Source organism: Crinia signifera, chromosome 11, assembly GCF_055691185.1.
Source record: "Crinia signifera chromosome 11, ASM5569118v1, whole genome shotgun sequence".
Lineage (NCBI taxonomy): Eukaryota > Metazoa > Chordata > Amphibia > Anura > Myobatrachidae > Crinia > Crinia signifera.
Window position 1 is genome coordinate 63,508,918 of NC_139227.1, and position 72,089 is coordinate 63,581,006.

The 72,089-nt window shown below is 44.8% G+C and overlaps 2 protein-coding genes across 3 annotated transcripts; one reads left to right on the forward strand and one right to left on the reverse strand.

Moving 5' to 3' along the window:
- Positions 1-10,791: 10,791 nt before the first annotated feature.
- Positions 10,792-48,743, reverse strand: DRAP1 (DR1 associated protein 1). Its single transcript, XM_083165320.1, has 7 exons — positions 48,585-48,743; positions 40,262-40,334; positions 37,246-37,339; positions 35,271-35,390; positions 35,044-35,134; positions 34,865-34,953; positions 10,792-11,086 (listed from the first exon to the last, which is right to left on the reverse strand). The coding sequence occupies exons 1-7, from the start codon at positions 48,624-48,626 to the stop codon at positions 10,951-10,953; spliced, it is 645 nt and encodes a 214-aa protein (XP_083021446.1). The 5' UTR covers positions 48,627-48,743; the 3' UTR covers positions 10,792-10,950.
- A 95-nt stretch (positions 48,744-48,838) lies between these two features.
- Positions 48,839-57,760, forward strand: C11H11orf68 (chromosome 11 C11orf68 homolog). Of its 2 annotated transcripts, none has more exons than XM_083165318.1 (2): positions 48,839-49,085; positions 52,599-57,760. In XM_083165318.1, the coding sequence occupies exons 1-2, from the start codon at positions 49,063-49,065 to the stop codon at positions 53,332-53,334; spliced, it is 759 nt and encodes a 252-aa protein (XP_083021444.1). In that variant the 5' UTR covers positions 48,839-49,062; the 3' UTR covers positions 53,335-57,760. The 2 variants fall into 2 exon arrangements, with proteins under 2 accessions (XP_083021444.1, XP_083021445.1); XM_083165319.1 differs by having other exon boundaries at positions 49,064-49,188.
- Positions 57,761-72,089: the final 14,329 nt, after the last annotated feature.

The following is a 72,089-nucleotide window of genomic DNA, read 5'->3' on the forward strand; positions in this document are numbered from 1 at the left end:
ACAACAGGTTTTGCTAAATACTAAAGGACTGGGGGAGTCTCTACTTCTTTCTTCATCCAAATATTACAAATCGATGGATGCACTAAAGGGCACAAACTGCGCACAACTATACTAAGACTTCCTGGGTCAGTCAATAATTAAAGGGTATATTCTTCACACTGGTTGTATTGTATGTGTTTCTATTTGTAATATTCTGCATCTTAATGGTACATTGGTATTGCTTAAAGTAAACGGGTGCCGGACGGGATCCCGACAGTCATTAACCCGACGTCGGGATCCCGACTGTTAAAACACCGACGGCCGGGTTCCCGACGGCCGTCGGCTATTTTCCCTCGTGGGGGTCCACGACCCCCATAGAGGGAGAATACCGTGCCCGCAGGGTGGCGAGCGCAGCGAGCCCGCAAGGGGCTTTGTTTCCATCTTTAAGCTCCCCTTATGAACACCTAAAACTCACCAAATATTTGTCTATTTATGTTTACTTTGGGTGTGGTATGACTCACCGACAGTTTGTTGCGCTGGCCACGCTGTCTGAGGCCAGGCAGTCGGGATCCCGATGCCGGGATAATGACTGTCGGGATCCCGACTGTCGGTGAGTCATACCACACCCAAAGTAAACATAAATAGACAAATATTTGGTGAGTTTTAGGTGTTCATAAGGGGAGCTTAAAGATGGAAACAGAATTTACCCTTTGGACCAAGGTTTAAATGGTAATTTAATATATGTGCAAAATATAGTTAGAAGTATTTATCCTATTCTAACAGCATTAAATGTATATATATATATATATATATATATATATATATATAAATATATATATATATATATAAATATATCAGACAAGCAGATCGGAGGAGCGCTAGTCCTTTGCTTCACAGGATAAAATCTGATGTTACTCTCTAGATTTTTGCCCTTACAATCCACTGGGTTATGCACTAGACCTCGGTTCTTCCCAGGCCGCTGCTTCTCAGTCGAAGAGAATCCCGGGGACCCACGGGATTAAAATTGATCTGGATAGAAAGATGAAGAGAAGCGCTTCATAGTGCAAATATTGCTTTTATTTTCAAAAGACATTCGGTCATTTTAAAACTCAGTAAAAAACAATACACTGCGTACCCTGCTTTTCAGCAGCGTGGGCTAGAATACCACGTGATTTTAAATGTATCAGTGTTACCGCGTCCACAGTCAGTATCTCATCGGAGCGATTACGGGAAAGGCTGCCGCGTCTGGCATCTGGCTGATAGCCAAGGCTTGCTGGCGCACTTTCTCCTCACCGCTCTCCTGACCTGTGCCGGGTACAATAGTTTGCGTCTGGTAGGACACTGACGAAGTCATCGATGAAACGTGTCTGGGCGTGTCCTATATATATATATATATATATAGATAGATAGATAGATAGATAGATAGATAGATAGATAGATAGATAGATAGATAGATAGATAGATAGATAGATAGAGAGAGAGAGAGAGAGAGAGAGAGAGAGAGAGAGAGAGATAGGCTTTCCCAAGCTAGCCGATTCTAAAGCTCTAACTATTGTAAATAGCTCGGGTGGAGGCAGTCAGACATTAGAGTAATCTACATTCCTATAAAGGAGGGTTACAAACATCTTCCTTGTCCTGGAAAAGGGTGCAACTGCGTATAGTATACATTGGTGATTATTTGTTTTACAACATTATAAAAGCAGTTAAAATAGACTTATGGATGTGGATGCCATTACTAAGGGCCTAATTCAGAGATGGACCCTAATGGCAATGTACATGTGATAAGGTACACATATTTGTATTGCTTTTTTTATTATTTCCTTGCAGAATTGTTCCGCCATTTTTTGGCTACTATCTGGTTTTCAGCAACTTGGGGAATATTTAAAGAGAACCATTAATGAGCCAAAACTGTAATTATTAAAATAAGCACATTGTTATTATCAAGCTGCTGCAACTAGTAACATTGTCTATGGAAGTATAAAAACTAAGGGCTATGTCGTACCTCTGTAATGTCCTTTCCCCCTCCGTGATGGCCAAATGTACTAAGCTTAAATAGTGCTAAAATGGAGAGTGATAAACCAATAGCCAAACATCTCCTAACTGTCATGTCACAGGCTGTTTGAAAAATGACAGGAAGGAGCTGATTGATTGGTGGTTTATTACTTTCCATTTTATCACTTTCTAAGCTAAGTACATCGGGCCCTCAGTGTCTTCATTCTCCCCCTGCATATCTGGGATGTGGCAATAAGATCCTTATAAAAGTCAAACTGACGTCAAAGCTCTATACACTGCTTCCTGTGATGAGGCATTGTAGAAACAAGATGCTAATATAATTCAGCAGGGTGTCCTATTGCATATTATATGATCTCATATAGTTGGGCTGTTAACAGTTTTCCACACTCAGAGAAGCCAGTATGCTATATACTGTATAAAGACCAATATATCAGCCACAGATTCCAGGCACATTTATGAAAGACATTTATTTGTATACATTCATATTTCTAAGAAATTTGCATTTTCAAATGATATTCAACACTGTATTTGTTTTATCCCTATTATTTTCACGGTCAGTCACTCACACAGTTATAACATGCTCATAGTAACCATAATCTAAGGAGGTTATTGACTTAAGATGCCAACTGACCCAACCAGTGATTGGTCTCCAACTAAGGGGATGCAGCTGGGATCCCGACAGACAGAAGCCCGAAGGGTACTGGGGTTATAATCCAACATTTTACAGAATATCATAGAAATCTAAAATTTATTTGGTTGCTATTGACAACGGGGGGGGGGGGGGGGGGGTAATTCGGACCTGATCACATGACCACAAACTCATAAAGCGGCCGAGTAAACATTTTTGGAATATAACAGGTACAATTCAGATCTGAAACATTGACAAATGTTTTCTGTCATAATTAAGTATTTTAAAAGAGTTTTCATGGCTGAGGAAGTAAATAAAATTCATGGCTATTATCCAACATTATGCTGTTACATAGCCCTGAATGGCGCCAGTGGTTCTCAAACTCGGTCCTCAGGACGCCAAACAGTCCAAATTTTCCAAGTCACCCAGCAAATGCATAATGTCTACTCATTACTTACTGGCACATTTTAAAAGATCCCCAAGTGGAGCAAATTATTTTACTTGCGATTATCTTAGGAGACCTGCAAAACATGAACTGTTTGGTATTCTAAGGACCCGTTTGAGAACCTATGCTGTAAGGCAGCTTCTGGAGAGCATCAACCTGAAATGACAACGACCCAGTCACATCTCCTCTTGTAAAGGGTATAACTAAGAATTGGCAAGTAGGCGAAATGTACAAAGGGTGTGATGTGGGTGTGTAGGCAGAATTGCAAATGCAGAGATCCCTCTGATTTCAGACAGATCTCTTCCATCTGGTACAGGGCTGGGCCATTAGTGGGTAGATAGTGACGACAGTTCTCTGACAAAGCGATGACCTGTGGAGGGGGCTGTGCAGAGATTTACATTTTAGACTGTGATACACGGATGGCGCTGATCTGCATGTGCAACTCTGAATCAGGCCCCTAACAAGAAGAAATAAAATAACATTTTCATACAGTCAGTAAAGATGATCCCATCACTGAGTTTGTGGAATAAAATTTCTGGGTACTTATGTAGTATCTGGACGCCCGATTATCGCATCGCATCCGACCAAATCGCATGCGATGCAATGGACCCGATTTTCCATAGGATTCTATGGGAAAAGGGTCCTGTTCATTTCCCCACTATCCAACTACGCATGGAGTTGGATATAAACCTGTGGCGAGCGTAGCGAGCCCGAACCGTGGCGAGCGTAGCGAGCCCCGCGAGGGGACGCAGATTCGTTAAAAAGTATTCCGCATCCCCTCGCCACGCTTCGGGCTCGGTGGCTCGCCACAGGTTTATATCCAACTCCATGCGTAGTTGGATAGTGGGGAAATGAAAAGGACCCTTTTTCCCATAGAATCCTATGTTAAAATGGACTCAGTCCATTTTAACATTGAATCCTATGGAAAAATCGGGTCCATCGCATCGCATGCGATTTGGTCGCATGCGATGTGATGCGATGGACCCGATTTTTTAATCGGGCGTCCAGATACTACATATGTACCGATTTCTGTAATACCGTACAACATTTGCAATTCTAATCTAATACAAGCAGATGTATTGTGTCAGAATTGTAGCTAGTGAACATGGAGGGACCACATAAATGTCCTGGCCTGTAGCAGACCAATACTGTTACATAAGTCTCAGGAGGACTGGATAAGATAAATTGGCCATGGTCTCTAGCCCAAATGATGGATAGCATTAACCTGAAATAACAACGACAAAGTTCTATTTGAAGACAAAGCTGTAACTTGGCAGGCTGTTTTAATGTTTTGCCAAGGCAGCATATGATTACTGTACATTTTATATTTTAGGAGAAACAAATTAAAATAGGAGAGAACATTTCTGTCTTATTTTTAATTCAATGCTGACTTGTAATAACGGCACTGAAACACGGATGCTGTCATGAGAGACGCTATTGCATTTGTCTTTTGTACGGCTGACTATCTGTCATGATGCCACAAATGCAGACGTGCAGATGGTTATGTTTGTTATTCGGTGCTGGGACAATGGCAAAGTAAAAGGATGTAACAAAACTCACAAGTGTGACCAGTGTGTCATGTTTTGTCACTTCGAGATGTGGAAAAGCAGACTAATAATGTTTTGGAAGCAAATATTGATTTGACTTAAGCCCCATACCCACTAGAAGATATTGTGAAAGAATATCGCCCAGAAAGGGGCTTCTGAGCGATATCTTTCACAATATCGTCTAGTGTTTACACTCAATATCTATAATGATGCACAATCCTGTGTGTAATTAATGATGATTGATGTCTGCTGAACATGCAGGTCAATTTGGCTATATAGCAAAATGACACACATGTTCAGCAGGTCCCGACGACATCACTGAACAATATCGAATACGGATATTGGCCCTCATTCTGGATTAATCAGACAGGCCCTAATTCGGCTCCGTTCCGATGTTTGGGGCTCTGTGCATAGTATATTATGCGCATGTGCAGGTCCCCTTTGCGAACGGCTTTGGCGACTTCTGCATAGTCGCCAAGCCGTTTGTAAGGATTAGGGCGGCCCAGGGGCAGAGAGCAGCGGGGACTGGGGTCTCCCATGGGAATGCCCCCATGAAAACGGCATTAGCATGGGTACGTGGGCAGGCCGGTGCCCTGTCTTCATCCTAGCAGCTGCAAATAAAAAGTAATTTTCCACTGACTGTTATTTGTGAAGGCAGGAGAAATCGTTTGATGGTCGGAGACCATCGAATGATTTCTCCTGCTGCGGAGACATGTAAGGGGATGTGTTTTCATTACACATCTCCTCGCATTTTAAAGAGGGGAATGGGCGGTGGTGGAGGGGCGGGCGCTCGGTAAGCTGCGATCCTCACAGCCTAATGAACCAACCAGATTCACACCCATTGTTCAGTGTGTGTGTATGCCTTCAGATTTGTTTTCTGTTCATTCGTTTTTCATTTTGTTAATTGATAAAAAATAAACTAGACAGGCATATATACAGATGTGCCCTGTGTCTCAGCGAGTATTGCTAGGCACATTTAGATCTGTGTCCAGTCAGCAAGGCCAAAATATCTTCAACAGTCTTTAAAAATGTTTTAACTGTCCAGCAGACAAGTGGGCAATGTCTGCAAATGTCTTTGTAAATTATATCTGTGTTTACCTAGATTACACCTTCCCCAACCCAACTAAATTACAATATTAAACACCTGGCAATTTTTTCTGCAGACAACAATTCTATCCATGTAGTACAATGGATCAATAATATAAATTCAAGATACCATTATGTGTTGCAAAGGATTTATTGTTTGATACAGTATACATTTCCTGGAATAAACTTCAGGTAGACTGGCGCAGTATCACTCTGCAGGAGGCTTAGAGGGCATTAGGGTGTCTTTTAGGAATCCCTAGAACACAGTGGTCAGGGAACTCGGTCCTCATTACCCCACACAGTGCATGTTTTGCAGGTCTCCTCACAGAGAGGTAGATTTATTAAGCTTGGTGAAGTGATAAAGGTTTTTATCACCAGCCAATCAGCTCCTACCTGTCATTTTTCAAACCAAGCCTGTAACTACACAGGTAGGAGCTGATTGGCCGGTGATAAAAACCAGACAGTTTATCACTTCACCGAGCTTAATAAATCTGCCCCTGAATCACAAGTGAAATAATTAACTCCACCTGCGGACCTTATAATATGTGTCTTATTAGTACACCTGTGCACCTGCTGGGTTACCAGCAAAACATGAACTGTGAGGGGTAATGAGGACCGAGTTCCCTGACCACTGCTATAACACATGGTTATAGCAGTGTCCCTCACCTGGGACCTATGTTCCCAAACAGGTGACTGCAGCAATCTGCATTGGGTCAATATGGGTCAGCAACCTGGAAGTTGCAAAAAGTAATCAATGATTTTTTTTACGCTGTTTGGCCTTGCACATGTGCATACGCATGCAAAGTCATTTCATCAGGCCTGAATAACCCCCAATATTTGTCTCTTTGTGGGGGCAATTTAAGTAAGACACTGATTTTTAAGACAATCCGAAAAAAATGTTTGACGATTATTAACATTAAAAAGGATTGGTCCTATCAACACAAGCCATAATGAATAGATTATGTTCTCAAAGTTAGAATAATGATCATTTGAGGATCTTTCAAGCAGGTCAAATTCAGAGACAATGGAGACTTATAATGCAGAGAACACTCTTCCATGGAAAGAATGTTTTGCAGCCTCATACCTAATGACAAGCTCCATCTGCATTTTTAATTGTTAGTGCCATTTCTTGTGTTTAACACACATATAGAACATTAGGAAGACTAAACAGTGATTTCTAGCATACCAGTGGGTATGATGCATTTATCCTAATATGTACAAATCCTCCCACCAAAATGGAATTTTTAGGACCATGGGGAAATTTACTGAGAATACGAATATGACTCAGTTGTATTCATATTCTTAATACGAATAACTACCATCAGTTGGATTTTTCTCAAAATACGAAATCAGAAATAGGGCAGATGCCGATGGCGTAGGTGGCTGTATATATGGTCTCTAAATACAAATATGAGTCAGATCCGTGCAGGCTGCAGTGAAAAAGAAAACCGCCAAAAACTAAACGGTGTGGGTCCCCCCCACGGCCGTAACCAGCCCGAGGCTCAAAAAAGAGCCGGTCCCAACCAGCCAGCAGAGTAATGCCACAGCCAGGGGAAGACTTTCTACAACACTCCCTGGCCAAAGCATTTACCCCTGATCCATGTACTTGGCAAAACAAAAAAACACCATGTACGTGTTCCCTGCACACACTGAAGAGCAGGTTTGTTTACTTTCTGCAGCTCCTCCCCCTGAATAGCGAAATGGCCTGCCAACCGGCTCCTGATTGGCTGCTAGGAGGCCAATAGCGCTATTCAGGGGGAGGAGCCGCAGAAAGTAAACAAACCTTCTGCAGCTTCTCTTCAGTGTGTGCAGGGATCGAGTACATGGCGGTTTTCTTTTTGCCAAGTATGTGGATGCCTACATGGATTGAAGAGGACCCTTGTGAGTATAATTTCCTTCCACAGGTACCCAATTGGATCATCTTCTGGACCACCGGATGGACGGATACCTACGTGTCAAGGTAGGAGAGTATCAGTATGTATGTGATGCATGTAATAGTTATACTTCACTGGGGTGTGTGTGTTTATTTAACTATTTGTACGGTCGTGGAACTACAAGTTCCAGCAGGCCCTTTAATGCCCTGCATGCTGAGACTTATGGTTCTCCAAGTCCCTGCTTGCAATTCAGGCTTGCTGGGACTCCTAGTTTCACAATAAAAAATAGCTTTTACACCACCGTCAGCCCGGTGTCCACAGCCTGGGCAGTTAAATTCTGGAGGGGGGTTCCCACTTCTCCAGGATCCCTGCCTGGGCTGACTGGTCAGGGGGTAAATGATTTGGCCGGGGGGACTGGTTTAAAAAGTCTCCCCCCAGCTGTGGCATTACCCTGCTGGCTGGTTGGGCCTTTTGCTGGTTCTCGAACTATGGGAGACCCAGACTAGTTTTGTCCCCATATTATATTTGCCCCGTGGTTTTTTTAAACCAGGACAGGCTGTTTGAGCCTACGGCTGGTTATGGCCATGGGGGGGGGGACCCCACACCATTTTTTAAATTATTGATTTATTTTATCTATTTTTTTTACACTGACGCAGGCTAAAGCCAAATAGATCTGGAAAATTAGATGTATTTTCCAAATGTATTTTCCTGGCAATTCACGGCCTTATCCCACTAATTAGCGGCTGTATTTTACATAGTAAATAATAATCCGAATAGGCCATGAATACGAACTCCCATATTTTCGGTATTGTAAATGCCGAAAATACGTGTAGGCAGTCATATTTGCATACGACTGCCTATGAATATGCCTAAGATAGGCGTAATGCTATAGGCTAGAAGCCCCAAATGCCTTTTTCCAAAATCATATTTTTATATAACGTACTAGACCCACTAGAGCTGTATGCACGTTTGTAGCACTAAAGGTGCCCACACACTAGAAGGATTTTTTTGCCGATCAGTCGATTTTTTACCATAAAATCGGACGATCTCAATCGGTTGCGCAATCCTGCAGATCTTTTGCTAAATCTTCTGATCCTACATGCTGCATGAAAGTTCACAAGATTTAGCAAAATATCCATAGGAAGGCATCAGATCTTGAGAAGTATTTGGTGAAGATGTGCGCTTGCATGAAATCTTTTGTCCAGCACGGACAAAAGATTTCAAGGCTAATGGGCCCTATACATCAGCAATCAAAATTAATGGTTTTCCAGATCCAGTGATTTTTTGGCCAGATAAATGGTTTCTACAATCTATTTAACTAGCCCACACAAATTTATTTCAGTGATCGGGAGATTTTTCCCATCTAAAGATTGCATCTAAATATCTGGAAAGTGCCCATACATCACCTCAAAGTCTGACAAAGGATGCACTTTTGAGATATATATATATATATATATATTATATATATATATATATAATTGCTGGGCACGTTAATGCACCAGCACCTTAACGCAGATTAAATCTTTTAATGCTGGGGGGGGGGGGGGGCGCCTGGTGGCAGGGGTAGTGGCATCGCAAAGGCGCAGAGTCTCTGACAGCAATACAAAGACCCTGCGCCTCTCCAAAAATGGCTGCCGCCAGAGAGAAGACACGCTAGAAGTACTTCTGTAGTCGCCAACCCGTCGCTCGCGAGCTACCAGTAGCTCGCAGCAGCGATGCGGGTGGCTCGACCACTGCAGACCATCGCCTGCCCTCCTGCCCATTCCTCCCTCCCTCCATTGCCCGCCACTGCTGCCCGCTTAGTTCCCTTCTAAGTTATGGTGTGAGGAGAGCGCATCATGCACTTCTCCTTCCCCTCACCGTGTATCTCTGTGACTGACTGGGCCGTCAGCCAAAACGAGCTTGCGGGCCGTCAGCCAATCAGGAGCCAGCCCGCGAGCTTTGATTTGCTGACGGCCCAGTCTGTCACAGGGAAGGAAGTGAGGGGAGACGCACGCCGAGCTGTGTGTGCTCTCCTTCCCTCAGCTCAGAGCTTGAAGGGAAGCAGCTGCGATGCCGACAGAGGCGACCACTAGCCAGCCAGCAGGGGGACACTGGACTCTCTTCCCCCCTGCTGGTGCAACAAGCAAGGTTAGTTGTGCTGCTGGCACAGTGAGGGCATACCATGCGCACAGTGGGGGCATACCTTTGCGCACAGTGGGGGCATATTTGGCACAGTGGGAGCATATGTGTAGCAAGCATGGAAAGAGCATGTAATCACCCCTGGCAACGAGCATGGAACCCCTTGCAACGAACATGGAACCCCCTATGACAACAAGCATGCAATCCCCCCATGGCAACAAGTCTGTAATCACCCCTGGCAACTAGCATGGAACTCTTGGCTACGAGATTGTAGGTAAGCAGCACCTTTGTGCCTAAAAATGCGATTAATCGCAGTTAATCGCAAAAATTTCACATCTCAGTGGTCCCACGTAGAACCAGGGCTTTATAATCCAGTTTGGATATTTTATTCCATCACATAAGTGGATATATATTATACTGTATATATGTATATTTTACCTCCTTAGTCTTCACAATTACATTATATTTATGTTTCCTTAATGTTTTAGTAGATGTGCTTTCATTTCTTTTTGTCTTATTAAAATAGTTAGAACAATGGAAACAGAATGACATGATTATTCAGAGTTATGCCAACCACGCAGGTGATTCATAATGCTATTGCAATGACTTGGCATTTCTCTGCTGTTGGCTATGAACATTCCAGTGATCAAAGAGGCAGGTGCTGATTGGGCATGGCAGCCCAGTTCCAATGATTGTAGAGTATGTGTACTTACACCGTCCCCTAGCAGTCTGGTGTGTCATTAAGCTGCTCCCTGGCGGCTACAGGAGGAGGAATAGAGACAATATTCTATTATACAAATCTGTTTAAGCACAAACTAGCATCTACATATATAGTTAGATCTATTCATGGGCACAGATACTCAATGCACTACTTTACCTTCATGGTTTAGCAGCGGATAAGTTACATAATAGACACACAATAAGGATAAAGGATGGTAAAATAAGCACAACTGCCTCACCTGTTATGCTTCCATTTAAAAGGTTGCCTACTTGCATAGAGCATTAGTTCAGTGCATGACTGTATAACCATGTACAGTAAATTGCTGGCAGAACAAGGTGTTTTACTGTAGCTTTGAGAAAAAGAACACGCAATCCATATTTATTTCCTCCACCTCCTTTTTTAATAAATTTAAGAACACATTTACCCTGCCCACCCCCACCCAAGGCCTTTGGGCCCAGTTTTAAAAACCAAAATAAAAGAACAAAACCAAATAAGCAAATAAATGAAAACGGAATTTAAATTGGTCTGTCCAGAGGCTACGAGTCATAATCCTCCTCCTCCTCTTCACAACCAGTGGGCAACAATGGAACTGGCATCGTGGGTAGAGTAGAAGGTGCTGTGGGCATCACTGGTACAGAATGAAAGTGTAGGAAAGCTGGAGCTGAAGGAGGACTGGAAAAGAAAAGATATGCAATGGTGAGGATATGGGAAATAAAATTGTATTGAAAGGTTACAAAAGAAAATATCCAAAGGTAACTGAAAACAAGTCACTATCATTGTTTTATACCGTATTTAATCCAAGCAGATGTACAAGCCTATATACTATTACTAGAGATGAAAGATCCAACTAGATTAGAACAGTGGCTCTAAAACATGTCCCCAGGTACCACCAAAGGTTGTTTTCTAGATCTAGCATGATGGTATCTAATGAATGTCTTATTCCAACGGATTCAGTATTGAATCCCGGCGGTCGGGATCCCGGCGTTCAGAATCCCGACGCCGGAATCCCGACAAGGGGGGGACGTGGATCGCCCCCCCTTGCGGGCTCGCTGCGCTCGCCTCGCTGCGCTCGGCACACTAATTTATTCTCCCTCCAGGGGTGTCGTGGACACCCACAGAGGGAGAAAGTGTCTGCATTTCGGCGGTCGGGATTCCGGCGTCGGGATTCTGAACGCCGGGATCCCGACCGCCGGGATTGTAACTGCATCCCATTCCAACAGCCACAAGCAGACTGTGTTCTGCAATTTAAAGCCAATGCCTTCAGAATTTATCCTCCCACTGACTCTGTCACTTCCAGAAAACAAGGCAGAGAGGGAGGGCTCCATATGCGATTTCTTACTGAAGAGGGGATAATTAAATGAAGAAACAACCTCAATGCTTCTCTCCGTGCTGTGTGCAGGAAAGCACTGAAAATGTACTGTAATATATGTTTAATGTTCTGCCTTGGTCTTTTCTGTGGGATAACATGAGTGTTTGCATATCTGTTAGCTGAATACAATGGGCAGTATTCAATGACACAAATCGCGCTGTGCAGCGAATCCTGTTTAGGATTCGCTGCACAGTCGCCGTGTTCCGGAGGGCTGGAGTCCTCGCTGCCAGTCCTCCCTTACACACTATTCAATGAGGCAGGGGCTCGCTGCCCCTGACGGCGAATTCTAACCCCTGCGGCGAGCCTGAGGACGGCGGCAGGCAGGGAGATGGAAGTCTCCCTGCCTGCCCCAGAATGTATGTGGGGGGGATGTGGGCTCCCCGGGAGCCAGGCAGCACAAGCTGCCCCCCCCCGGGAGAGCCAGCAGGGGACCGGGTATTCACTGCACCCGACATGCATATGTAATGATCAGGAGCAGTGAATATATGAATATCTAATGAGCGGCTCTCGGCCTCCTGCTATGTGTAAAAAATATATATTTTTTTTAAAATTAAATATATATTCATGTGCTTTAAGCACATGAATAAAAATAGCATGATCCTTCTCATAATAAAATTCCTGATTTTTTTACACACCAAATAAAAACAAACAAACAACAACATTATTTTAAAAGTTCACATTCCACTTCACCATGAAAAGATCGCGATTGCTACACGGTGACACACGGCGAAAATCACTTAGAAAGCAATTCGCCATCTTCTCATTGAATACACTCATGGCGAATCACATTGAAAAAACCATTGAAAAACCACAGCGAGTTGCGGAGAGTATCAGACGGTGAATTGTCCCTCATTCACTGTTCACCGTCGGCGAAAAGTGCACATTGAAAAGGGTTATTCACTTTCTGACACAAAAAAATCACCTTCCAAAGTAAAAAAAAGCACAAATTCGCCATGGAACATGGACTCATTGAATACTGCCCAATGTATTTTTAGAAGATTGCTGCAGGTAACAGTGCTTTGCATAGGACAACCCATTCAGAGGATGAGAAACCTAAATTATGTTCTAAAGACTTTGTTGCTTATCTCAGATGACTGTTTTTACACATATTTAATTGCATCTGATGCATGAGCTCATTGAGCTGACAAATAATTATTCATAAAATACTGAAGTTAAAACTTCTTGAACTGAGCCATGGAGGCAGGATGGTTTATAACAGAGGTGCTCAATATACTGTACTGTCCTCCAGCTGCTGTGAAACTACACATCCCAATATGCCCTGCCACAATATTGCTATTACAGCACAAAAAAAATGTGGCACTTTATGCTGGGATATGTTGTCTCAAAGTGGCTGGAGGGCCGCATGTTGAACACCCCTGGATTAAAGCTCAATTTAAAAGAAGTATTAGCCTACAGTACCGCCCTGTTCCAACAGAAACAGCTGAAGCACTTAAGGCCCCCATACACTATGCGATTTTGGGCCGATTCCATGCGATTTCGGCACTTGGGCCGATAAATAGCGTGAAATCGTCCCAAAATCGCATGTGTTTGACATTTGATCCGATCCGATGCGCGGTCCCATGCGCATCGGACCGGATCAGGAGGTCGGACATTCAGCAGGTACGATCACGTCCGACCTCCTGCAGTGGGCTGGGGGGGGGGGCGAGGAGAATGAGTGCCCAGCGGGGGATGCCGGTGACAGTGGGGCGGGCGGCGGTGATAATCACCGTGCTCTCACTGTGCAGCTTGCTGGCAGCAGCGTCTCTGGGTGCAGCGGGGGATGCCGGTGACAGTGGGGCGGGCAGCGGTGATAATCCTCATGCTGTCAGTCACTCAGCGGGTGGGCAGCGGCGGCTATTACATCTTTAAAATAACATGTCAAATGACTATCCGCCTTCTTATTTGGCTGAGATAGCGCACTCTCAGCCAATCAGCGGCCGGCCAATCAGCGGCCGCTGATTGGCTGAGAGTGCGCTATCTCAGCCAAATAAGAAGGCGGATAGTCATTTGACATGTTATTTTAAAGATGTAATAGCCGCCCTGTGCATGACTTTCAATCCACTAACTAACGCTAGAAATTGGGGAATAACAATGGAGATGAAACAAACCGTCTAAAGAAAAAAATGTGTGGAAGTTGCCCCTAGAAACCAATAAGCTTTTATCATTTTATGAACTGCATTAGAGAGTATAAGCTCTCACGAGCAGGGTCCTCTCTCCTAATGTGCTTTTCTTAGATTTCTTCTTTGTCCTGTCCCCTGATGCAACGGTCTTCATCTATCATGTACATGTCCTCAATTGCCTTGAACTGTAATACATTATTTTCTTGTTTTGATTATTTATGTATTGTTAGGTGCTGGTGAACCCGTATTGTGGCGCCGTATTAACATTATTATTATTAATAATCTGCTAGAAGAGAACAGGTTGCTAAAGCATCTTCTCCACTTCTAGAAGCATTTATAGCTTTCGCACCAAGGGTATGAATTCTATTATGTGGATCTATGCTGTACATTAGTTTCCGGATGACACTCAATAGGTTGACACCAATTGTTCACCATATATAGTGAAAAAGTTAACTGGCTCTAATGATCAACATTTTTTTTTAGAATTTTCTTTGCATTTTTTTATACTTTACCATCCACGTGGAATACAATTGGCAACAGTATCCGGTGCCAAGCGCAGAGGTATTGAACAATGCCCTTGGCAAAAAGCATGGCAAGTGTAGTGGTAACATTAATTGGTGTCTTATGTTCTGAAACCTACAGACACCAAAAATACCTTGTGTTGACCAGTTCTATGTCGACCGCGTACAGGTTGACCATATGGCATCAACATAGACACAGCCAACTTGTGGCACATATGCTTGCCCTTACATTGCATACTGCAATAAGCCCCAGTCAAACTACAAACTAAACTACAGAAGGGGGAACAGGGACTCTATCATTGTTTTATGGCCCCAATATTGTTAAAAAGGGTTACTCTGCTGTTATTTGGGGGGGGGGGGGGGGAAACAGCAGTCCTAAGGGTGCACTGTCCCAGGGTGGGAATAATTTGTACCGTATAAGTCCAGGGGTGCCCGCATGTGTTCAGTATCCATGCAGGGGTGCCCGCATGTGTCCCGTATCCATGCAGGAGTGCCCGCATGTGTCCCCTATCAGTCGAGGGGTGCCCGCATGTGTCCCCTATCAGTCGAGGGGTGCCCACATGTGTCCCCTATCAGTCGAGGGGTGCCCACATTTAAATGAAATGAAGACACTACCTTAGGTAGGAACTTAGGTACTGTCCGAAGCACAGCCCTATTATCATGAAAAATCAAAAATGGTGATTTGCAGGACAAGGCACCCAACTCTGACACACGCCTAGCCGAGGCAATGGCCAACGAAAAAGTCAGTTACCAAGAAACATATTTGAGATCAGCCGATCTTAGCGGTTCAAAAGGAGTATTTTGCAATACAGACAAACCTAGAGACAAATCCCAAGGTGCTACCAAGGCTGTCTGTATGGAGGATTAAGTCTGTTATGCCCTGTAAGAAGGTCTGGACCTCGGGTAACAGAGCTACCCTTTTTTTGAAAGAAAATAATCAATGCAGATAACTGTACCTTTAAAGACTGTAGACTAAGTCCGGCAGAGAAACCATCCTGCAAGAATTCCAAAAGTCTCGAAATCTTGAACCTAGACGTGTGAACTCTCTGACGTTCGCACCACCTGATGTAGATCTTCCAGACCCGATGGTAATTGGCTGCTGACACAGGCTTACGAGCCCTGAGCATGGTCTGTATAACTGCACCCGAAAACCCCTTCTTTTTTTAAACTGAGTAAATATGTAGATCAGGTTGAAAGACCAAGGAATCATCATGGCATCCACTGCCCAAGCTGACGGGTCCCTTAACCGGGACAAAACCTCGGTACCTGACAGTTGCTCCTTGACGCCATTAGGTCTATCTCTGGTAGCCCCCAGCGGTCCACAATCTCCTGGAAAACTTCCTGATGAAGTGCCCATTCTCCCTCCAGCAGATCCGCCCTGCTGAGGAAATCCGCTTCCACATTTCAGATCCCCGGAATGAACACGGCTGACAATAGAGGAATATTGGATTTCTGCCCAGGTGAAAATCTGCAAAACTTCCTTCATTGCCATCTTGCTGCGAGTTCCACCCTGGTGATTCAGGTAAGCCACTGTTGTGGCATTGTCGGACTGTACTTGTAGCAGTGATTCTTTCATAAAATTCTTCTACTTGACACAAGGCATTCCAGACTGCCCGAAGTTCCAGAATATTGATCGGAAGCCTGGATTCTTCCCTGGACCAGAGACCCTGTAACCTTAGGTGAAGGACAACTGCCCCCCCAACCCCTGAGACTGGCATCGGTCGTATTGACCAGCCAATCCCAGGAGCAAAGGATTCTCTCGACTTCTGAGACAGAACTAACTTTTCCTGCTTCATAGTCTTTGCATTCCCCGACCAGCACGACAGGATGTTCCTCTGGAAAATCCTCTAATGGAATCTGGCAAACTGAAGTGTCTTGAATGTTGCCACCATTTTCCCAAGCAATCCTACTCCCTGCCACACTGTTGGTGCCGGAGCTTGTAAGATTGTCAGCACCATCTGACGAATCTCCACAGCCTTGGGTTGTGAAGGTGTGTGTCCAAAATCACCCAGAGAAATTGCAGACTCTGCTTGGGTGTCAAATGAGACTTGGGGAGATTTCGCACCCAGCCCTGATCTCGTAAGAATTGTGTCGTGATGTTCAGATTTTCCTGAAGCTTCTCCGCCGACTCCGCCTTGAATAAAAGGTCATCCAGATAAGGTATAATTACTATTCCTTTCAGTCTGAGGGCTGCAGCCATGACCGCCATCACTTTTGTGAATACCCTCGGAGCCGTTGCTAGACCAAACGGCAGAGCTTGAAACTGCCAATGGTTCTCTCCTATTGCAAACCGGAGTAAAGACTGATGTTCCTTGTAACTGGGTACATGGAGGTACGCATCCTGAATGTCCACAGATGCCAGAAACTCTTCCGGCTCTATGCTTAAGAGCACCGAGCGCAGGGACTCCATGCGAAAATGATTGACCCATAAATGAAGATTTAAAGACTTTAAATTTAGAATAGGTCTGAAAGACCCATCTGGTTTGGGGACTAAGAAAAGGATTGAATAAAATCCCTTCTTCCTTTCCTCCTGAGGTACCGGGTTCACTACCACTTTCTCTTTGAGTGACAAAGCTGCCCCCAGAAGGGCGGACCTCAGAGATGCGGTCCGTGGTAAAGGAGTAGGAAGAAATCTGTTTGGAGGGATGCCCGAGATTTATCCGGTAACCTTCGGAAACAATGGAATAGACCCAAGGATCCCCTGTGGAGTCTTTCCACCTGTCCCTAAACTGCAGGAGGCGACCCCCCACTCTGAACCCAGAACGGGGAGCCTCCGCCCCATCATGCAGTGGACTTATCCTTACCTTTTGCTGCATGTTTCTTTGTAAAGGCCCCAAACCGTGATTTGGGGTTCTTTCCTCTACTGGCCTGGAATCTACCACGCCCTGCCTGTCCTCTGTTAGACGCTCCACCGCGAAAGGACGAGCGAAAGGGCGGCTTAAAAACTCCAAACCTAGGTCCTGTAGATTTAGCTGCAGTTGGGAGAAATGTACTCTTTCCACCCATAGCCTGTTTTATAATGGCTTCCAGTTCTGCCCCAAATAGTAACTCGCCCTTAAACTGCAAAGTTTCACGGGACTTTTTTGATTCGCTATCTGCCTCCCATGCCTTTAGCCAAAGTGCTCTTCTAGCTGTAACTGAGGTAGCGGAGACCCTAGACGCCATCTTAGCGCCTTCCTCACCAGCCTCACAAATGTACTCTGCAGCACATCTCAACTTTTCAGTCAATGTAAAAGCTTCCGAATTATGGTGGAGCTGACTGCTCAGAGTCTCCGCCCACTTGATCATTGCTTTAGCAACCCAAGCAGAAGCAATAATAGGACGCAGCGTGAAACCCACGCCTTCGAAAATTGCCTTAAGACAACCATCCACTTTTTTATCCACTGGATCTTTAAAGGCCGCACCCCCCCTTGCACTGGTAAGGCTGTGGATTTAGATAATCTGGCCACGGATGCATCTACCAATGGAACTTTGCCCCATAACTTTACAGGTTACTCCGGCATAAGGTACATATTAGCATATTTTTTAGACATTAATAATCTCTTGTCAGGGGTTTTCTCTGCTTCAACCAGCAAGGAAAACATTCCCTTCATCAGAAGGAAAACAAACAGGGTCCCTGCGACTCTTTTTAAATACACAGTGCGCAGGGGCTTTTTCCTCCTCAGAAAGATTTAAAGCCTGCTTCACAGCCAAAATCAAATCCTCAATACCAGGAACCGAAGCTTCAGCTTCATCACTCCGGTCCCAAACCAAATCCTCCTCACATACACCATCATCAGAATCCAAATTCAATAGTGGTGGTGTAGAAAAAGGGTGTCTATGCACAATATCCTCAGAGGATTTGGTAAACTGCTCCATCAACAACGTCATTTTATGAACACCCTGAGCAGTGTCTTGCATAACTTGCACCAAAACAGGGTCCCCCTGAGCCGGTGCAAGAAGGAGACTGCCCAAAGGCGGTCAGAGGGCGCTGTTAATGGGATGTGTGTCAAGTGCAGCTGCTACTTAAAGGGACTGAGTAGGTCCCCAAAAAGTAAATAATAGGAAAAAGAGAGATAAAGTAGCGCTTGCAAATGAGGAATATCAATAAAAAATTTATTACACATATATAAAACAATATAATAACGAAATGAACAATAAAATATATATAAGTAAAAGCTCAAGGCCCTCAGTGAGTGCCACTGTATAGGAAATGTTAATAGGATCCGTCCTATTTGTGCCGTAAGGGTGAAGAAGTCCCAATTTGGACCAATAGGGTTCTTTTTGAACTGAGAAGGTATTTTAAAGATTTCCACTTGGTTCAAGTTAGCGTATTTAGAAGATGGATATATTTACCACTACTTGTCCCTTGGGAGTCTTGTGTCCATTTAGGACTGCTGAACAAGCTGTGATCTCCGTGTAGGGTAATAGGTAAAATCTTCTCCGCTTTGAAATGGCATTAGCTTGTAGAGAGCCAGGTGGAAGGTCTCGGAAGGTGATTTTCTCCAAGAAGGAAAATGATGGTAAACGGCTGGTTGGATCCAAAGATGACGCAATGTGGCAATGGCAGTGAGGAGCCTATATGAGCAAGCAGCTTCCAACGCGTTTCACTGCCTCTAGGGGCAGCTTTGTCAAGGATATGCTGCTATCAGTCCTTTAGGGGTATTTATACCTGTGTTTGATAATCAAACTTGGTGCACCTGTGTGCTAAAGAACATTTCATCAGCTTTTACATTTATAGTTTCAATTAATAAAAAGCAATAGAAGGCAACAGTAAAATAAATAACATCCTGAATATACTTTCACATTGATATAATAAAAACTCAGCTTTCAGCAAAAAATAAACATATATAGTGGGAACGCGCTATTGGACGGAGGTCAGGTGTCCAAAACATTGTTTCCTCAAACACCCAGGTTTTGTCATGGTAACCGGTCACGTGTATGTAGTTCAACCTGTGGTAGGTGTGGGGCGGGATTCATTTCAGTGAGAGAGGCTGGCACGATGTTCGCGTGCGTTCCAAGCCTCTTTCCGGAAATGTACTTCCGGTTTTTTCATACAGTCTGGTTGCTTAGCAATAAGCTTGCGTTCCAGATCTCATTTGGAAACAGATGCTCCGTGAGCAGCGGAGGGGGATTGAGCTGGAAATATAACAATTATACATTTATTACACATGATTATTATGTAGAGGAGCTTAAGCCGCATATTTGACTTTTGAGCATGGGACACGTAAAGCGCTCACTTAATAACCAATATGCGCGATCACGTGACCTAGTAGTACAATGTAGTTTAGATCTTCATCATAATCATAATCGTTTTATATACAAAATGGAGGATTTATTCAGACTTGGAGAGGGAGGATCTCATTTGGTTTGTAAGAACATATAATCAAATTATAGGTACATTTATTTATCTTATACATTGGTAAAACACGGTGATCGGAGAATAGCACCATCTTGTGGGCATTTTTGATTTATAAAATGGGTTATTTTGGGATTTTTTGACCCATCTGTTTTATCAATGGAGGAGGGGAATACAATACATAGCAAAACAGTGATACAATGTCGATTCTTCGTTGATGGAAATACAAGAATAATAAAGACTAGTGGATGGCTAAATCATTACAGAAATAATTATAAGGGGCTTGGTCATGGAGGGAAAATACGCACACATAAAGGGACAGAATTGGACCGAAGAGGCAGGGTGTACTGATGGTAGATACAAAAAGGTAAATTGGTAACAACATTTTGATCTATATCTACTTTCAAATCACACTATTAAGCTCCACAGCTTCATTTAGACCATTAGGGTGGATACAGTTCATCTGATACATCCAATAAACTTCTCTCCTGCATAGTTTTTTTAACTGGTCTCTACCTCTAATAGTCTTGGCAATATGTTCAACCCCTATCAGTTTCAGGTTTTTGGGGTTACTAGAATGTTTTTCAAAAAAGTGTTTAGATACACTGTGCATAGTGACTTTATTAGCAATATTCCTACGGTGCTCTAAAAACCGCTGTTTGAGGGGGCGGGTGGTACGCCCAACATATTTTAGGCCACAATCACATGTAAGCACGTAGATTACAAAACTCGTGTTGCAATTTATGAAACTGTCTATTTCATAAGTCGACCCGTCATCTATAGTGACTTGTGATGTCCTTCTGTCTACATGTTGACAGGTGAGACAGCGGTTGGACCCGCATTGGAAAAAGCCTTTAGGTTTAGTTGGTAACCAAGAGGTGGATTTCTCATCTGTACAGGTAACAATAGGTTTTAGGAAACTGGGAGCTAATAGGTTTTTTAGGGATTTGTTTTTTCGAAATATAAAGACAGGTTGATCTGGGATCAAATTACAGAGTACATTATCACCCTTAAGAATATTGTAATTTTTTTTAATTATATTGCGAATTTTGGGGCAGTAGTCAATGGGCGGTATTCAATGTGAATACCTGCGAGGTGCAGCGAATCCTTTTTTGGATTCGCTGCACATTCGCCACGTTCCGGAGCCGGCGGGCTCCGGTATTCAACGAGTCAGGGGCAGCGAGCCCCTGACTGGCGAATATGAGCTCCTGCGGCGATTGCCGCAGGGAGCCTCAGGACGGTGCCAGGCAGAGAGATGGTAGTCTCTCTGCCTAGCCCAGACCTTTGTGGGGGGTTAGGTGTGCTCCCCGGGTGCCAGGCAGCACAGGCTGCCCCCCTGGGGGTGCCAGCAGGCAAGCGTATATTCACTACACACGATCAAAATGATCGTGCAGTGAATATATGAATATGTAATGAGCGGCTCCGCTCTGGCGCCACCTGCTGGATGCTGTGTAAAAAAATAAATAAAAAAAAATAATATTATTTTTAAAATTAAATATATATTCATGTGCTTACAGCACATGAATAAAAATAGCATGCCCCTCCTCAGAATAAAATTCCTGATTTTTTTACACCAAATGTAAAAAACAAAACACTTTATTTTAAAAGTTCACATTCCACTTCACCATAAAAAGATAGCGATTGCTACTCGGTGAATCATAGTGAAAAAAACCTAGAAATGTATTCGCCATGTGGTCATTGAATAGGGTGATTCACCGTTTTTGACAGAAATTCGCCAAACAGCACAAATTCGCCATAAAAACCTGGCGAATCAGGCTCATTGAATACCGCCCATTGTATTTGGAGATAAAAGCTATCTCTCTCTTATTATCATAAAGTTCTTTTTTATTATTATTGTTTTTTTTTAGATATAGCTGAAATATTTGTAAAAAGATCCTTTCTTTCAATCTGGGAGACATCGGATAATGCTTTATTTATGATGTTTTCTGGATAGTTGTTCTGTTCAAAGGCTTCTACCAAAATATGAGTTTGTTTTTGGTATGTGACCTCGTCCGAGCAGTTTCTCTTTAAGCGGAGTAATTGGCCTTTAGGTATGTTCTTTTTCCATATAGGAAGATGTGAACGGTGATAATTGAGGTAGTTGTTGGTACTAACCTCCTTAAAATAAGTGCTAGTAGCAATCTTATCATCTTTGATCTCCAATGTGAGATCTAGATAATTAATTTTTTGTTTGTCCTAAGTGTAGGTAAATTTCAAATTAAATTGGTTATTATTTAGATGCTCAACGAAAGAATTTGCAGAAAGGTGATCCCCATCCCAAATAATAAAAAGATCATCAATGTAACGGCCATAGAGGACCAGGCTCGCGCCGAATGGGCCACCCCATATTAGGGTGTCTTCTGCCTCCCCCATAAAGAGGTTGGCGTAACTCGGCGCGAACCTGGTCCCCATGGCCGTCCCATTCACCTGTAAATAAAAAGTGTCCAAAAATAAAAAATAATTGTGCTGTAAAATATATAGAATGGATTGTGTCAAAAACAGTCTGTGATCCTCCCCCAGGTCTCCATCTCTTAGAAGTTTATTGTTGATTGCTTGTACTCCCAATAAATGGGGAATGTTTGTATACAAGCTTTGCACGTCTAATGTAAGGAAAGCATAAGATGTTTTCCAGACTACGGTTTGAATTAGTTGTAAAAAATGTCCAGAGTCTTTGATGTGAGACCTGAGGGAAGGGACCCGAGGCTGCAAAAAGGAATCAACATAAAAGGAAAGATTAGAAGAAAGAAAATTAATACCTGAAATAATAGGACGCCCAGGGGGTGAAGTGAGTGACTTGTGGATTTTGGGTAAATGATAATAAATTGGTGTGAGGGGGTGTTCGTTATAAAGAAAATTAAATTCTTCCTTTGAGATAATACCGTTGTTTTTAGCCTCATCCAACAAGAGAAAAAGCTCGGACTGATACAGTAATGAGGGGTCTTTTGGCAGTGTTATTTAGAAATCTGTATCATTAAGTTGTCTTTTTGCTTCTGATATATAATCAGTTTTATCTTGAATAACCAGGCCTCCCCCTTTATCTGCCTCCTTGATGATTATGGAGGAGTCCTTCATGAGGTTTTTTAAGGCTCTTTTCTCCCATTTATTTAGATTAGTGTGTTTTCTTGGGTGTTCGTTAATCTGTTTGCAAAGATCTTTAAAATCTTTTAAGGTGGTCTTATAAAAGCTTTCCACACTACTTCCTTTAGTTTTGATCGGAAAGAATTCCGATTTCATCTTAAAGTTTTTCTTTATATCGAAAAAAAATTTGGGGGGGGAAAGAGATGGACATTCATTTTCATCCAAAAGCTGTACCAAGGTAGCCAAAGCTTGTTGATCTTCTGTGTCTAGCAGAATGGGAGAGGCCTGGTCCTGTCTCTCAGTGAGGGTTTTATTGGCGAAATATTTTTTTCTGCACAAAGTCCTGATATATCTGTTTAATTCGACAAAAAGGTCGAAAATATTGGGTGTGGATGAAGGTGAAAATTTAAGACCTTTGTTTAAAAGTTTATTTTCAGTAGTGGTTAAGGTTCTTTTAGAAAGGTTAAATATTTTTTGGGAGGGTTTTGAGTTGTTAATCATCTTCTTATTCTTGAGTTGTACCTGTCTGCCTCCTCTACTTCCTCGAAACTTGAGGCTCTTCTTCTTTTTGGTGTACCTGTTACGTGATCTATTTTTTGGTGTGGGCTTGGGAGTCTCTTTTTTCTCATTTGTTGATCTAAAAAAAACACCTCAGGTTCTTGTTGGGTTTTGATTTTAAGTGGATATGACCATTCTTTAGGTCTAGCTCCTCTCTCCATTGGTTCTCTAGATCTATATTCCTTTTCTCTTTGAAAATGATTGGGGGGAGGGGGATTATAGTGGGTCCTCGGGGGAGGAGTCCTCCTCATGGGTTCCTCTCTATTGTTAGTAGTAGAAAATTTCCTTCTAGTATTAGAGTAGTTGTTACGGGAGTGATTTGGTAAAGGAGTTCTATCTGTAGTTCTTTTGTAATTATTTCTACCATTCCTGTCCATTTTTGTGTTCTTATTATTATAATCAGGGTTTTCCTTTTTTCTGTATGTTCTTACTGTACCACCCTGGTAGTCCTCCAGATCTCTTCTGTATTTTTTGCATTTTGATTCTACTAAGAGTTGTTCGAATTTATTTACTCTATCTGTGACCAATGCGTCTCTATCTTTAAATTCTTTTGTAGTATTGAGAGATGCAAGTTTATTTTTTAGGGTCTCTATCTCTGATTCTACTTTATGAGTTTTCTCTTGTCTATATTTAATCACTAATTCTATCAAATTTAGGGAGCAACTATCTAGAATGTTTTCCCATTCTTTCTGGTAATGCTCATTTTCTTGAAATATGGAGGGTTTAAAAATTCTGAGTCCTCTTGGAACCATTTTTTTCTCCAAATATTTCTGGAGATTGACACTGTCTAGCCAGTGTCTCATTTCTAATTTTAATAGATCCTCCAAAGCATAAAAATCATCTTTAAGATCGCTTTCTACATTCTTAATCTCTACTTCGGGAAGATCCCACCTAGAAAAATACTGTTGCCTTCTATTGATTCTTTCCTCATATTTGACAAAACAACCCATAACTGCTGCCCAAAAATACTCAAAAAGGGATGCAAGAAGGAGACTGCCCAAAGGCGGTCAGAGGGCGCTGTTAATGGGATGTGTGTCAAGTGCAGCTGCTACTTAAAGGGACTGAGTAGGTCCCCAAAAAGTAAATAATAGGAAAAAGAGAGATAAAGTAGCGCTTGCAAATGAGGAATATCAATATAAAAAGTTATTACACATATATAAAACAATATAATAACGAAATGAACAATAAAATATATATAAGTAAAAGCTCAACGCCCTCAGTGAGTGCCACTGTATAGGAAATGTTAATAGGATCCGTCCTATTTGTGCCGTAAGGGTGAAGAAGTCCCAATTTGGACCAATATGGTTCTTTTTGAACTGAGAGCCGGGGTAACCGAACCCACAGAAGTCTGAGAAGAAGGGATATGGCCAGGAGACCCTAACAAGGAATCCTTCTGCCTATTTAAAGCCACTGTTAAGGCATTCATGTACCTGTCTAAAGCAGCAGCCCAAGCTGGTTCAGCTACTTCTGACCTTGGGGCCTGCGACCCACTGGGAACAGAGTCACATGAAGGGCACAATTTCCCCTGGTCACATGTTAATTTAACTTCACATTTCTTGCAGTAAACAAAGATGTCCCGCACTCCCTCCTCCAATGCAGCAGAAGTGCACCCATCAGCCATGTTAACAAACACAATGCAAAATGCCAGGCAAAGCACAGAATAATGTATCAGTGTACTTATCTGTGCTGTTTCTGCTGCCAGCGATCAGCGAGGGAAGCGCTTTCCAGGAGAGGCTGTAGTCTGTGTCAGAAATCCACCCTGATCAGCTCCGCAGCATGGAGAGAAAGGGTGCCAATGTACAGTGCAGGAAGAGACCAAGTCTCTGCTTCAGCGGGGAGGGTAGCCTTTTTGGTGCGCTCTCACCCTTTAGCCGCTCCCACAAGTGCCTCCCCTTCAGAATGGGACCATTGGGGGGGGGGGGGGTCCATCCCTCAAGATCCCCTTTGGTTAGGACACCCTTGGAGCCCAGGAAAAACCTCTTTAGCTGAGAGGTTAAGAGTTAAGAGCTGTGCAGAGGGAGCAGACAGGACGCAATTCTGTCAGTCTCTGCTGAGCTCTCAGTGTGTGTGAACTTCAGTATGAAGTAACACACTGGAAAACCTGCTCTAACTAGTAAATTAATAAAAAAAACTTAAACTACTGTAGTAAAAAAAGAAAAATCCCAGAGAAAAAAAGTGCTGCTCAGCCTAGCACCCACTCCTGTGGGCACCTAAAACGAACTCAATCATTATGGGATGCAGAACTTTCGAAGATCCAATATTGTCCTGAAGACTATCGAACTACAAAGAACCGGGAATACCATCCCCTTCCCACTTGTGGCTGGGGTGTTCTTATCACCACCCTTTGTTATATCATTTCGTTCAGGCTTGAGAGTAATGCTTCTTTCTCGACCAAGTCTTTTGGTATCGGTGATTCTGTAAAGAAACTTCCTGGAATTTTTTTGAATTCTATTTTGTAGCCCGTCCTTATTATCTCGAGGACCCACTTGTCTGTCGTGGACCTCTCCCAGGTGCTTATGAATTTCAGCAAAATGGCCCCTACCGCCTGGGGTTCGGCATCATTGCGAGCTCGGTCTTGCGGCAAATCTATTTTATCTCCCCCTTTGGGAACGAAAAATTTGCCCTTGATGAACAGTTAGCTCTGCGGTAACCTCTACCTGGCCAGTAACCCCTCGCCTCTCTGTAATCTTGAGGTTGGTATTTAAACAGTCTACTTCCTGTACTTTTTTTATTTATCTTCTCTTGCGGCAACCAAATGGATTTCCCTCTGGATATTTTGGTGATAATCTGATCCAGCTGTGCCCCGAACAAGTAGTCCCCTTGAAAAGGAAGAGACATAAATTTGTTCTTTGATTGAACATCAGCTGCCCAAGGATTGAGCCAAAGGGCCCTTCTAATCACTGCTGCTGTTGCGCTAGCTCTGTACGCCAATCTTGAGTCTATCGACCCTTCGCACAGAAATTCGACCGCTAGTTGGATATTCTGTACCGTTTTGAGCAAGTCTGATCTTCTCAATCCGTTCAGCATATCCGCCTCTAATTGCTGGCACCATTCTCTTAGTACCCTTGCCGTGACTGCCATGGAAGCTGCTGGCTTCATAGCTGCGCCCATTGTAAGGTGCTGTTTCCCCCAATTCCACTCTCCGCTCCTTAGGGTATTGGAATATGTTTGCGTCCTCGAGAGGTAAGGTCGTCTTCTTTGATATCCTCGCAACTGCTGCGTCCACATTTGGTACTTCATCCCACGTGGCTATTTGGTCCTTCTGAAAAGGATACATTTTACTTATCTTTGCCGGTACTGTAATTTTTTTGTCTGGATGTCTCCCTTCATCCGATACCATATCTTTCAAACACTGTGATAGGGGAAAAGTCTTCCCCTTCTTCTTCTTATCACTAAAGAGTAGCTCCTGCAGCTTTAACTCTTCCTGTGTGTCCTCTATGTTTAGGGACGTGTATTAATGTGAGAAGATTTTCTACCATGTCTGTGTTAAAATCATTTTCTGATTTATCTACCATAGACTCATCCGCATCATCTGCGGCTGTATCGGCTTTCTCATCTCCAGACTCTGCTGAGCCTTCACTTAATCTGGAACGACTCTTTTTCCCAGCAAGTTTCACCAGGTCCTCTTTTGTGACAAAAGTGCCGGCAAGGGCCGTTTTAAGCATATCAACCAGTCCCGACATCTGGGCTAATGGTATTTGCTGTGGTGTTTTACAAGTTTCGCAAACACTTCCCACATATTTATCCGGCAGTGATTTATTACACATTAAACACTTGTTTAATTAAACACTTGTGTGTAATTTCTTGTGTCTGGCTTTCCCATCTCCTTTATCTTTGCTGTTATCAGACCTGCATAATAATGCACAAGCTTTAAACACTTTCCTGTGTTCCAGTAAATTACCAATCACTTTTCCTGTGGCTTACCCTGACTTTTGACTGATCTGCCTCTTTTATTCCTCCATAGTTTGTACAGGATGAGCTGTTATAAAAACAATACAGCCTCCTTTAGCCAGATTCGAATCTCTTCAAACATATATACAGCAGTAGCATAAGGTACCACTCACCCTTTTGCAGTACCTAGCGTTCCGTCCGAAAAACACTTCTTCTCCTCCTCAGAATCTCTCCGACACTTTGGAGAAACTGCTGCCCCTTCGTTGGTGGTACAGCATACCGCGGCGTCCCACGCCGCATCATGTAGACGCGACTGCGCGCGTTATACATGCGCCTCCAATCGGGAAGCGCCCTGTCATCAGCCGGGACCCGCCTTGTCATAAGACAGCCTCGCGCCCAAGGCCGCAACGCGGCCTAGCTCCTTAGCATCACCCACGGCCAGCCTTATATCTTCCTTCTGCCGCGGGTGACGACGTCCGCCCAGTCTCACCTGGATTCCGGGCAGATGACCTTCGTTTTGGCCACCTAGGACGCCACTGCTATTAGCCGCCCAAACCTGAGGAGGGCATGCAGCCCATAAGAGGTATTCACCAGGCGACCTGGCTACTTCATCCCCGCCTAATCCCAGGACGATGGCGGGGACCAGATCCAGACTTCACAGGGTAAGCCACCTTAGCCTACAGCTACCCCAATGGGAAAGGAAAAAAAGAAGACACAGAGAGAAGGAGGAGGAGCCTTTTATGGAGAAGGGGCATCTTTTTTTCCTTTCCAAATGCTACCCAATAGGGGAAGAACCCACAGGTGATGGCTGCCATGGGGGAGGTAGAGGAAATAAGGATTTAAGAAAATATTTGACCTGCTCTGGCGGTGCACAAAAAATTCAACAGCCTGCACCCAACTAAACACTACACCTGAAAAAATCCAGCAGGTGCTAGATTTCTTGTAAACTCACATCTACTATGTGTTTTATGTACAAAGATATCAGTTGGAGCTGAATTGAGACAGGAAATTGTATGGTGGAATGTGAAAGTTTGGATTTTTTTCATCAAAATATTTTTCTGGAAAGGATATGAGTCCTATACCTCTATTTATAGTATTAATTCTGCATTTAGTGGGATATAGTGCTCCTAATCAGTAGGTGGCTGCATAAGGGATAGTTTGTGCCTCGGGACTTGTTCTGCTAAAAAAAAAATTTAAGATAGCAAAAATGGTTCTATTTTTTCTGAGACAATGATGCATGGATTTCTTAAATCAGGGCTCATAAACAGTCTATCTAGTTTGGCAGCTACTTTTTAGGATTGTACCAACTGTATACAAAGGTATGCGTGTATTTTGTAATCCGGACAACAGGTTGACGCGCAAGACCACATCTACCTGAACACTATCCGTATAGCCACCCAAACATATTTGTTTAGAAGCTATACTGTTACCACAATAATAATACACATATTATAAATTATCATTTGGGAGTTTCATGTATACTAACTTTGGGGGAATTTAGACCTTCTACAAGTCACGTTGTGTTTGGGATTCGCTGCACAGTCACCGTGTTCCGGAGCCTCGCTGTCCCCCTGCTATACCCCTATTCAATGTCGCAGGGGCTCGCTGCCCCTAACGGCAAATCTTAACCCCTGCGGCATCCCGCAGGGAGCCGGGGGACGGCGGCAGGCAGGGAGATGGAAGTCTCCCTGCCTGCCCCAGAACATATGTGGAGGGGAGGAGGGCTCCCCGGGACCCAGGCAGCACAAGCTGCCCGCCGGGAGAGCCAGCAGGGGAACGGGTATTCGCTGCTCCTGATCGTGCATATGAAATGATCGGGAACAGTGAATATATGAATATCTAATCTTCTCTCTGCCCCCGGCCCCCTGCTGGCTGTTATGTGTAAAAAAATTATAATTTTGAAATTAAATATATATTCATGTGCTATAAGCACATGAATAAAAATAAACATGCCCATTCACAGAATAAAATTCCAGATTTTTTTACACCAAATGTAAAAAAAAAAAAAAAAAAAAATTATTTTAAAAGTTCACATTCCCCTTCATCATGAAAAGATGGCAATTTGCTACACGGCGACACACGGCGAAAATCACTTAGAAAGACTGCAAAAAGTGCACGTTGAATAGGGTGACACAAAAAAATCACCTTCCAACGCGAGAATAGCACAAATTCGCCATAAAACATGGCGAATTGGCCTCATTGAATACTGCCCTATGTATTAAGCCTTGGAGAGAGAGATAAAGTACCAGCCAATCAGCTCTTACCTGCCACATTACGAGCTTGAAAAAAACGACAGGTAGACCAGGTATACCCAACCACGGTCCTTAAGGCACACCAACAGTGCAGGTTTTAGTATTATCCAGGCTTGAGCACAGGGGACTTAATTAGTACCTGAGTGATTCTGATTAAACCATCTGTGCTGAAGCCTGGATATCACAAAAACCTGCACTGTTGGTGTGCCTTGAGGACCGTGGTTGGGAATGCCTGAGGTATACAGTTAAACTAGTGTTCACTCGAAGCTTCTTTTGCAGGGTGTTGCACCCTTCCCAATTTTAAAACCTCAAAATGCACTTTTCCCTTTTTGTGTGTGGCGTTGTGTGCCCTTCCTTACGCTGCCCCCCCACCCACCGTGCTAACATGCCCCGCAAATGGTTCTGCCAGGTGGTGCACCACTGGCGCACACAAATGAGTGGCAAGCATGGAAATTTTCTGGGCCTACTACTGAAGGGGTTAATGAAAGGAGGGAACAACTATGTTTTATTGTTCAATTAATGGTTTAATTTTTATGTATAAAGGCAATCTGTAAAGGTCTGGGGCGAAGGGAAACCACTAGGGTTACCATCACCCGTCCGGGATTACTCCAAACAATCTGTTAATTAACACTAGTAGCAGCCTATTACGGGACATTGTATAGTCCGGAGATGCCACCACTCCGGCCTCTGGTCTTCATTACCAGACTGTCCGGACAAATCCCGAACAGGTGGTAATCATAGAAACTGCAAGATGTCTCATTGTTTAACTGTGTACCTGGCCTTAGGAGCTTGGCGGTTGGTAGTTTCGGTACTCTTTACCTAGCACGGCGGCCATCGCGGGCATTGAATGCACTAAAAAAAAAAATCGGGTGCGACGCGACCGACGCGTTTTCCCATAGGGAACAATGTTAAATTTCTCAATTGACCCGATTTTACTGTTCAATGCCTCAATTGACCCGATTTTTCCATAGGAATCAATGTTAAATGGCCCACAGAGGCCAAATAGGCACCCTAAAGTGTGAAATGGCCCCCACAATTGTTAACGCCACCCCACTCCATGCCGACGTGGATAGTGGGGGTATGAAAAGGTCGTAGGACGTGGGCTCGCTGCGCTCGCTACGCTTCGGGTTCACATTGATCGTGGGGTGGCGTTAACAATTGTGGGGGCCATTTCACACTTTAGGGTGCCTATTTAGCCTCTGTGGGCCATTTAACATTGATTCCTATGGAAAAAATCGGGTCAATTGAGGCATTGAACAGTAAAATCGGGTCAATTGAGAAATTTAACATTGATCCCTATGGGAAATCGTGGGCATCGCGTCGCACCCGATTTTTAGTGCATTCAATGCCCGCGATTTTTTTAACTGCGATGCCCACTATCAAAATCGTGGGCGCCGTGCTAGGTAAGGAGTACCGTAGTTTCTCTCTCACCAAGGTTTAGTAAATAATACCCAATAATATCTCATGTTTCTCAATATTTCTGTTATTCTAAACTATTTTAACTTTCCTAGGGTATCCGGTATTTTTTGAGCCATATCAAATGTATTTTAGGTGTATGCTCCAATGCAACACCCTAGGAAGGTTAAGAAACTTGAACTAACATAGCTTCTTCAGCTGACAGAAGCTACAATTCTTATACGTATGATTTATGGCTGACCAAGTGAGCTAGCTGGAAGGCTTGTCATCATTAGGCAGTCATGATAATGAACCTATCTTTATCTGAAGATCTGGGACTCTCCTATCATACATTTTTTATAAAGATTTCCCCATATAAAGCAAAGTGTTTACTCTAAACCAAGAAATGATCACAAGAATTTGGTGACACAGTTTAATTAGCCTTAAGTTTTTACGCTAACGGCAGCACCTAAACTCGCCCCATGTGTACCTTTGTCTTTCCAGGCTTTTAGTACATAGCCATCTAGAGCTGCAAACATAAATAAGCAAGTCCTGAGGTACCATAAAACTAGTTTCATATAGTCACATTTATACGCAGCTACTTGATTTTACCCCATTCACTCTCGTTAGGGAGGTTTGTGACAAGTTATATAAACCTTGGAAGAAAATCTGCAATGGACTTGGGAAATGTATATTGCTGCAGGACAAAAACCAAAAACATACAGGAAAAGCTACAATGGAGTCAGTCTTAAAATACACTTAAACGTTGAGGCGTGGACCAGCCAAAATGGAGAATGTGGAAAAGTTGACTACACCAATGCTCTATATTTGAGAACTTCATGTAAAAAAATAGTACAATGATGAACAGCAGTGCCCAGATGTGCAAAGTACTATTATTCCTATGTGGTTTAGGTGATGGTAGGGCAACTGTCCACAAGATGGCAGCAGCTAACTAGACAAAGCAACAAAGACATTACATAAGATCAAACATGTTAATTACTCCCTCTACTACAGGCATGTCCAAACTATGGCCCTCCATCTGTTGTGAAACTACAAGTCCCATCATGCCTTGCAAGTTTTGCTATTAGGGAAAGCTAAAACTTTGGCAAGGCATGTTGGAATGTGTACTTTCACAACAGCTGGAGGGCCATAGTTTGGAAATTGCTGCTCTACTATCACATGTATAGAAACTAGGTGTCATTATGACCTATGTATGCGAAACAGAAAAACTGATGTACAAAACAAACCATTATACATCAAAGCAATTTTGTAATGTGCTGCTATGGCCGCAAAGAAAACCTACATCTGCTCTTTCTAAAAGCATCAGAACCATACCTATGGATGGTAAAACAACATGCTCCGCTTCTAGCTATTTCTCTAATACAGGGGTAAAGGTATCAAGCTTGGAGAAGAGTTATCTATCCCCATAAAGAACGTTATGACCAAGGTGATAATGCACCATCCAATCAGCTTTAATATGTAAATTGCCAGTTAGTGCACCAGCCAATCAATTCCTATCACCTTGCACATAACATTCTTTGTGGGAATAGATACCGCTTCTCCAATGCCCCTTTCTCACTGCAGGTCTTAAACGGTATATTGCCGTTTTTTCCCCCTTTATAAACGTTTAAGGCTGCAGTGGGAAAGCACCAGAGTTGATTTACCGGTTAAAGTTAACCGGTATTTGAACCCGTTTCCAAAGCAGAGTCCTACACGTTTCAGAGCCGGTTTTTATGCAGTGAGAATGGTACCTGTCCTGCCCCCCCCTCTCCCCCCCCCCCTCCGTACCTGCCAGCTGATACCCTCGCTTGCCCCCCCCCCCCCCTGCCCTGGTACCCCTCTCCCCCTCCCCACCTCCCCTGGTACCTTGCAGCTGGTACCTTGCATCCGGGCAGCATGGTAGGCAGCGGGCATTCAAGGGCTCCTAGTCGGCAGGTCCCAGACTGATTGCTGAGACAGCGGGGGCACTGGGGATCCGGGCAGCGCAGTCCGTGCTCAGAAGGAGGAAGGTCCATTAGGAAATTGTCATTTCATCGGCGGGGGTGCCTGCCGTGAATGGGAAATAGCGGAGCCTGGAAATTACATATGCGCATATCTAATGAGCAGCTAATTAAATATGCGCAGATTTAATGAACGGCTCCGCTATTTCCCATTCGCGGCAGGGACCCCCGCCGATGAAATTACAATCTCCTAATGGACCTTCCTCCGCTTCTTCCTAATGAGCACGGACCGTGCTGCCCGGATCTCCAGTGCCCCCGCTGCCTGTGCACCAGCCTCCTCTTGCATGATGCTTTCCGCAAATCAGCTGGGACCTGCCGACTAGGAGCCCTTGAATGCCCGCTGCCTACCATGCTGCCCGGATGCAAGGTACCAGCTGCAAGGTACCAGGGGAGGGGGGGGGGGGGGGTCAGGACAGGTACCAGGGGACACCAGGGGATTAAACAGTTTACTGCGATGTGAATGGTACTTAAACGGTAATTAAAACGGTAATCTACTGCAATGTGAAAGCTAATACCGTTTTAAATACAGTTTAAAAATACCGGTTCTTTAAACGGCTTGGCAGTGGGAAAGCAGCACAAGCGTCATACATTTATTATTTATTTACAGTTTCTTATATAGCGCAGCAGATTCCGTTGCGCTTTACAATAGTAGACATTTAACTCTCAATCACATGGTATGACAGTTACGTTACACACTAAGGGCATTCCTTATGTGCTAACACATTTTGAAGATACTTTAATGGAGGTGTGCTGGAATTTATGCATGAACTTTATGGCTTGTGTATAATATTTTGATGTTTATTACTTATTATCCTGGCACCCACAGCTAAATTGTCTCATGGAAATCTGTGCGATGTTCCAAAAAAAACCCCAAAAAAACACATATACACATTAGATCAGGCATTCCCAACCACGGTCCTCAAGGCACCCCAAAATTGCAGGTTTTAGTGATATCCAGGCTTCAGCACAGATGGTCTAATCAGAATCCCTCAGATACTAATTAAGTCCCCTGTGCTCAAGCCTGGATATCTACAAAACCTGCACATACATACATACATACATATATATTAGTGTTCACTCTAGAAATTGTGCCGGGCAGGGCGCCGGGGGGCGGTCCGGGGCCGCCGACGGCACACTTGTGGGCGGTCCCGGACCGCCGGCATCAATAAAGTGGGCGGGCCGGGGGCGTCAATAAAGTGGGCGGGCCGGGCCGCCGGCGTCACTAAAGGGGGCGGGCCCGGCCGCGCCGAAGATGCTGTCACCACAGGGGGAAGGTGCCTTGATGCCGGGGAAGCGCCGGGCATCACCGTCTAAGGCGGCGCTGGGCTTCCCCGTGCAAGGAGTCGGGCAGGCACCAGGCTGTTTTAGCGGGGCGCTGCTAGAGGGGCAGGGCGCATTTTGCCCTTTAAAAAACGGGCAGGGCGCAACGCCCCGCTAAAACAGCCTAGCGGGAACACTATATATAAAATATATAAAAGACACATATACATACACACCACTCAGGTGCAACTATTCCATTATTACTGCTAACAGACATGCCATAATTTCAGCTTACTGCTCCCCGAGGTAGCAAGCAGAAGAGGGTCCTGCGTAAGTGCCCAATAAACATTTGAATTATTACCCCCAAAGAGTTGGCGCATTTTAACTCCTGTCCTGTGTTTGCGTACAAATAAGGCAATGGCATCCATCTCTGAATCCAGCACCAGTCACAGCGTTGTGCACTAAATATGGAAATTGCACTGTATTCCCATGCTATGCTGTTGTAGAGAAACAGGAGTTGCTGTGAAATGCATTGAACATTTGCTACACTAATCGTAACAGTATTTTTAAGAACTTGCCTTTTACATTGTAATATGCAATGTCATGTAAGCTTCACACATTCCAGGTTAGTGTTCTTCCCATTCACCCCAAACAGTCACATAACTTACCTTTGAAATGCGGCTTGTGATTGGGTAGTTGCAGCTGGCTCAGGACACATCTCTTCTTCACCTTCTGTTTCTGTACCTTCAGAATCATCCTATTAATATGCAAGATTTAAATCAGCATTCTGCCAATCACACCTGCTAACTTCTATACTAACATGTATAAAGCAGAATCATCCGCCCACCTCTTGCTCTGAATCAGTCTCCGATTGCTTTTTATCCTTTCCTTTCATAGTTGTACCGCCGTTCTTTCGACTACTTCCTGGTTTTCGACCCCTTGGTGAAAGTTTAAAAAGAACCATTAATGAACCATGTATTTTGTTCTTAACAGAAGCGCAGCAGTACTTGAAGCTGCTGCTGCAATTAAAGCAAAGTAACAATGTCTATGGAAGTATAAAGGGCTATGTCGAACCTCCGTGTCACTCTCTCTCCCTCTGTGTGATTGTCTTCATTCTCTCCCTGCATATCTGGGACAGTGGCAACAAGATCCTTCAGGAAGTCAAACTGCTGCTCAAGCTCTATACACTGCTTCCTGCGATGAGACATTGAAGAAATAATACATTAATATCATTCAATAAGGATTGGTTTTCTTTTAACGTATTCTATGAGCCAAGCCAGGTGTATCTTATTATTCAAATAAGACACTTTTTGTAAGTAGAGTCCTAATAGTAATGAATCTGCCTTTTCAGACGATATTCTGGAAATGTGTCGTTCCCATTATTTTCATTGTCATAACCTAAACCAGGCATGTGGAAGCTTCGGCCCTCCATCTGTTGTTAAACTACAAATTCCAGCATGCCCTGCAACAGTTGTAGCATGGTCACATAGCAAAACTGTAACAAGGCATGCTGGGATGTGTAGTTCTACAACAGCTGGAAGGTCGAAGGTTCCCCTACCCTGACCTAAACAGTGATTACACATAGTAACAATAATCTAAGGAGTTAATGAACTAATTGACCACTGATTGACATGCAAGGTCTGGTCATTCTGACTATCTGAATCAGTAAACCTCATTTTTAGACTGCAAAAAACATGGGCCCACATGTTATTAACCCTTCTAAAGTGGACTATTCCACAGACTGCCCATAGCAACAAACCAGATTCTAGCCATAAATTTATAAAGTAATAATTTGTTAAAATGTGTTTGGTTGCTATGGGCAACACCTCCAGTTGCCTTTGTTAGCAGGTTTGAGATATCTTTTACAAGCAAGGTCAACTGATTATTTGGGGCCTGATTCTATTTTCAAAGTATATAGAATCAAGCAAGTAACTTTGTATCCTAAACAAGCCATGCAAGTGGAGCAACTACATTTAAATTGTTTCTGTGCAGGGTAAATACTGGCTGCTTTTGCATGCAGGCCACAAACGTTAGCTTCATTTTTACACTGTAATTTAAGCTTCAGTTTGTACATACCCAACCCACATCTAAATCTTTCTGCATGTTACATTAGCCCCTGTGCAGTGCAACATGGTTCTGCCCAGGTGCACAGATACTTGCCTATTTTTTCTTTACTTTTAAATCAGAACCAGGCCCTTGGTGAATTTCAGGGTGCACACATACTGTATTACAGTAGGTTTTCCCACACACCTCTAAGAATGGCCTAGAAGTTCATGTGTATCTCTACACATGTGTAAATGTAAGCATGGTACATAACAATAAAGCAATTGTGCCACTAAATACTGATTCAGAGCTGAGCACATAGGAATTTGGCAGGTAGAACATGAAAGTCTTTGCAATGCGCATGCACCCAAGCTGAACATATACAATTCTGAGCAACCATGAACTACTTCCAGTTGTGTAGCCAGAAAGTAAAGGAAAAAAAGATTTTTTTTTGTAGAATAAGAAGATTTCTGTAATATAGAATCTGCAATTCTAATCTAAAACAAGCAGGTGCATTCTGTCAGAATCATGGCTGTTGAACATGGAGGGACCACATAAATGTCCTGGCCAGTAGCAGGCCAAAACGGTCACAGAGTCCACAGGAAAACTGGATAAGATAAATTGGCCATGGTCTCTAACCCAACTGATGGATCGCATCAACCTGAAATAACAACAACAAAGTTCTATTTAAAGACAAAGCTGTAACTTGGCAGGCGGTTTTAATGTTTTGCCAAGGCAGCATATGATTACTGTACATTTTATATTTTAGGAGAAACAAATTAAAAGAGGAGACAGAACATTTCTGTCTTATTTTTAATTCAATGCGGACTTGTAATAACGGCACTGAAACACGGATGATCTAATGAGAGAGACACGCTATTTCTAGTCATTGGTCTTTTGTACGGCTGACCATCTGTCATGATGCCACGAATGCAGACGTGCAGATGGTTATGTTTGTTATTCGGTGCTGGGAGGAAGCAAAGTGAAAGGATGTAACAAAACTCACAAGTGTGACGTAGTCATGGTTTTGGCGCTTCGAGACTGTGTGACCTGGCAAGCCTTCTTCAGGAGTGACTCCAGGAAAAGCTCAAGTGCACGAGCTATGAGATTGTCAAGGAGCTGAAGTAATGATGCAGTAACATACACTGTAGTATTACTAGCTGATAACAGCTACAGATCGTGTTTGCCACCAGCTTCGAGCCTTATTCAAGGTGGTACGCAATTACAAGATTACGCAGTTGCCCAATTTTTTTATTTCTGTGCACACATCTGACTCGCAGGGAGAACTGGAAGCAGACTGACATAGGGGTTATTCTGGTTTACTCCTTCTGGCAAATTCCTTCTTAGATGGACAAAACCATGTGCACTGCAGGTGGGACAGATGTAACTTGTGCAGAGAGTTTCATTTGGGTGGGGTTTTACTCCAAAGTGAGATCTATATTGCAGTGTTAAAATAAAGCAGTCAGTATTTTCCCTGCACAGAAACAAAATAACTCACCCAAATCGAATTCTCTCTGCACATGTTACATCTGCCCCACCTGCAGTGCACATGGTTTTGTCCATCTAAGAAGGAATTTGCCAGAAGGAGTGAACCAGAATAACCCCCTAAGTTAGGAACAGTTTGTGGGTCATACACTACATCCTTGTACACAGTTTCACCGGGTCCAGCGCCTGCTATGTCAGTCACTGAATATCCATAGGGTTACTGAGAAGGCTGATAACCAACTGATCTGTATCCCAGTACACAGTCGGCTGAATTTGCAAAACTGCCAGTGGGCCACTTAATACAAATCTTGGTGGCTGCCACATGTGCATATTGTCACGCAGCATCATGGGCATCAGTGAACTTCTCTGAATCAGGCCCTTAGTTCAGAATTTGCCATGGACACAAGTATTATCCCCAAGGCTTGGTGGTAAATAGTTCTCACCCGTCACAATCACTGAGAAAGGAGGAGGACTTTCTGCAATAATATCATCTATGTTTCGCTAGTAAAAACCACTGCCCGTTTACATTTTGTAAATAAACTCCATCAGTAGTTTTCTCATGAAAAAAATAAATAAATGGGCTGATGTTTCATCGATGGTCATTATGGGGCTATTCAATTAAAGCAAAGCATAAGCCCCCACAAGGCTAATTGGACAGCACCTGACTAATCTATTAGTTGTGGTGAATAGTAGCTTTAGAACACTCATACCCCTTTCAGACAGAAAAAAAGACCCGGGAATTTTCCTGGTCCAGGAGGGTAGACCCGGGTTTTTTTTTCTGTCTGAAAGGGTCAACCCGGGTCTAAAATGCCAGGACTTTAACCCAGGAATTGGTACTTGTGAGTTATCTGGGCGCCCGATTTCTAAATCGGGTCGGATCGGGCACATCGCATCGCATGCGACCATCGGATGCGATGACCCGATTTTTCCATAGGAATCAATGTTAAAATGGACTGAGTCCATTTTAACATGGAATTCAATGGGAAAAAGGGGTCCTTTTCATACCCCTACTATCCAAGTGGGCATGGAGTTGGATATAAACCTGTGGAGAGCGTAGCGAGCCACCGAGCCCGAAGCGTGGCGAGCGTAGCGAGCCCCGCGAGGGGACACAGAATACCGTCCCCTCGCGGGGCTCGCTTCGCCCGCCACGCTTCGGGCTCGGTGGCTCGCTACGCTCGCCACAGGTTTATATCCAACTCCATGCCCACTTGGATAGTAGGGGTATGAAAAGGACCCCTTTTTCCCATTGAATTCCATGTTAAAATGGACTCAGTCCATTTTAACATTGATTCCTATGGAAAAATCGGGTCATCGCATCCGATGATCGCATGCGATGCGATGCGATATCGCATCGCATCGCATCTGATTGTATGCCTTAACTTAAGGCATACAATCAAAAAATCGGCAGCCCAGATAACTCACAGGTACCCAGGAATTTACCTGGGTTTTTCCCGGGTCTGTTTTCCAAAAACCCGGGTTGCCGGCTGTCTGAAAGGAAACGACCCGGGTTTTTGGGATTATTACACATTGTTAGGCACTGATTGGCTCTCCTGGTGGGGTGCTGGCTGATTGGCTGGGAGGGCATGGCAATGGGGCTGGCCTCTGAGGTCATTAGGGAGCTAAAGAAAGGACAGCATGGCCCACTGGTAGAAGCAAGAGGTGAGAGCTGCTGGCAGTGAGAGGGGAGGAGGATATCGGCAGATGACTGGGACAGTCAAAGATGCCACAGTGTACTCAAACATTGCAAATATACTGACAGCCATGTGAGGTAACATACCTGCCAGTATATAAAAACAATAAAACTTGTTTACAACATATCCTTGTATCATGCCATGGTTAATGCAATGAGCAGTCACCACCCACTTTTGATGACCTCATCTCTGTGTGCCTTTAAAACTGTCCTTTTCTTATGACACACAGAGTTTTGCAGGAAAAAATCCGGCTTCTGTGTGAAAGGGGTCGACACGGGAAATACCTGGGTTTTTGCTCCTGTGTGAAAGGGGGTCAGCACCTTGCTGCCTAGTTCTACCCGGGTTTTTGTATCTGGGAAATACTTGGGTTTTGGGGATTTTTCTGTCTGAAAGGGGTATTAGTTTTATTGCCCCTTAAGTACTCTCCTTTATACAAATATCATAAGACGATCGGCTGCCATGAAGAGACAGAATCCAACTTACTTTAAGAGAGAAAGGGATTTATGAAGATGGGAGTTCTATTGAAGATGGGATGTTGATATGGGCAACCAGACAGAATCTATTATCTTCTAGTACAGGCCTGGTCAACCTGTGGCTCTCCAGATGTTGTCAAACTTCAAATCCCATCATGCCTTGCCACAGTTTTGCTATAAGGGAGTGTTAAAACTATGGCAAGGCCTGCTGGGATTTGTAGTTTCACAACATCTGGAGAGCCACAGGTTGGCCTGTCCTGTTCTAGTAGATTCTGAATGATTGCTATGGGCAACATCCCATCTTCAATAGAACTCCTATCTTAGCTAATAAACCCCAACAAAACCATCTGAGTCTCATGTATTAAAAGGATACAAATGATGACAGGAACAGCGGCAGCAACCTTGCCGATTTCTTCATCGGTCTGCATAATCTTCTTTATTCGTGCCTTAAATGACAATAGACCTCCGTGAGACAAAAATACATTTACACTCTATGGGCGGTATTCAACGAGAATACCTGCGAGGTGCAGCGAATCCTTTTTAGGATTCGCTGCACATTCGCCACGTTCCGGAGCCGGCGGGCTCCGGTATTCAACGTGTCAGGGGCTCGCTGCCCCTGACTGGCGAATATGAGCTCCTGCGGCGATTGCCGCAGGGAGCCTGAGGACGGTGCCAGGCAGAGAGATGGTAGTCTCTCTGCCTGCCCCAGAACTTTGTGGGGGGTAGGTGGGCTCCCCGGGTGCCAGGCAGCACAGGCTGCCCCCCGGGGGTGCCAGCAGGGGAGCGTATATTCACTACACCCGATCGTAACGATCGGGTGCAGTGAATATATGAATATGTAATGAGCGGCTCGGCTCCGGCGCCCCCTGCTGGCTGCTGTGTAAAAAAAATTAAAAAAAAAAAATATATATATTTTTTTAAATTAAATATATATTCATGTGCTTACAGCACATGAATAAAAATAGCATGCCCCTCCTCAGAATAAAATTCCTGATTTTTTGACACCAAATGTAAAAAACAAAACACTTTATTTTAAAAGTTCACATTCCACTTCACCATAAAAAGATAGCGATTGCTACTCGGTGAATCATGGTGAAACAAACCTTGAAATGTATTCGCCATGTGGTCATTGAATAGGGTGATTCACCGTTTTAGTCAGAAATTCGCCAAACAGCACAAATTCGCCATAAAAACATGGCGAATCAGGCTCATTGAATACCGCCCTCTGTAACCACTTGTTACTGTACAACCATATTGCCAGTGATTTCATGTGCTGTGGGAGATAAGTCGCCGGGAGCACGCTCCTGCTGCCAGCCCTTCATGGTAGCTGGTCGTAGGAGCATGCTCCTCTGATTATGCGTAAAAATAAAAAAAAAAAAAATCGCTGGTCGCTGATGAAAACGGTACACTGAGCAATATATTGCTGAGATATATTGCCAATACACTGAGCAATATATTGCTGAGCGATTTTAAGCCAAAATCGCTCAGCGACCAAATCGCACCATGTGTACACAGCTTTAGAGACATTCAAGTGCTATAACCAGGAAACAGTGTAGGTGCAGATAACAGTGATGTTGACAAATCTCCAAATTTAACGCCCCGAGCCATCTGATTTTTAGTCAGTTTCCCTGTGCAGTAAATCTGCGAATAATGCCTGTTAACACATAGATGGTGATTCAATTGTTTTGTGCTTCCTCCACTGGGTATCTATATGGATAAGTGTGCAGGGGTACAAAGAGGTTAGAAAGCTTCCCCTGACAGGGCATATTATGATATAAATCTATATCAGGATGTGCATGACTGACCCAAAGTGGGAGCATGGGCAATACTAAAGAGAACAGGACAGACATTTCAGGTAAGTGAAAAAACTGTTGGCTATCACAATTATTGCTAAATATGCAAAATGCCTTTAGGCTTGTCACTGAAACACACTGCTAACTTGTGTAATCACGTGCAAAAATAGTTACCTGTCAGTAACTATCTCCATTATTATACGCCCAAATGCCAAAGGAGTCCTTTATTTCAGCAATTACAAAAATGCAGACAAGACAAACTCCAGGGATCACTGAAAACAGAGCACCAGGGAGGGTTTTTATGTTGTTAAGCTCCAACCTTTCCAGCAAAAACACTTCTGTAAAGTGACAGGGAATGGCGAACCCACTACAAACATTCCAACAACCAAATCCTGGCATCGCAGTCTCAGTGGTACCTTTCATTCAAGGTATCCGGACTCATGATAGATTGACTCTAGGCCGACCACTAATGGACACCTTTAAATGGTTGAAATACTCAAGGTTGACGCTGACAGAAGCTCAACACAAGCAAAAGGTCGACAATGAAAAAGTTGGCATGAGTTTTTCATGTTTTTTATTGTTTAGACCGAGTTGGTTCACTATTTACCATCCACTAGGGCCGGGAGGGAGACTAGAATAGTGTGCCCGAAGCATGCCAAGTGGACGCTGTACACTTATATGGTGTCCATGTCGACACAGACATGAAAACCTTGTGTTGACCATGTCTATGTCAGCCTTTACCTTGTGTCAACCTAGAGTCAATCTAACATTTATACCATAACCCTTTTCAAAAAGTGCAGTCTCCTTAAAATGTATGAGCAGAGAATTACCCCTAAACTGCATAAAAATTAACAAGTTCAAAGATGGGGTCCCTTATGGTCTACAGGACTGGACTAACACTCACCAAACTAGTAGAGCCAAGTAATGGCCACACATCACTATCACAACATCATTGGAATACACAATAAAATGACAAATGGCGCACTACTGTAATCTTTGGCTGTGCAAATCGCAGGGAAACATTTTCTTCTTTTAAAATGTAATAATGGACACATTGGTGTGAATACTCGTTTCAAAGAGGAATGCCAATACAGTCTAAAGGTGGCCATACACACGCAGATTTATCTGCAGATCTGTCTGGTTGGAACAAAAACATGGTTATGGATGAGAGCAAATGACAGTTGACCATTTGCTTGGAAATGCTGGAAAACTAAGAAACTATCACTCATCCATAACCATGTTTTTGTTCCAACCAGCCAGATCTGAAGATAAATCTTACTAGTGTATGGGCACCTTAAGCAGTCAAATCGATGGGAGGGTTCCAATGCCCTGATCACCCCATTCTGATTGATAGCAATAAACACAAGGGTGCCCTCATAAGATGTGGCAGATTGTCTACTCTTCCAAAAAGTATTCTGTGTTGGGCTACATATTTTCTGCATCTCATTTAATAAGCAAACCACCCCCCCCCCCCCCCCCCCAACAAAAAAAATATATATATTTTCTGTAAATTCATGTCGAAAATAGTGAAAAAATAATCTGTGACAAAGTGGATAAGTCAGATTTCCAAACACTGCCTTACAGCTCAGAGTACGCTTGCTTGAATCCAGATTGTTAAGTAAATTGAATGAGGGACTCATTAAGTCACCTGTACTCAAATATGAACATCCTTAAAATCTGAAACTGTTAATAAATAAATAAATAACCTGGATTGTAATGATGGAAGTTTATGAAACTCCAGGTTAAAAGATTGGAGGGACGAGGTTTAGTGGAAAACAGTTATCATAAACTGATCAAGCCTGTCCCAATTTGGATACAACCAAAATAAATGATCATGTATCTGTGCAATGGCGAACAACTGAAAATAAATGAAAAATTTTTTGTGGCCTGCGCACTGTCCTCGGTTGTGCGGTGCTAGATGCTCCACTTTCCAGAAGACCAATCTGGATATACTAAATTAACTTAAATGGAGATTATTGCAGCTCTCTGCTCCTTGGTGTGTGTGTGTGTGTGGAAATGAGGTGAATGGCAGACAAGGGATGTTCTTTTTTTAAAACAATAATAGATTTTACGGTACTCGTTTCCAAGCACGGCGCCCGTCGGGTCCCATCGCATACCATAACATAAGGTATGCGATGGGACCCGTTCAGACCCGACAGACCCGATTTTCGGGTTTTAAAGACCTTTCCATACAATTTAAAATTCGGTTGCATCGCATGCCATTACAATGGCATGCGATGCGACGGACCCGATTTTACATTGTACCCAATAGTAAATGCACCCCCAGACCTGATTTTTAATTGTATACCCACATGATGGTTAATTATGTCAAATGCCCACCCTTTGTTAACGCAACGCCACAATAAACATCAACCCGAAGCGTGGCGAGCCCGCAGTACGCGTCATCTGACCTTTTCATACCCCCACTATCCACGTCGGTGTGGAGTTGATTTTATATACCCGAAGCGTGGCGAGCCCCGCGAGGGGACGCGGAATACTTCACATGTATTCCACGTCCCCTCGCGGGGATCGCTGCGCTCGCCACACTATATAATATCAACTCCACGCCAACATGGATAGTGGGGGTATGAAAAAGGTCGGAGGACGCGTACCGCCACCGCTCGCCATGCTTCGGGTTGGCGTTGATCGTGGTGTGGTGTTAACAATGGGGGGGCATTTGACATAGTAATTACCCATCAGGGTGGGTATACAATAAAAAAATCGGATCGATTTGGTCGCTTCGCATGCGATGCGATCTGACCAATTTTTTCGACCCGATGAGATACAATAGAAATCGGTGGCGCCGTGCTAAGAAACAAGTACCGATTTTACTTACAAAAATAAACAAGTTCAAATACACTTTGTATGCATAGGGGTACAGAAGTTATACACAGGTTTGTGGCAACAAAAAATGCCTGCAAATTACAGACCCGTTAGTTTAACATCAATTGTGGGTAAACTATTTGAAGGATTTTTAAGGGATGGTATCCAGGAATATTTAGACCATCACCGTCTACTCAGTACTAACCAACATGGGTTTGTGAAAAATTGTTCATGCCAAACTAATCTACTAGGGTTCTATGAAGAGGTTAGCAAAAACCTTGATAATGGAAATGCTGTAGATGTGATTTTCCTACATTTCGCTAAAGCATTTGATACTGTCCCACACAAGAGATTGATTAATAAAATGGAGAACCTAAGATTGGGTGAAAATAACTGCAGATAGGTAGGGAATTGGCTATGTAATAGAAAACAAAGAGTGGTTGTGAATGGTGCCGTATCAGATATGATACCGGTACTAAGTGGAGTGCCCCAGGGTTCGGTTTTGGGGCCCATTTTGTTTAACATTTTTATTAACGGTATTGGGATAGGGTTACTCAGCAATGTATCCATCTTTGCGGACGATACAAAACTTAGCAAAGTCATCAAATCATCAGAAGATGTCACCATGCTTCAAAATGATCTTGCAATTCTAGATGAGTGGGCAAAAAAATGGAAGATGAGGTTCAATGTAGATAAATGTAAGGTTATGCACCTTGGGAGACACAACCAGTGTGCAAGTTACAACCTTAGCGGAGAGGAACTGGGTAATTTCATACTTGAAAAGGATCTAGGAGTCCAAATAGACAGCAAACTGGGATGTAGTGCCCATTGTAATGTAGCTACAAAAAAGGCCAACAAAATTCTGGCATGTATTAAGAGGGGAATGGAAACTAGGGACTCAAGGGTAATTATGCCACTGTATAAAGCATTGGTGAGACCTCACCTCGAGTACGGAGTGCAGTTCTGGGCCCCACACTATAAAAAGGACATCATAGAATTAGAAAAAGTCCAAAGGCGAGCAACAAAGCTTATTAGGGGAATGGAGAATTTAAGCTACGGAAAGAGATTAAGCAATTTGGGACTATTTACATTAGAAAAGAGAGGTTAAAGGGGGGACATGCTCAACATGTACAAGTATATCAAGGGCCAATATAAGGAACTGTCACACACCCTCTTTTCTACTAGAAAGGAATCTAGGACACGAGGGCATGAGTACAGATTAGAAGAAAAAATATTTCATTCAGCTAGTAGAAAGAATTTCTTTACGGTCAGAACAGTCAAACTCTGGAACTCTCTTTTCGGAGAGGTGGTAACGGCTGGCTCATTAAATGCGTTCAAGGCAAAGTTGGACAAACATTTACTGGAGAAAAACATCCATGGGTACAAATAAGAAATATAATTTGTCTGTAAAATATCAGAACCTACCAAATCAGCAATGGATATCTATACCAGGTTGAACTAGATGGACGCAAGTCTTTTTTCAGCCTTACCTACTATGTACTATAACACTTGAATGAAATGGATACAGAACACTGTAGCAGAAAGATACAGGTTGGGTGTCCCAATAATGCTACATGCAGTGTGGTGTACTGGTCGCCAAATTAATGGGTAGTTGGATGCATTAATGGAATAGGGTGGAGGGTTGGGTGGGTGGATAGTGGGTGGACAGTGTTTAGATGGGTGCACGGTGGCGGCATCCCGCTTAGCCGTGTTAAACAGTGTAATCCTGTGTGCTTGATGACAATTGCTCTAGGCTGGTAGCGGGCTTGGTGGGGGGGGGGGGTGTTTCCTCCGTGGGGGGTGAGATGGAGGTATTCGACATGGGAGTGGGAGCGGCAGAGATGGGTTTCAGTGGTGGCAGTGGGTCTAGTCATTCCTTGTGTCCTGTCGCGGTTGTAGTTCTGTGTGGATTTCAGGCTGTTGTGCCGTCTGCCCTCACAGCTCTATGCTGCAGCCGTGGAGCGTCTGACAGCGAGCGCCGGCTGGAGGAGGTGTGGGTAACCCGTTCTGTCCTGGTGCCTGTCTTATGGACCCCACGCCTACTCACCTAGGCAAGACCAGAACGGAGAGGGACCAGGAACGAGAGTAGGTGGGGGTCCGTAAGATAGGCACCAGGTCAGAAGGGGTTACCCACACCGCCTCCAGCCTGCTCTCGCTGTCAGACGCTCCATGTTCCCGGCATAGAGCTGTGAGGGCAGACGGCACAACAGCCTGAAACCCATACAGCACTACAACCACGACAGGACACAAGGAATGACCAGACCCACTGCCACCACTGAAACCCGTCACTGCACTGCCGCTCCCACTGCGAATACCTCCATCTCGCCACCCACCCCACCAAACCCGCTACCAGCCCGAGAGCAATTGTCATCAAGCACACAGGATTACACAATTTAACACGGCCAAGTGAGACACCGCCCCCGTGCACCCACGGGACACTGTCCACCCAATACCCATTAATGCATCCAACTACCCATTAATTTGGGGACCAGTGCACCACACTGCATTTAGCATTATTGGGACACCCAACCTGTATCTTTCTGCTACAATTTTCTGTAACCATTTCATTCAAGTGTTATTGTGCATATTTTTGTAGCCACAAACCTGTGTATAACTTCTGTACCCTTATGCATACAAAGTGTATTTGAACTTGTTTATTTTTTAAGTAAAATCTATTATGGTTTTAAAAAAAAGAACATCCCTTGTCTGCCATTCACCTCATTTCCACACACACACACATGCACCAAGGAGCAGAGCGCTGCACTAATCTCCATTTAAGTTCAACTGAAAATAAATGATGGTGATAAATGACTGAAAAGACAGGCTAACAAGGGGGTATGGGTAAAATCCGGACCAGGACAAAACCCCCGGACCGCCGGACCAGATATCAAACTCTGCATTTTGGAGCTTGTAGCGTCCGGTCCGGGGGGTGTCCTGTCCGGGGGGCTGCCTGTGACACCTGTCACCAGGGAGTGGAGGAGGGGGAGAATAAAGTCTCCCTGTATGGTCCGGGCATGTAGCAAAAACCGGACGGTCTGGACCACACGGGGAGGCTGTAATCTCCCCTCCCCCATATCCCTGGTGATAGCCATCACAGGGACCCCCCCAGACAAGACACCCCCCGAACAGGACACCCCCCGGACCGGACCCTACAAGCTCCGGACTGCAAATTTAGATGTCCTGTCTGGCGGTCCGGAGTCCAGTCCGGGTCCGGTTTTTACATAGTCCCCTAACAAGGAGCCAACTATACACTAAAGAAACATATAGCAACGGGTAAAACCTGTGCAATGTTAAACCATAGGGAATGTTGTGTAACTGCGACCATGTTGGTGAACTTATAGTAGATGATAGTGATGTGATGGAACCATGGAGGGTGAGCCTGTGCAGCTGGAGAAGAGCCAAGATGGGGGAGTGAACCAATTAGATGTGGAGCAGATTCAAAATATGGAAGGATTTGGAACAACATACAGACAACTCAATGTAGGACACTTAATGGTAGGAGTTTAAAACATAATGAAGAAAAGTCCACCAATTTGATATAGCTAGTGTATTGGTAACAAAGACCAATCCAAGATTGAAAAGCAGGGGTCCCATCACATGCATAATAAAATTATCTCAATGAGGAAGATTCTCAGTAACAGTGGGGGACACAGAGCAATCGTGAAGACAGCTGTAGGATAAAGGATCTGTGCTGTGAAACAGTGGAATCATTTAAAAATAAGGATTTGACAGGGTCACTGAGGAAAGGGCAGGAACAATGGGTTTCAGACCAGGGCACATATAACGACTAAAGGAACCTGTGCAATGTGAGATTGATGGATGGAGGACATAGATTCATGCAGCAGGGCACGTCAGATATTTGGGTGTACTTTAATAAAGAGGGTGTATATATAAGAAGGCTGAGTTATAAAACCATCTGTAAGATCTCAATTTACAACACAAATCATTCAAGCCAACAGAGATTTACATAAACCAGGGCATCTGCAAAAATAGGCACGGTGGAAGATTTCCGGATAGCGGTATCAGGAGAATCCTAGGCTGTATCTGAGAACGTAATCAAGAACTAGGCCACAAACCCACCGGCGGGAAACGAGCGTTGTACTTCTTCTTCTTGCTCGGCATCGTTGATTGAGAGTTGTCTCCCCCACCGAAGATCGCAAAAGGGGAGAACAATTAGGACCTCAACCGCCTAGAGGACTGTCAAGATATGTCTGCAAAAAGATGTTCAATAAAGTTCATCCTATTGTGTATAAAAAAATACTTCCTAGTGCACGGCAGTCAGTGTATTGTACGTCTGTTACGTGAACAATAAAGCTGATTGACATAAATACTCGACATAACCTAAATTATGTTTCTGTCACCGAGCAATAGTACATTTTTAGCAACAGAAACTGTCTGTCCTGTCCCTCTACTTACTCTAACGTTTATTTTGTTAGTTCGCTTTTATGTTGTTAATAAAGTTTGGAAAATACACAACTACTAGATTTCCTTCATACCAAGACGATCGATGTCGCCTAGGCAACTGGGCCTAGAGCCGGAAGTATTATTCTGCTGACAGATGAGAACGGATCCCTGCATATAGTAAGATAACTATAGTTACCTTAATACGTAACAAGCATTTTTCTTTTTAATTATATTTTTTCCCACTTCACATCATCTTCAACTGCTTCCATAAATATTGCATGTACGTCGTTCTCAATCTCTATTATTATTATTATTATTATTTTATTATTATGTAATGTTTTAGTCTTCTGTCACTTTCTCAGCTCTTGTGATGTCATCAGAAAAGTTAAATGGTCATTCATTGTCTGCATACTTATACAAATCTTAAAAATGGTAAATTGGGCAATATTGTAGATCTGTTCTCAACAATTTATTTTTTGAGAAATGTAGATCCCAGGTACACATAAAAATAATTTCCTATGACATTTGGTAAAAATTAAAACACCTAAACATATTTCTTCGGTACTTGAAACTGTAGTTTATTAGCAGTTTCTTATATAGCGCATACATATTCCACAGCGCTTTACCGAGTATAGTTGAACATTCACATCAGTCCCTGCCCCATTTGAGTTTACAATCTATGTTCCCTAACACATATACACGCACACACAGACATTATAGGGTTAATTTTTTTGTTGGGAGCTAATTAACCTACCAGTATATTTTTGGATTGTGGGAGGAAACCGGAGTACCCGGAGGAAACCCACGCAAGTACAGGGAGAATATACAAACTCCGCACAATTAGGGCCATGGTGGGAATCAAACCCATGACCTCAGCGCTGTGAGGCAGTAATGCTAACCATTACACCATCCGTACTGTAGTTTCACGGTGGCAGCTGGCCTCCCGCTCTTTCCGATCCACATCAACCTTGCGCTCGCCACACTTTATAAAATCAACTCCACGCCGACGTGGATAGTTCATACACCCACTATCCACGTCGGCGTGGAGTTGATTTTATAAAGTGTGTGCCTTTGCTGCTGGATCACCGGGCTCCTCTGCTTCTTGCTGCTGCCACCCACCCTCCACATGGCCCGCCCGGAGCACAGGGTAAGGAGCAGGCACAGTGGGGGGGGGGGGGAGCAAACACGGGGGAGGCACAGAGAAAGGAGCAGGCATGGATGGGACACGGGGTAAGGAATAGGCACAGGGTGTAAGGAGCAGATACAGTGGGCACAGGGTAGGCATCAGGCACAGGGTAAGGAGCAAGCACATGGGGGACAGGGTAGACATCATACACAGGGTAAGGAGCAGGCACAGGGGATACAGAGTAGGCATCAGGCACAGGGGGCTTGGGGATAAGGGGTGGGGGTGCGAAACATGCCCTTGCTCCGGGCACTGTGGCACCTAGCTACACCACTGGTGCTGCCACTGCGCCTGTCTCTGTGTTTGACAGGCAGCAGAGGAAAGAGAGGAATGAGAGCAACAGCAGTAGGCACAGGACTCAGGAGGGCTTACATCAGATGGCAGCAGCAGGGGAAGTCCCTGTACCTTCCTCAGGTCCAGGATAGCAAGTGCTGATTGGAGGAGCCTATCACATGCTCCTCTGATACCTGGAACACAGAGGATCTCATAGCATGGTTCCCTCTGTGAGTATTCACGAAGCACCCTGCATCCTCTATCTCTGTAGCTCCTGCCTCTCTGCCGGTTCTCTCTCTCTCCCCAGCATCCATCCCACCTTCGCCCTGCCCAGCATCCATCCCACCTTCTCCCTTCCCAGCATCTGTCCCACCTTCTCCCTGCCCAGCATCTGTCCCACCATCTCCCTGCCCAGCATCTGTCCCACCATCTTCCTGCCCAGTACCTGCCCCCTTTCTTTAATTTATCTTGCAAGTAAATTAAATTACCAACTTGAAGTTTTAAGGTGAGGAAATGTGTATTGCGAATCTTATACCGCCCATACATGGTGCGATGAACTAGATTGCATGTGATGTGCTAAAGTACTGTGCGTTTTGAACTAGATACGATGCGATCTAGTTCAAAAAGTACATGCAGCACATACTTTTTGTGCTGTACGTTGTCATTGCACTGTGTGTGGGCACCTTAAGAACTTTTTTGGTAAATTTATGAAATGAATTGCGAAATAAATTGTACAAATTTGCTGTAATAACATTACTAGTTTTTCCATAATTGGTTCATAAAATATTTTTGTAAAAAAGCAACTCCAATTACTGTAGTAAGATTATAAACACTATTTTTAGACCCCAAATCTCTGACACATTAAAATAAATGGAGTTGTGGAACTAACATTTATGTACTCGACTTAAGTTCAAGGGTTTATATTCACTGTCAGGCAGATTATATTCCGACAGTTTGCTGATTTACATCAGCTCATACCTCCCAACTTCTGTGTTGGAGCGCCCAAAAAGGGGGCGGGGTGTATGCAAATGAGGACGCGGCTTATGCTAATTAGCCGCAACCTGATTTTCATACAGCATGCGCACAGCGTCTATTCTATTAGATTGGGGGGTCTCCCAACTGCCACCCCCCGCAGCGGGACAATGCCTGCCGCGGGTGGGACAGCGGGACAGGACCCGAAAATCGGGACTGTCCCGCTGTAATGGTGACAGTTGGGAGGTATGTCAGCTAGTCTGGTGGAATATATTCCGCCAGTTTAAAATTCCACCTATTCGGAATTCTTTGCTAGCGGAAAGCATCCTGGCGGAAGATCAAACAGGCATTCCGCCTGATAGCACCCTCCCCGCCGCCATGAGCGGGACCATCTGGCAGTGAATATTAATGAGCAGGCCTCGGCTCCAGTGCTGCTGGGTATAGTGGAGCTGACAATCACATAAATAAGATGCAGGGGCCCCTGGTTCCCACTCATCCCCACTCATCAGCTGTCATCACCCCCGAGGGCCACAAGGAATCTGCAGAGCCCAAGTATATAAAAAAATAAGCAAAACCGTTGAAGATAATGTAGGATAAGTACAGGGTACTTGGCTACATAAGCAGACAATGCTGTAATAAGTATCAGGGTGGCAGAAAACTGAAGGATTTTGTGTCATCGAAGTGAGTAATAAGTAGAAAATAGTTTAAGTAAGAGAAGGAAAAGAGCACGAGGGAAGGGGGCTCTGCTTGTTAGAGTACATTTAATATACCATCCTCTTGTCACACCGTTCTCAGTTTAATATATTCAACTCAGAAAGTAAAAAGTCCCTGTCCCCCCTCCCAGGTTCATTCTTCCTGGAATCCACAATTTCTTATCATGCCTCGACACCCCCCCCCCCCCCCCCCCCCATCCGCAAATAATAAATAGGGGGGCAAATAGTGTCATAGCACATTCCAAAAGAGTTATATACTTCTGCATTTGCTAATGTTAGCAATGACAACCTGCCCCAAGTAACATGCAGACTGCTCCTTTGCTTCCCTACATCTCAGCTGTATTGTGTACTGAGACGTGCTGCTAATTATTATCTGTGCTGTTTTTGTTCTGCAGTTACTGTTATGTTTAGATCTGTGTTCCCTGTATTGTTCTCATATGTGTTCGGTGCTGCATACAACTGTGGCGCCTTACAAATAAAATATAATAATAATGTGGGCAATGATGAGATAATATTAAAATAGCAATAATTCCGTTGTTATCATGGCAGCTGTGCAAAAATGTTGGACTGCGAGGAGGTCGACAGGTTTTCAAGAGGAGCAGAAGAACATGCTGCAGAGGCGATGGCTGCTGATATGGACCCTTGGATAATCTTTGATGCACGAAAGACTCCTCGAGCTGAGTTTGATGAGTGGTTGGAGACATATTTGCCTTCGAGGGTTTCCCGGTTTGGAAACCCTCAAGAAGGATCTGGACCAGTAGGTTGGGTAGCTGTGTATGGTCCAGGGTTCTCCCCAGAGAAATCAGGTCACAAGGCCCTTCAGGATGACTGGGATAAGCTGCAAAGTGCAGGGCGCAAAGTTAACTATGAACTTGTTCGTGAATTAGCCCTCAATTATGGAGTGACATCTGGAAAGTGGCTCATGCATTTAGAAACCGGTTTCAAGGTTGATCATGCTTGGCGTGGGATTGCTAATGCAGTGGTTGATGGTCGCCTTGATGTAGCCAAAGTGAGCCCTCACCAACCAGAGAGCAAGCATGTTATATGTGTGTATAATCAGGACTTTACAGATGAAGAAAGCATCATGCAAACAGATGCTATAATCCGCAGCTCGGGCATAAAATGTCTCCTGAGTTACAAGCCAGACGTGTATACCTATTTAGGTATCTACAGAAACAACCAGTGGCAGATGTGCCCCACCATCTATGAAAGCCAATATGATCTGGAATGCATTCCTCGCAGGTCCAGAGTTACCAACAAAGTTAGTAATATAGAAGTGACCTAAAGAGAAGAACTCTTTTGTGAAAATGCTAAATGATTATTTACAAAACATTACTTTGATTTTTTATTTTTTTTTGGACTGTTCATTTTTTTTTTTCTAGGCCAAAAGCAGAACTAGCAAGCTTTTGATTTCAACTGATTATTCTGATGCAAATGTGTTTACAATAAACAAATGTGTGAATATGTGTATGGTTGATAGGCATGTGTTTGAATGGCGGTTTAACTGTTTATGAATCTCTGTGCATTATTTAGAGTCAGTCTGAAATGTTTCACCGATGTCAGCAAATATAAAGCTTCAGCTCCATCTCCTTAACTAACCTGGCTGAGGAGAGACCCGTGGATTGTAACTGGAGGTGTGGCTTCTGCATGCCTTCACAAGAAGTGAAACTGCTAACAGCCCATAGATGACAAACCCACAAGTGAATTGGATGCTGTAACAAGGGATTTGTAGCATACATAACTATTTATTATGACCTTTTAGGGCAGTGGTAGCCAATTCCAGTCCTCGAGAGCTACTAACAGCTGACATTTTACAGACAACCCAGCTGCTGCACAGGTGCACTCATTACTCACTAACACATTTTAAAAGATCCACAGGTAGAGCTAATTACTTCAATTTTGATTCTGTGAGGAGATCTGGAAAACATTAACTGTTGGTAGCTCTCGAGGACTGGAGATGGCTACCCCAGCTTTAGGGTATATGCAGGCATGTAAAATGACAGTGTACTGTACATAATAGTTACAATACATCCTTGCTGTCAACACTTTTATGCCAGGAAGAACGTGCAGTGCAGACTTCAAAGGGTGGAGTATGAAATTTGAATGCTTAGCATACAGACAGTCAAAATCCGGATGTGTTGCTGTAAGTATTAAAACCCTAGAACCCATGCATCTTAACCTTAACCGTTCTATCCTACAGCCTAACACCCCCACAGCATTACCCTAGCTACAGTATAACCTCCCAAAGCCTAATCTGGACAACCCCCAAGCTTTATTCTAACATCCACAACAGCCTAACCCTCCATCTAATGCAGCCTAACCCTTCACCTAATGCCTACCCCTCCAATGTGATCCATAAGAATTCTGAACTCTGGAATTCCACTGTCTGTGTTCTGACTGCCAGCACCCTGACAACTTCTGATTCCAGAGAGTCACTTTTGCGAATTTTGATGGACATTTTAGTTACACTACGATTGCATGCCAACACCACGCCCTGAGTGATATATTTACTAAATGTTTGGTTTTAGAATTGGAGATGTTTCCATAGTGACCAAATTCTAGATATTAACTTCTAGAAAGTAAAATCACCTCAGTTGCTATGGGCACCATCTTCACTTCTAAAAACTCTCACATTAATAAATATATCCCTCAGTGTACTTCTTGTGTGCTTGTGCACACACTTACCATGACTCCATGCCTTTTCAAGGCCTGGTCTTTTCCTTTTTGTATGCTGTCTCAAGTATTTGATAACTAAATAAAGGGGTATGGGTCATAGGGTTGACAAGAGGAAGGTTGACATGCATCAAGGTCAACATGGCCCTTATTCTGATCGGTGCGGCCAGATCAGAATATGCGGCCAGGACCGTGCAGGCGAATCCCCGCCTTCCATACGGATCGCCACCTCCGTCCGTACGCGGATATGTGGCGGTCCGCATGAAAGTGGACGGGGATACGCCTCCTCCATCTTGGGAGCAGCCCCTGCATTCGATGGTCGCCGAACATCGAATGCAGGGCCGCACGCTCCACCAGCGCCCGCCACCCTAGACCACACGGACACTTGTCCGTATGAAATCATGTATGGGGGCGGGCAGCTGACATCCGGCGATGTCAGATGCCCGCCCCCTACACATGCGTCACGGCTTCATTACCATGCATACGCCCTGCGTTTGCATGGGAACGCCCATGAAACGCGGGGCGTATGCATAGGGTAATGAGGCTAAGTAGCCCTTCACGCCCCTCTCCGCCCCCTGTGCGGCGTCTAAAGAATAGGTACGGCGAAACCGCCTGCACATGCGCAGAGTGACCTCTGCACATGCGCAGTCGGAAACCATCGGCGGTCCGACCGCATGCGGAAAAATCCGCACCGATCAGAATAAGGGCCCATGTCTGAAGGTCGACATGGGATTCGGTTGACACAAGCATTAGGCTGACATGGAATTTTTCACTTTTTAATCCCAAATGTCGTCATGGACACTATTTTATTTTCCCACCACGCTCTAGTGGATGATTGGGCATGAAATACCGCCTCTCGGCACATGTTGGCTAAAAATAAAGTGAAAAAACCCATGTCGACATTTGGCTGTCGACATCCCCCATGATGACCTAATGAACATGTCAACCTAACCCCATGTCGACATTCATGCATGTCGACCTTCAGTGATCGACCTAATACAAGTCGACAATTGCAACTTGCCAATAGCATTTCAGACTGACTCCCAATATGTGCATTTTTTTTTCTTTTTAAATGCTGCACTCAGTTTATGTTTCTTCATAGTCTCTTGCTGTGCTTTGCAATCATGTCATTATCACCATGTGTGCTTATGGGCCTAATTCAGACCTGATCGCTGCTGTGTGAATTCTTAGAGCGGCCAATTATCGTTAGACTGCGCCTGCATCTGAGCCATAATGTGTGTGCGAGACGCCATCCAGCTATGACATCCTGCTACTTTTTTGATCAAGGTGATTGACAGAAAGCCGACATTTAGGAGTGGTAACCAGCAATTTTATGGGAGTGCCTGAAGAAACGCATATGTGCCTAGGGAAACACAGACGTGCCCAATCATTTTAGGGGAGGGTTTGTTGACGTCTGCTCTGGCCATGATCAGCTTGTTTCTGTTGCAGCCACCGAGTGTCCAGGGCTACTAAGAGACTGCACACACTGGGAAATCTGTTTGATTGTGAGTAATCTAAAACTACTTGTCTATGGGCAGTATCCAATTAGTATTTTACTGCTGTCCACTCAGCCCTGAAAAGCCGGCACTTATTGGAGAGTATGTTTTGTGTAGCTTAGGCACATAAAGCAAAATCCCCAATTACCGGCCTTTAGATGAGACATGTTTTTTTTCCCATGGGTTTAGGAATTTATACCAGATCCCATTTTTTGTGGAAAAAAAGGGGGGGGGGGGGGGGCTATAATTGGATAGCTTGATAATGACAATCAGGCTTAAATTGCAAATTTAGCCAATTTTTTCGGCTTAAGTATTAGTGCTGCTAATAGGATACCACCTAAATCTGTAAGATACATTCCTAAAGATAACATAAAGAAACAATGAATGAAATCATTTTGTAAAGTTTGAAAGGGTAACCCAATTGTAAGGTGGAACAGGACATGTATAAACTGCAATATGAAGCTATAAAACCTGTGTAATGTATGAGTATTCATATGAATGTGTACAATAGAGGGTGGCCATAATTAAGCGTTCCCTATTTGGAACCATATGTAGCGCAATATAATAACAATAATGTCACCAGTTTTTGTCAGGAGACTAATTAGGACACGAGAAGCCAGATTCTAAAAAAAAAAAAAAAATAATAATAATTAGTGCAACAAGTTGCTGATAGGGGGTATTTGTACAATGTGAAAACAGCGTGAAAATGTGCAGATAATGAGACACAAGACTAAAATAATCAAGCTTTATTGTGTTATATTAATGTATACATTAAAAAACAGTAAACATTTGTCTGTACATTTTCTCAATGTTTTCACATTATACGGTGCCATATTGCCCCTACAGTGACCTTTTGTACTAAAATGCTTTTGTGGAATCCTGTTTCCCTTTTCATTATCCGTCAACAAAATACAGTGACCTTCTGGTTGTTTGATCAAGCTACAAATGGCTCTTTAATAAGCAAAGTTAAATTATGACTATGCTGTGTATGTATGTACACATATATTACATAGACACACACATATAGGATGGTTCAGTCCAATTCTTCCCCAACTGTGTGCTTACCCCACTCCAGGCATACAGTGGTCTTTCGTCCTCTGCAGCTGGTCTGTCATGTCATTAGGGAAAGAGGACAGTCACATTTTGCACCCTGTACACATGTCCGAAACAGGGTAGACCATAACCCAGTGGAACCACTGCATTAACCAATTATTATACATATAAATATGTAACATTTTGCATACATTGTGTGTATTAACTTAAAACAAAATGTACATGTTGATATCCTCCTGATGTGAACAAGTATGTCCAAATGTTCCTCACGCATACAAAGCATTAAAATGTATTATCACTTTCAAATTCAAGGTGTCTATATATTTGTATGTAATGTAACTTTTTATTAAAGTAATCCATATTAAGGCCTGGAACATCACTAAAATAACACAATGTACCTGAAATGACTTTTGTTTGTAAAATACTAAACCTACTCTGCGTTGTTAATGAAAGCAGGTTGAAGAACTTTTTAAAAAATAAATCACAAATCAAGGGTTTGTTTTTTTGTAGCTTTTATACATGAAAAATCGTACTTAGTATAACATTAAAAGAGAGTGACCAGTGTATGTAGCGGTAGCAGGGGAAAAAACAGAATATGGAAAGCAAATACATGGAGGAATATGATCATCGTCAATTGGTAGGTGCAGTAAGTCACGCAAAGAGATTGAATAATGACTGATCACAATAAATTAGGGTAACGTATGGCTGTAGGATGGCATTTTTTAAATAAAGGTCCTAGAACTAAAAAGTCAAGAAAACGAGTTAAAGAGATGAGAGGTTCCTACAAAGAGGCAGTTCCATAACAAAACATGCAAGGTATATTTTTAATATATAAGGTGCAATAAGTACACTTTATATTATAATTGAATATGTGAATCTTGCTAGAACTGGTCTCATGCCATGCTGTGTGTTTGGAACATGTTTTAAACTGCAAATTAGAGGAGGGTAATTCAATAGTTAATCAGTTGCAAAGTTTTAACCTGTATACAAGATGATGAAGTGATTCATTAGCACAGTAATATTTTGGACAAGAAAGTTTAGCTTGTAAGCAAATCAAGCTACATCTAAAGGACAAAAGATAACCTAGATAATGTGCACAATAAAGCTAAAGGCAATGGGGGTTATTCTGATTTACTCGGAAAGGAGCAATCACTCTCTAATGGACAAAACCATGTGCACTGCAGGTGGGGCAGATGTAACATCTGCAGAGAGGGTTAGATTTGGGTGGGGTTTTACTTCAAAGTGAGATCTACTGTATATTGCAGTGTAAAAATAAAGCAGCAAGCATTTACCCTGTACAGAAACAATAGTGTTCATTCTAGCACCCGCTATCTCTGAAAAACCCTGCAGTTCCTCTTCCCTGCCTGGGGTGTCACTGTCTGCTGTTGTGTTTCTAGCACAGGTCTGGTTTGCATATCAGTGCTGATATACAGACCACACTGTGCTAGAAGCACTACAGCAGACAGCGACACCCCAGGCAGGGAAGAGGAACTGCATGGGTTTTCAAATATAGCGGGTGCTAGAATGAACACTAAACAATAAACGCCCAAATGTGACTCTCTCTGCACATGTTACATCAGCCCCACTTGCAGTGCACATGGTTTTGTCCATTAGATAGTGATTGTGCCTTTCCGAGTGAATCAGAATAATCCCCAATGTTTGAGTATGTTGTAAGACCAGGGGCCAGATGTACCAAGCTTCAAAAAGTGATAAAGTTAAGAGTAATAACCAGCCAATCAGGTCTTGGCTGCCATGTTACAGGCTAGGTTTGAAATGACAGGTAGGAGCTGATTGGCTGGCTGTTTAAGACTCTCCACTTTATCACTTTCTGAAGTTTGATACATCTGGCCCCAGATCTATAATGTAATCTATAGTTAGACTAGATCTATGAGTCAGGTGGGCCAGCACTGTGAAGGTGTAATGTAGAAACCTGAGCTCATGGGCAACAAAAGGAAATTTAGCATTATAATAATCGAAATGTCTTGTGTCTAACAAAATTGGCTGCAGCAGGACCCGATGGGTGCTGATATTGGCAAGTGCATAGACACTTACAGAGGCCAACAGTACTTGTTTAGGGGGTCCTTCCTCATCTGAACTGTTCAGATGAGGTAGGGGGTCATTCTCCCGCATATCGTTAAAGATGTTGAGTGTACACACACTAGACGGGAAAGTAAAACATATCGCTCAGAAGGGCCCTTCTCAGTGATATCTTTTGCTTTCTTGTCTAGTGTGTATGGGGCTTAAGTCCCATGAGGTAAACTAACAGTTGTTTTACCATATTGAAATTCCATATTTGCAAAATGTAAGAAATAAGGAAAGATGTCTCTTTATATGCCATTTAATGCACACAGTAATTACAAGTCCACAAGCCAGGATTCCTTTTTATGGAGGTGTAAAAAAAAAAATGACCATAAATCCCCAAAACAGTAGCAGGGGGACCTTTGCGCGGCGTAGCCGCGCGGCAAAAAGGGGTGTGGCCTCATGGGAAGGAGGTGTGACATCATAAAAAGGGGTGTGGTATTACACTTTAGACCATACACAGTAATGCCCATTGTCAGGCGCCGGAGGTGCGCTCTGGCAGGGAAGGGGTGCCCGGCCGCCCGGCCGCCCGGCAGCGTAGCGCCTGGTTGCTCAGCAACCAGAGACGCTAGCTGTCTTCAAGCCGGGACGCAACCTCCGGCAGAAGCCGTCGGGGTTGCCCGGCAACGGAGGACGCCGGGGACAGGCGGCGGAAGTGTCTCTCCCCGCTCTGGCGTTGCTGGGCAGCGTGCAAGACGCTGTCCAGCGCGCGCTATCCCGGCTGGCAGTAATTAGGGGCATCTGCCTATTGGCCACACTCCCTTTTTAAAGGGAGTCAGTCCAGCCAGACCCCGCCGGTGATAGCTTTTGATCTGCTGTCATCTGCCTGATCCCATCGGCTCCCGTGTTCTGCCTGTCTGTCATCCCTGCTGCTGCTGCTGATGCACAGATACCTCCTTGGCTGTCAGCCTGTTCCACAGTAAGTTCCCCTTTTAGGGGATCTGGTTCCTTTCCCTTTTTCAAGTTACCCTCCTGGGCATTTCCTTATTATTGGTTTATATTACCCTCCGTTCTGGTCTTTAGAGGGTTACTCCAGCGTTTGCTGGGTCCTGTTTCAGTTGCCCCTATCTGGGGATTGCCAGTAGGGGTTTGCTTCGGTGTTCTGTGTTCGTACGTTACGTCTTGTTGTGTGCTTTTGGTGTGGTGTATTTCTCTTGTGTATGCGACGCGGTCGCAGTGGGTGGCGACTAGGTCGCTGGCGCTTCTAGCCGCGTTAGTTAGTTACGGCAAGTTGCCTTTTTTCCCTTAATTTCAGTAAGGGTCCCTTTAGTTAGATTGTCCTTTTGGCCGTACCCTGAGGAGGTCTCCGGTTCCTTGTATTTACATAACACCTGGCTGCACCGGAGCTAGGGCGGGCTTAACTCGCCCTCCCAAACGTGGCGGCTACAGGCGAAGCCTAGCTCCTGCAGGAACCGGTCACCCAACTCCGGGGGCCAACAGAGTGAGCGTAGGACTCCGCCGTGGCTGTCCTGAACAGCAGTCCCGGCTGCGGGTGTATACCCAAACCCTAACATTATCACCGGCCATAAAACAAACGAAAGGGATCAGTCAGGTAATTGGGTTGTTACCTTTCAGGGACCCCTAGTTATTGCTTGATATAGGTGGTAGTTATGAATCCTTCTGCCCCAACCTCGCCTCAGGCGTTTGCTAACCAGCTCCAGGGCCTTACCCAAATGATCCAGGACTTATCATTGCGAGTAAAATCTCAGGAAGATGCGGTTCGTGGTTCACCAGTAATGGGTCCTGAACCGAAGATGAACCTTCCTGACCGGTTCTCTGGGAACCGTAAAGATTTTTTAAATTTTCGTGAAAGTTGTAAACTTTACTTCCGGCTTAAGCCACAGTCTTCAGGGTCGGAGCGACAACAAGTAGGGCTGATAATTTCATTACTTCAGGGTGACCCGCAAACATGGGCCTTTGGGCTCAAACCTGAAGATCCAGCTCTCCGGTCAGTTGATGCCTTCTTCAAATCCCTTGGTTTATTATATGATGATCCAGATAGAGAAGCCTCGGCCGAAAGCCATTTACGTGCTTTGAGGCAGGGTAGGAACCCTGCAGAGGCATATTGTACTGAGTTCCGTCGTTGGTCCAACGACTGTGGGTGGAATGACCCAGCTCTTCGGAGCCAGTTTCGGCAGGGGTTATCAGATGCTATCAAGGATAGCTTAATCCAATATCCCGCCCCTGAGAACCTCGACAAGCTTATGGAATTGTCCATAAAAATAGATCGACGTCTCAGGGAACGGAAGTCTGAGAGAAGTACTGGACTCCGGCCGACCTCAATCGGCTACATTCCACCCGAGGATGAGGAAGAACCCATGCAAATGGGGGCTTTCCGCATATCCTCGGATGAAAGGGCACGAAGGATGAGTTTAGGTCTCTGCCTTTATTGCGGCAATAAGGGTCATGTCTTACGTTCTTGCCCGAATAAGTCGGGAAATGCCCGGGCCAAGTGAACATTGAGGGGGTTCACTTTGGTCATCAACTCATCTCCTCTCATAATGCGTTACTAGTACCGGCGGAAATTCGGTTTGGTGGGATTAATACTCCTGTATCTGCTTTCATCGATAGTGGGGCTGCCGGGAACTTTCTAGACCTCAGGCTTGCTAAGAAAATCGGGATTCCTCAATTAACACTTGATAAAGTCCTTGTCATGCGGGGTCTGGATGGTAGCCCTCTCGCTAATGGGATGATATCTCACCAGACACCTCCATTACGGTTAGGTGTTGGCATCTTTCATGAAGAAACCATTTCTTTTTATTTAACTTCCTGCTCCGCAGTACCGTTAGTTTTGGGACACCCCTGGCTAAAAGATCACAACCCTCAAATTGATTGGCCAGCTGGAGAGATCGCCCGTTGGGGCAATCAGTGTTTAGGTACTTGTTTGGTTCACCCTATGTTAGTGGCAGCCACGCCACTAGAAGGGGTTCCTACCAGTTATTCCGACTTCACCGACGTCTTCTCCAAAGGCAAGGCTGATGAACTTCCACCTCACCGTCCATACGACTGCGCTATAGACTTGGTACCTGATGCGCAGTATCCCAAGGCGCGCCTTTATTCCCTCTCGGGGCCTGAGACCCGGTCTATGGACGAGTATATTCAAGAAAATTTGGCCAGAGGTTTTATTAGACACTCAAAGTCCCCGTTGAGTGCAGGGTTTTTTTTGTGGCCAAAAAAGACGGGTCATTGAGACCCTGTATTGACTACAGGGCGCTCAACAAGATCACAATTAAAAACACTTATCCGTTACCTCTCATTTCAGTCCTGTTTGACCAGCTTCGCTCTGCGAAGATCTTTTCGAAAATTGATCTCCGTGGAGCATACAATCTGGTTCGTATCAAAGCGGGAGACGAATGGAAGACGGCCTTTAGTACCCAAACAGGGCATTATGAATACTTGGTCATGCCCTTCGGGTTATCTAATGCGCCTGCAGTCTTCCAAGACTTTATCAACGATGTCCTCAGGGACTTTTTGGGGAAGTTTGCCGTTGTTTACTTAGATGACATCTTAATTTACTCCAGTTCTCTGAGGGAACATCGTAAGCAAGTTCGTCAGGTTCTTCAAAAACTCAGGGAAAACCACCTCTTTGCCAAACCAGAGAAATGTGAGTTCGAAGTTCCTGAAGTATCCTTTTTAGGATATGTGATCTCAGCAGATGGATTCCATATGGAACCAAAAAAAGTGAAGGCAATTTTGGATTGGGTGCGACCTACTAATTTGAAGGCCATCCAAAGGTTTTTAGGTTTCGCCAACTATTATAGGCGATTCATCCGCTCCTTTTCTGATTTGTTTGCCCCCATAGTGGCTCTCACTAAAAAGGGTGTGGACCCCTCTGTTTGGCCTTTTCAGGCAGAGCAGGCATTTGTTGCACTAAAGCGTGCCTTTGTCTCAGCTCCTGTTTTGAGGCATCCTGATCCGGAGTTACCTTTTGTGGTAGAAGTAGGCGCCTCAGAGGTGGGAGCAGGGGCTGTGTTATCTCAGAAACATCCTAGTACTTCATTCCTCTTTCCGTGTGCCTTTATGTCCCGAAAATTCTCGTCGGCCGAGGCCAACTATGATGTGGGCAACCGGGAATTGCTCGCTATTAAATGGGCCTTCGAGGAGTGGAGGCACTGGTTGGAGGGGGCCAACCACCAGATCTTGGTGATTACAGATCACAAAAACTTACAATACCTCGAATCAGCCAAACGCCTGAATGCGCGACAGGCCCGTTGGGCGCTATTTTTTACGCGTTTCAACTTTATTATTTCCTTTAGACCAGGCTCAAAGAATGTTCGAGCAGATGCCCTTTCACGGAGCTTCCTTCCTAAACAGGAGGTTAAGGAATCCCCCATGTCGATTCTGCCAGCATCAATAATTCATTTCGGTCTTACACAGACCCTTAAGGAGTTGCTTCTCCAGGTTCAAGATCAGGCTCCCAGCCAAAAGCCCCCTGGATGCCTTTTTGTCCCACCATCCTTTAGAAGGGAGGTTTTAACAGAATTCCATGAAAGCAAAATTGCAGGACATCCCGGAATTAAGAAGACTTTAAAACTTCTGTCTCGCAGTGTCTGGTGGCCATACATTGCTGCTGATACCAGAGAATTTGTTCTTTCATGTCCAGTCTGTGCGAGATACAAAACTCCCAGAACTGTGCCGATTGGCCAATTGATTCCTTTGGCCATTCCTGCAAGGCCATGGTCACATATCGCCATGGATTTTGTCGTCGATTTACCTGTTTCGTCTGGTCTCCAGGTAATCTGGGTCATTATTGACCGTTTCAGTAAAATGGCTCACTTCATCCCCTTGCCTCAGCTGCCGTCGGCAAAAACTTTGGCCGGCCTGTTCCTTCTCCATGTCTTCAGACTTCATGGCCTGCCTAAGGACATTGTGTCAGACCGGGGTCCCCAATTCGTGGCACGTTTCTGGAGGAGTTTTTGTGCGACCCTTAAAATCAAATGCAGTTTGACCTCTGCGTATCATCCCGAATCTAATGGGCAGACGGAACGACTTAACCAGTCCTTAAAGCAGTACCTGCGGTGTTTCGTCTCGAAAACACAGGATGATTGGTCTGAATTCTTGCCCATTGCTGAGTTTGCATATAATAACGCACATCATACTTCGACCAAGATGTCACCATTCTTTGCAGTTTATGGGTTCCATCCCAAAGCCAACGCTCTTGGGCCAGAGGAGCCAGTATCCTCATTCTCATCCACTTCTCGACTAAGAGTAATCTGGAAGGAGGTACATTTGGCTCTAAAAAAAAACGCGTTTCAGGAAAAGGTCTTTGCCGACCGTTCTAGACAACCTTGTAATTTCAAGGTGGGGGACAGGGTTTGGTTGTCAACCCGTAATATTAAGATTCGCCAAACTTCAGCCAAATTTGGACCTAAATTCATTGGCCCATTTTTTATCATCAAGAAAGTGAATCCTGTGGCCTTCCGTTTGCAAATTCCCAGATCCCTGAGGATCGCTAATACCTTCCACTCCTCTCTTTTAAAACCTGTAAAAATTTCAAAAAAATTTCCACGGAGAATGTCCCAGGGAAAAGCTCCAGTAAAGTTACACGGGCAACCGGAATATCTGGTCGAAAAAATCCTGGATTCCAAATTCATGCGGGGGTCTCTTCGGTTTCTGGTTCACTGGAAAGGGTATGGTCCAGAAGAGAGGTCCTGGGTCTCTGAGAAGAACTTACATGCCCCGAGGCTGAAGATGGAATTCTTTCGGAACTTCCCTGATAAACCTGGGGGTAAGGGGTCATGCACCCCTCCTCGAGGGGGGGGTACTGTCAGGTGCCGGAGGTGCGCTCTGGCAGGGAAGGGGTGCCCGGCCGCCCGTCCGCCCGGCAGCGTAGCGCTTGGTTGCTCAGCAACCAGAGACGCTAGCTGTCTTCAAGCCGGGACGCAACCTCCGGCAGAAGCCGTCGGGGTTGCCCGGCAACGGAGGACGCCGGGGACAGGCGGCGGAAGTGTCTCTCCCCGCTCTGGCGTTGCTGGGCAGCGTGCAAGACGCTGTCCAGCGCGCGCTATCCCGGCTGGCAGTAATTAGGGGCATCTGCCTATTGGCCACACTCCCTTTTTAAAGGGAGTCAGTCCAGCCAGACCCCGCCGGTGATAGCTTTTGATCTGCTGTCATCTGCCTGATCCCATCGGCTCCCGTGTTCTGCCTGTCTGTCATCCCTGCTGCTGCTGCTGCTGATGCACAGATACCTCCTTGGCTGTCAGCCTGTTCCACAGTAAGTTCCCCTTTTAGGGGATCTGGTTCCTTTCCCTTTTTCAAGTTACCCTCCTGGGCATTTCCTTATTATTGGTTTATATTACCCTCCGTTCTGGTCTTTAGAGGGTTACTCCAGCGTTTGCTGGGTCCTGTTTCAGTTGCCCCTATCTGGGGATTGCCAGTAGGGGTTTGCTTCGGTGTTCTGTGTTCGTACGTTACGTCTTGTTGTGTGCTTTTGGTGTGGTGTATTTCTCTTGTGTATGCGACGCGGTCGCAGTGGGTGGCGACTAGGTCGCTGGCGCTTCTAGCCGCGTTAGTTAGTTACGGCAAGTTGCCTTTTTTCCCTTAATTTCAGTAAGGGTCCCTTTAGTTAGATTGTCCTTTTGGCCGTACCCTGAGGGGGTCTCCGGTTCCTTGTATTTACATAACACCTGGCTGCACCGGAGCTAGGGCGGGCTTAACTCGCCCTCCCAAACGTGGCGGCTACAGGCGAAGCCTAGCTCCTGCAGGAACCGGTCACCCAACTCCGGGGGCCAACAGAGTGAGCGTAGGACTCCGCCGTGGCTGTCCTGAACAGCAGTCCCGGCTGCGGGTGTATACCCAAACCCTAACACCCATTACACATTTTAGCAAACTCCGTAATACCCATTACACATAAAGCCACACGCCGTAATGCCAATTACACATAAGGCCACGCACCATAATGCCCATTACACATTGTGCCACACATCATGATGCCCATTACATACTATATAACAAACCGTAATGCCCATTACATATTTGCCACATAAGTGCTGCTTACCTACGTGCTCATTGCTAGGGGGTTCTTGCTTGATGGCACCATAGTACCCATTACACATGATGCCGCACACCATAGTACCCATAACACATGATGCCGCGCACCATAATACCCATTACACATGATGCCGTGCACCATGGTACCCATTACACATGATGCTGCACACATAATGCCCCTTACACAGGATGCTGCACACATAATGCCCCTTACACATGATGCTGCACACATAATGCCCCTTACACATGATGCTGCACACATAATTCCCCTTACACATGATGCTGCACACCGTAATGCCCCTTACACATTAAGCCACACTGTCATGAACCCCGGTTCCCGCACTGCTCGCATGCGCCCCTTACCGGCACGCTGGGGTAGTGTCCTCCGTAGGTCAGCTGCCGGCACAGTCGGCAATCCCTGGCGTGATGTCTTTTGCTTCCAAGTCACCCCTGCGTCACTGTAAGCTCCAGGTGTATTCCCTGATCAAGTTGCGGGTCACATGATCCAGGTAAAACCCCATCTACTTCCTGGTCTGTGTGCTGCTGCTGCGGCTAATTCCATCACCTGCGTCTGATTCCCTAATCACCTGGAGGGATAAATACCCAGCTCACAGTCTCCTCCTTGTCTTGAACAACTCGTCAGTTTACCTGTGAGTTCTCCAGCGTTAAGCTCCTGTCAAGACTCCCCACGTGCTCCAGAGGTCCGGTTTTCCTGAGTCCGCTGTCACCTGTGTTACTCTCAGCGTCCTGGTCATTCTACTCCTGCCAGAAGTCTCCACGTGTTTCCATCTGCCGTGTGATCCTGTCTTCTCGTGCAGCCCAGGTTACTTGCTCAGTGTCCGGTTATCCGTGGGTTCCGTGCCCGTCTCCTCTCGGCTCTCAGGCCGCTCCAGTGATCCCCAGTATCGGCTCCCTAGCCGCCCCAGTGATTCCAGCGATCCCCAGTGATCTCAAGTACCGGCTCCTTAGCCGCTCCAGCGATCCCCAGTGATCTCAAGTACCGGCTCCTTAGCCGCTCCAGCGATCCCCAGTGATCTCAAGTACCGGCTCCTTAGCCGCTCCAGCGATCCCCAGTGATCTCAAGTATCGGCTCCCTAGCCGCTCCGGTATTTCTCATTGTCTCCAGTGTCCCCCTGTATTACCTTCACGTCATCCCCGGCTTCCAGGCCGCATCCCACTACTCTCAAGAACCCTCCGTGTTGCTGTATAGCATTTAGTGCCATCGATCACCATCGATGGTTTTCGTACCCCATTAAAGACTCTTGTTATCCAAACTCTGCCAAAGTCACAGGGGAACCTGGGCAGAGGGCCGCGACCTGGTCGGCAGTTGCAGCTAAGTCCATATCCCCTTGCGGGGGTCCCTGGTGAATACCACTGTCGGCTTAGACCCCGCGCCTCTACCTTAGGTCTCAGCCAATCCTCTGTGTCCCCGGCAGTTCAGCTCTTTCCTGTCTCCGTGCATGAGCTCCAGCTATCTCAAGCCTCCTCGCTTCCAGTTCCCTGCGCCCTCCACTGGCGCACCCAGGTCAGTGCCGGGAACACAGACAGTCCAGGCCGTGACAGATTGTTCAAGACCGATGGACTCGGCACGCGACCATAGTGTGGGGCCAGCGGCGCTTCAAGATGTCACCTCGCGTATAGAGACGCAAGAAGCGACGCAGCAGCAGGTGATTACATACCTCCAGGATGTGTCCACTCGTCTGGATTCTCTCCAGCAATCCCTCCGGCCACCTCCGCCACCAGTATCTAATCAGCCTGCCACTCATGCTTCATCATATTTCCCTCGTCTTCAGCTGCCTACTCCTAATAAATATGATGGCAATCCCAAGGTCTGTAGAGGCTTTCTAAACCAATGTGACATTCACTTTGAACTTTTACCACAGAACTTTCCGACTGCCAGAACCAAGATAGCATATATTGTCTCCTTGCTGTCAGGTTCTGCCCTAGATTGGATATCACCCCTCTGGGAAAGATCTGATCCAATTCTCACCGATTATGAGAGATTCGTCTCCACCTTCCGACGGATATTCGATGAGCCAGGAAGGCCTGTGTCAGCCTCTACAGAAATTCTCCGTATCAAACAGGGCTCTCGTTCCATGGGTCAATTCGTGGTTCAGTTTCAGACCCTTGCCTCCGAGCTCAAATGGAACAATGAGGCGCTAACAGCCGCCTTCTGGTTGGGCGTCTCAGAGCGCATCAAAGACGAACTTGCCACCCGAGATCTCCCCGAGCAGCTGGAAGATTTAATCTCCTTGTGTGTCAAAATAGACCTGCGCCTAAGAGAGCGAGGTTTAGAAAAATTAAAGAAAGTAGTTCCCCGAGTCCCGCCTCCGTCTCAGCACCGTCCTGCGACAACCTCCACAGAAGAACCTATGCAAATAGGTAGATCTAGGTTATCTACAGATGAACGGTCCAGGAGACAAAGAGAAAAATTATGTATCTACTGTGCCGCCCCCGGTCACTTCATTGGGTCCTGTCCCGAGCGTCCGGGAAACGCCAAGTCCTAACCTGCAGTGGGGGAGTCAGGTTAGGTTGTCTCAGTAAAGCTCCTCCCACCAATGACTTAATTCTACCTGTTGCCCTTGTGTCCCCTGTGGGTACCCTGAAAGTCTCAGCCCTGGCAGACTCCGGGGCTGCAGGGAACTTTATCTCAGCCGAGCTGGTAAAGAAGTGCAAAATCCCAATCCTGCCTCTTCCCCAGCCTCACTACCTCACAGCGGTGGATGGAAGCAGGATCCGCGGAAGTGACATTGTGTATCGGACAGTCCCTGTCTCATTCCACGTAGGGGTACTTCATCAAGAATGTATGGACTTCCTGGTCATTCCTAAATCTTCTTATGATCTTGTGTTAGGACTACCATGGCTACAACTCCACAACCCCCGTATCGATTGGAGATCTCTCCAAATTGTGGAATGGAGCGATTATTGCCAGAAACATTGCTTGACTGAAGTAACTCCAGTCCGATCTTCCACAGTCAAAAGCCTTCCAGGTCTTCCATCAGCATATCATTCCTTCAGTGATGTCTTCAGTGAACAAGCCGCTGATGTTCTGCCTCCACACCGCCGATGGGATTGTCCCATCGATCTCCTCCCTGGGAAGTCCCCTCCTAAGGGGCGTACCTACCCCCTGTCAATCCCTGAGACCAAAGCGATGTCTGAATACATTCAAGAAAATCTCCAGAAAGGGTTCATCCGACCCTCTACCTCCCCTGCTGGTGCAGGATTCTTTTTCGTGAAAAAAAAGATGGAGGGTTACGCCCATGCATAGATTATAGAGGCCTCAATGAGATAACCATCAAGAACAGTTATCCTCTTCCCTTGATCACTGAACTGTTTGATCGTATCAAAGGGGCAAAAATTTTTACCAAACTTGACCTCCGAGGGGCGTATAACCTAATCAGAATTCGCCAAGGCGACGAATGGAAGACTGCCTTCAACACTAGAGATGGGCATTACGAGTATCTAGTGATGCCCTTCGGTCTCAGTAATGCGCCTGCCGTCTTTCAAGAATTCGTCAATGAAATTTTTAGAGATGTCCTATACAAATATCTTGTTGTATATCTCGATGATATTTTGATTTTTTTCTTCAGATCTCCAGTCTCATCGGTCTCAAGTCAAAGAAGTGCTGTCCCGTTTACGTGCTAATAAATTGTACGGTAAACTCTCCAAGTGCACATTCGAAGTTCCCCAGATACCCTTCCTAGGGTATATCGTATCCGGCTCAGAGTTGCGAATGGATCCCGCAAAACTTGAAGCCATCGATAGTTGGTCCCAACCAACCACTCTCAAAGCAGTCCAGCGTTTTATTGGCTTTGCCAACTACTACAGAAAATTTGTCAAAGGATTCTCCACCCTCATCGCCCCCATCACAGCCCTCACCCAAAAAGGTGCCAATCCAGCTGTCTGGTCTGAAGAAGCCTTGTCCGCATTCCACCTGCTAAAACAAGCCTTTATTTCTGCCCCCATTCTCCGGGAGCCAGATACAGACAAACCTTTCCTCTTGGAAGTCGACGCCTCTAATGTGGGTGTTGGGGCTGTGCTCTCTCAAGTCACAGACGATGGCAAACAGCACCCCTGTGGGTTTTTCTCCCGGAAATTCCTCCCTGCCGAGAAAAACTATTCCATTGGCGATCAGGAGTTGTTGGCAATTAAACTTGCACTGGAAGAATGGCGATATCTGTTAGAAGGGGCCAAGTTTCCCGTGTCCATCTTCACAGATCACAAGAACTTACTGTACGTCCAGACCGCCCAGTGTCTTAATTCCCGCCAAGCTCGCTGGTCCTTATTCTTCTCACGATTTAGTTTTAAAATTTTCTATCGTCCTGGGTCCCAGAATGTAAAAGCCGATGCACTGTCCCGCTCTATGGAAGATGACACAGTGCTACAAGAACAACGTCCCATCATCAGTCCTACGGCTTTTGCGGCCACCCATGTGTCACCTGTGCCACCTCGAGGAAAGATGCTAGTTTTACCTGAGCTCCAGCCCAAAATCTTGTCTTGGGCTCACGCCTCGCCCTTCTCCGGTCACCCAGGTGTTCACAAAACCCTGGAAATTCTTCGCCGGTCATATTGGTGGCCTCACATGAAAAAGGATGTCCAGGATTTCGTGGCCTCATGTCCTATCTGTGCCCAACATAAAGTCCATCGTCAGTCCCCTGCAGGTACTCTCCTTCCATTGCCCATTCCCACGCGTCCCTGGACGCACATTTCCATGGACTTTATTTCTGAACTCCCAAAGTCTCAAGAATGTAATACCATCTGGGTGGTGGTAGACCGGTTCTCCAAAATGGCACATTTCATTCCATTGACTGGCCTGCCCTCTGCTCCCAAGCTCGCCCAGATCTTCATCCAACACATCTTTCGAACTCATGGACTTCCCACAGATATTGTCTCCGATCGTGGAGTGCAATTTGTAGCCCGCTTTTGGAGAGCTCTCTGTTCTGCCCTGAAAGTGAAATTGAACTTTTCCACAGCGTACCATCCGCAGTCTAATGGGCAAACAGAGAGAGTTAACCAAGACCTAGAAGCATTTCTGCGCCTGTATGTGTCCTCGTCACAAGACAACTGGGTCAACTGGCTGCCTTGGGCTGAATTTGCCCACAACTTCAGATACCACACAGCTACTGGCTACTCTCCTTTCTACGTAGTCTACGGTCATCACCCTCGACCACCGATCTTTGAGCCCTTACCAGTTTTGGAAGTGCCTGCCGCATCTTCCACCCTCAAACATTTTTCGCAAGTTTGGAAAAATGTACATGTTTCTCTCAAGAAAGCCTCAAAGAGATACAAGTTCTTTGCTGACCGTAAAAGAAGAGCAGTTCCTCAGTTAAAGCCTGGCGACGAAGTATGGCTTTCCACTCGAAATCTCCGCCTCCGAGTCCCGTCCATGAAGTTCGCCCCCCGATTCATTGGGCCATTCTCTGTGATCCAAAGGATCAATCCCGTAGCTTATAAGCTGAAGCTACCACCATACCTGAAGATCCCAAATTCCTTCCACATATCCTTACTGCGACCTCTTGTTCTCAACCGGTTCCAAAGTACTACTCCTGAGCTCCCCAGAGTTTATACCCATCGAGGGGTTGAATTCGAGGTCGATAAGGTGGTGGATTCTCGCAAAAGATATGGAAATATCCAATACCTCATCGATTGGAAGGGCTATGGCCCGGAAGAAAGAAGCTGGATCAATGCTGCAGATGTGCATGCTCCCCGTTTGATTGCAGCTTTTCATAAAGACAATCCAAGTAAGCCC

What these genes read in the sequence shown, in the direction of transcription:
- DRAP1 (XM_083165320.1), bottom strand. Translation starts at nt 48,626, where the DNA reads ATGCCGAGCAAGAAGAAGAAGTACAACGCTCGTTTCCCGCCG. An exon ending in ACCATGACTACGTCACACTT is followed by an intron (nt 35,391 to 37,245) that starts GTGAGTTTTGTT and finishes GTCTCATCGCAG; the next exon opens with GAAGCAGTGTATAGAGCTTG. An exon ending in TCACAAGCCGCATTTCAAAG is followed by an intron (nt 11,087 to 34,864) that starts GTAAGTTATGTG and finishes TTTCTTTTCCAG; the next exon opens with TCCTCCTTCAGCTCCAGCTT.
- C11H11orf68 (XM_083165318.1), top strand. Translation starts at nt 49,063, where the DNA reads ATGAGAACGGATCCCTGCATATA. An exon ending in AGAACGGATCCCTGCATATA is followed by an intron (nt 49,086 to 52,598) that starts GTAAGATAACTA and finishes TTATCATGGCAG; the next exon opens with CTGTGCAAAAATGTTGGACT.